The sequence below is a fragment of the Typopeltis vanoorti genome, chromosome 5 (assembly GCF_054136105.1).
Source record: "Typopeltis vanoorti isolate ZY-2024b chromosome 5, IOZ_Tvanoo_1.0, whole genome shotgun sequence".
NCBI lineage: Eukaryota > Metazoa > Arthropoda > Arachnida > Uropygi > Thelyphonidae > Typopeltis > Typopeltis vanoorti.
Genome location: NC_143553.1, coordinates 43,599,531 through 43,671,619, shown reverse-complemented (window position 1 = coordinate 43,671,619; position 72,089 = coordinate 43,599,531). Strand labels below are relative to the sequence as shown.

Here is a 72,089-nt window from a genome sequence, read left to right as displayed (position 1 = left end):
AAAGATACCGAGTGTGGTTATTTAGTAATATTGTTAGTGAAACCATCGTGAAGTGTCGAAATTGCAAAACACATTATGTTGAGTAACATTTCATGAAAATACTTCAAACTGTTTCGTGTTTTGTGGAATGTCCATAAGGCATTTTTTATTTATTTTTTTTACTTATGTTTTTTGGGAAAAATTTTGAGGGCTGATGTTTAGTAAAAATGTGTTAGTGAAAGGATCATGTAGTATCGCAATTGCAAATGACATTATGATGAGTAACATTTATCTGAAATTAGAAAGTAATTTTTAAGTTCTATGTTTATAATATAAGTTTATAAGTGTTTTGCAATGGACTTAAATTATTATTATTTTTTGCTTTGCTTGTTAGTGATTGGGGAAAAATATTGAGGGTTAGTGTTTAGTAAAATAGTATTAGTAAAAACATCATGATGTATTGTCGAAATTGCAAAGTTACCTTATGATTTTTATTTCTAAACGATATTTCTGAAATCTAGAAAGTAATTTTTTTTTTCATAGCGATCATCCGTTATTTGTTTTGTTGATGGGAATATTTTTAATCATCAACCCTTTTTTTGTAGAGGTTGATTTGGCAGGAGAAAATGAATAAAGCACAGGACGTGGTGTTAATCTTCATGTAACAATCGCGACACCCCCCCCCCCCCCCCCAAAAAAAATTATATAATTTATATTCAGTTTCTGGATGTGAAACTAGTCTACTTCTACTATTGACCCCTCACTCTACAGGGATTTTTATACTGTTTCGGTGGGACGGTCACGGTTGTCTATCAAATATCAAACTCAACAAATGTAGTACCAAGTTAGATTTTGTGATCTTGAACTCCTCCCACCAGAGCTTTTCGAAATTTTTCGAGATATGGTTAATGAGATTATTCAGCATTTATCGAGTTTAGGACCTTTTTCTCACGTTCAGTTGGGCGTTAGTTCATCCAGTTTAGAAAGCAACATTAACTTACCATTCATGTTGCTTTCTGAACTAACTATCCAAAGGATAGTTGATGCTTTTTATGCTGTCACCCAATCGAAACGCGAGTTTCTTTTGGCAAATGATCTTACTATTGATATTGTACTTATTAACATCTGTAACAATGGTTGTGAAGAACCAATGTAAAAAAACGCTGCTTAGCCTGGATGAATTTGTGAAAATAAAAAAAGCTATTGTGGAAATTACCAACAAAGACGATCTTTGCATGGCCCGAGCACTTGTTCTGGGTGTTTCTACACACATTGATGATGCCCAAAACATACAGACAAGTGCGATTAGATTGTAAAAAGTTACAAACAACGAGGACTTAACTCTCCACAAAATTGCAAGGGTTCCACTCATTTCTTGCGGTATTCCAGAAGTATATCTCTTTCAAAAGCATTCGACTCCAGAATACCAAATCGTAATTTTTTTCGGCAGATGCTAATTTTTCTGTGGTTTCGGGGTCCAAATGCAAGTAAATATATGTCTTTTATACCGCAAATCTCATTATGATTTTGTGCATAGTGTGCCAGCTCTGTTTGGGAATAACTATTATTGCTCCAGTTGCATAAAATCATTCAAAAAAACCAATCTGACTTGAAAATGCATAGATGTAAAAATGTGTACATCTGCTGTCGCACAAACGCGTCAGTGTGCAGAACCTTCTTTTGTGTGTCATGCAATAGATTTTTTCTACAGCAACGATTGTCTGAATTTGCACATACAAAATATTTGTTCGAAACTCCATTGTTGTGGAGACTGTTTGGCTACTTTCTCTACAGATAAAAGCCACGTCTGTCCACCTGAAAATTTCTGCAGCCACTGCAAATTAGTTCACCCAAAACAGATGTGTTCTGTGCAAAAATCGGAGGTCTCAAATAAGCAAGTTTCTACGATTTTTTTTGACACAGAAACTATAGCTAAAAATCGTCACGTACCAGTCTTAAGTATAGCTGATTTTGGTAGTCACGAACACGCGTTCTGGGGTGAAAACTGTGTGGGTCAGTTTCTAGATGAGTTGTTTTCTGTCAAGAATATCATGAAATGGGGACAAGATGACAGGATCCTTCGGACTGTCAAACCAAAATACGAAAATGTCCGTGTGATTGCACACAATTTTCGTGGTTTTGACGGGTACTTTATTTTGGAATATCTTTTTTCAAAAAATTTCCAATCCCGTGTAGTGTTTGACGGATCAAAGATACTTGCTATCTATTATGACCCATTAAACATATTTCTTGAGTTTTTCCTACATTAGTGTCACTCTTAGGAAACTGCCAGCCATGTTCAATCTCCCAGAAGTTCGTAAGAGTTTCTTTCCTCATAAGTTTCACACATCCGATTCTCTGGATTATCGTGGAGTCATCCCCGAAAAATCATATTTCCAGCCGGAATTTATGAATAAAGAAACTCGTAGAGTTCGAGACTTGGTACGAAAATCAGCTAGACACTGAATACTGTCTAAAAGCGGAACTTTTAGCTTATACGAAAGATGACGTGTGTTTTGCGTGACAGTTGCAATACTTTTCGCACTCTCTTCATACTGCGCACCCAGATCGATCCCTTTCTCCATGACATTATAATTGCAGGAGTATGTTTGAGAGTATTTCTCCAAATACTTTTTCAAACCTAACACATTGGTCATACTTCCTGCTCGGGGTTACATAGGGGCAAACGTGCAAAGTCGAAAGGCTTTGGCTTGGTTCAAATGGCAAGAACATAACCATACAACATGCACGTTCTGTGGGGGAAGAAGTCCGCATTGGACCTTATTTTGTCAATGGGAAATGTGGAAGCTTAATTTATGAATATTACAGATGCTTCTTTCATGGTTGTCAAATTTGCTACAGACCAAGTATATTCCAACCATACAGAAACACAGACATGATTTCCCTTTTTGAGCAAACGAAGGATCACTAAAACTATTTTCGTAGCCAAGGATTCAACGTTATCTCAATTTGGGAATGCCAATTTAATGCCGAAATTTTTGAAAATATAGCCTTGAAAAACTTTATTGCTGCTCTTAATATTCCAGATCCCATTTTACCTCGTAGTGCTCTGCATGGTGGCAGAACCAACTGCTACAAAATGTATCACAAAATTCAGTCAGAAGGGGAAGTTATTCCATATTTGGACTTCAATAGCCTTTATCCATGGCTAATGAAATACCAGGTATTTCCTATGGGGCATCCCGAAGTTATCAATAATTTCGACTATTCTCCTGAGGTATACTTTGGTATTTGCTATGCAAAAGTGGAAGCACCTACCACTCTTTTTATCAGTTTTTCCCATCACAGTTAACGAAAAATTAATCTTCCCCTCCTGTGTGGAAAGGGTGCTTCTGAAATGGCCCCATTATGCTCATACGGACCAATCATTTACAGGTTATTGGTGCACTCCAGAATTAGATTTAGCACGTGCTTGTGGTTATAAAGTTATAGAATTTTACAAGGTGTGGCATTTTTCTCAAAAATTTGAAGGGGAAGAAAACTTCTTTGCTCACTACATTGATACCTTTCTGAAGCTGAAACAGGAAGCATCTGGATGGCCTGAAGGTCAAAACTGACAGTCTTATCTGGACGAGTTTTAGCTAAGGGAGGGTGTTATGTTAAATAGTGAACACATTAGTAAATTCTTTATGGGGAAGGCTTGACATGAGAATGTTAAGAACTCAGACCCAGGTGATTTCCTCTTATGAAGACCTTGTAGAACTTTTTTTAGATAACAGTAAAGTTATCCAAGATGCCAGGTTAGTTTCAGAAGAGCAGATGATGGTTGCCTACTCTCCTATTGAAGACAGAGCCTGAAAATAGGATAGGGAATGCTGTCATCTCATTTGAAGCCCTACGATAGGATAAAGTTATATGAGAGCATGGAACCTTTGCAAAGACTGCTTTTATACACACATACTGATTCTGTCATTTTCAGTGAAAAACCAGGCGATTACACACTGTACCTTGGGGAGGTAGGCGACGAACTCGACGGTGACTTTATTGTTGAGTTTGTTACCACAGGCCCCAAATCTTATTCCTACAGAACGTGTGTGTGTGTGTGTGTGAGGGGGGTAAGATTGTGATCAAATGCAAAGGATTGCTTTAAATTCTCGCGTGGCCACTGAGATTAATCTGGAATCTATGATAGCAGCAATAAGGGGTGAGCCACAAAACATCCAAATTCCTGTACCATTTTCTGTCCATAGAGACAAATGGAGCTGTCAACTCAAAATGACCTCCATAACAAAAAGATTTGGATACACTTTTACGAAGCACATCAACAGACACACATGCACTTTTCCCTATGGGTATTTTAAAGGATAATTCCTTACACTCACAAACCCCATAAGCAAAAGATGTCATCTATGGGACAGAAAACTACACAACATTCTACCTGGTAGGTAAAAATCCATGGTTGTTTCCCAACACGATAATTTGCAGTGTCGCCCTTCTCTTGTACAGTTTTCAGATCACTGTTATTGTTACTATTATTCCACAATAACTTTTTTTTCTTTCTTAGAATTAAAAAAGAAAAAGGTCGTCTTGGCATGATTACATGGTGACTGTGAAAAAAAAATAAAAATCTTTATAGGGATAATTTTTTGATATTAAAAGCAAGTATCTATTTGTTTTTACATGATCTCTAATTATATAAAAATAATCAGTCTAATTATGTTATCATTTTCGATATGTTCATACATCATTTCTGGAGCTAATCAGTCAGGAAAAACAACATTCGTGTTGTCTCTCATAGAACATTGTAATCAACTAATCAAACCACCACCGGAGCGAATTGTTTATTGTTTATTGTTACAGTGAAAATCGAGATAAATTTAAAAAATTTACCAATATAGAATTCGTGAATGGTTTGAATTTACCTGAATTTGATTCTAATGTGAAAAATTTACTCATAATCGATGATTTGTTCACCAGGCTAAAGACAGCATGGAAATAGCTGATGTTTTCATAAAAGGTTCACATCACCATAACCTCAGCGTCATCCTACTGACACAAAATTTATTCTGTAAAGGTACACATTTTTGAAAATTTCTCTCAATAGTCATTATGTTATTGCTTTTAAAAATTCCCGAGACTCTTTACAGTTTTCTCATTTAGCTTCCCAGGACAAACGAACATGTTAGTTCAGATTTATAAAGATGCAACACGGGAACCCCTCATATTTAGATTTAGACAGGAAACACCTGATATTTTACACTTAAGATCACGGATTTTGCCAGGAGAAGAACCCAATACAGTATTTATCCCTGAATGGCTGATACTCACACGCTATGAATATCTCATCAAGTACTTATCTCATTCCTCTCCCAAACAAGCAAATGATGCTTTAAAACATTGCACTTCCAGCCAAATCACCACTCTGTGAAATCTGCAAAAATATTTTATGTGGAAATATTCCATTGAAACATAAACAGAAGTCATGCCTACGAAGGAAAAACAAATTATAAGAGCACTAAGTAACAAATCGCTTCCCTTCATTACTAGAAGAAAACTGGTTTTACAGCACGGGGGAGCACTGTTCCCATTATTAGGCAGTATCATTGTTCCTTTATTGAGTTCACTTATTAGAAAATGAATATGTTTAAAAAATTTACACTACTCCATTCACCAGAGGAGCGTGAACTGTACACATTAGATGAAATGAGTGCCATTTTAAAAATAAACATGCAGATGAAAAAGTAAAAGCATATTTAAATGTTCTGCAAAAGTATTTAGGTTTGAAGAACCAATTGGCTCACACAGAAGGAGAGCAACAGGAACATAGACTGCCACATCCAGTTCCTTCATCGAACAAACCGAATACCCAGAACTATTCCCATCAACCAACAACGTCAGCCAGTCCCAATGAGGAAAATGCTTTCACTCCAATCCCTGCCCGCAAGAGAACTCGAAGGAGTACCAAATTCGTCTTTTTATCTCCCCGAAAGCTGCGTGGGAATAAGAAACTAGTGTGGAAAAAATGGTAAGCGAAAAAAAAAATTTTTTTATTATTTTTTATTTTCAGTAAATGATCTGTAACAGCATAAGTTACTACAATATCATTTAACCACAAATCCTTAGAATAACATTTGCTAATAATATTTTGCATAGAAAGCCCACATCTCAATATTAAAAAATATACACAATGCAAACCACATGCGACAGATTCCTTAGCTTGTACAGCTACAGAATTATAATGCCATTTATTAGTGTTGATATTCAGAAAGTTAACAATATCGTTTTCGGGTCGACGACCGAAGCTATTGAAAAAAAATCAGTGTTTGTCTTTAATATACATAGCTTGCTAATGTTGTCCTGGCAACCAGGTCGGATCTGTGTTCACGACGAACATCGACTTGTTTTCTGATCAGATATTGTGGCAATTCATCATGAGCACAAACTCCTAAACCCACTTTTCTTGTGGTGGGTTCTAACTCTAGTATGCTTACTAATTGTTCAGTGTTCATAATCCAGTAATACAACGATCCTGTTACGGATAACGTACACTCAAATTCTGCATAAAGAACCACTGTGATGTTTTCAGGAAGAGGTTGAGAAAATTTAACTTCGAGTCGCACACTTCCTCTTAACAGACTGACATGGGGGGCTGCGGCATTTTGATCTGGCGATAAATCAAATCCATAGAGAACGTTTCCCTTTATGTATTCCTCATAAGAAATGTCATTACCACAATCTGTTCCATTTGCTTAGCGATGTGAACAGCAACATGTAACATCTGCTGTAATGCCTTTCTTTGAAGCTCGGAGTCAAAGGTCATGAAGGATACTGAATACCGTCAGCTGTCACTAAGAAAATTCAGATTGAAATGAAGAAAAATTAAATGGATTTCTGTTGAAAGTGCCATTAAATCCATCACTAGCGACAAGTTAAATAATTAATCTCGATGGTATTTCACCTAGATACAGGTTGTCTCGTGTGGCATGACATACCCTTGGAAATCGAAAAATAAGACACTTGCACACCAGTTGAATCTTTTAATTTTTTTTGACTTTGCGGGCAAAAAGTGTAGCCACTTTAGCCTTAGAATCAGCATTTGCAGTCAGTAAACAAAATTCGGGAGAACTGCCAGCCATACGAACATGAACAGTAACGTTGTTGATCAAGTACCGGTCTTGATGCATGGTCAGCGTGTATTCGCCCAAGCATCTCGACACTTTTCGATTGGTTAATTCAAGGTTGTTGTCTACACATCCCACATTCACTTTTGGTAAACATATCGCTAACATTAACCACATCATCTTTAACAAATAGTTCATGTCTCAGTTGACTGCTTTTAGCATCTCTATCATAATTTAGGTTTTCAATATACGCCCTATAAGGATACATGTCTGATGCCACATTCACTAGTTTATCTTGGAGAAAAAAGTCAATTTGACTGAACAAGGATGGAAAAAATTATTCACAACACCAACAGAAGAATCTTCGATAGGTTTATTATCACTGTCAGTGATGCGCACACGAACGCGTAGGTATGATTTTCCCAAATCCAAGTATTCTTCAGATGTACCTGGTATGCAAAATTCCACAGGACTTCCACTGTCAGTACTGGATATTGGTTGGTAAGTGACATAAGAACTTCTTTCCGCACACATGTTGACACGAGGGTGGGAAAAAAATCTAACTCTGACATCATATCCTCAGCAAAAGATGTCATCTCGCTTGCGCTTTTTAGTATTCGTTTTTTTTTCTTCTTGCTTCCTTGACCTTTCTGAAGTAATTGGCTCTGAGCCTTTTCAGCAATGGTTTTCCCAGCTTCTGATGCTGTTTATAAAGGCTCGACGTACAGGTATTGCTTCCAATACATCTCCTATCATATGCTGACCGGTTTTTAAGGCTTGACGACTGACAAATTGAGCTGCAGGTTTTAAAAGTGGACTTAGAAAGAAGGCACTTCTGAAAATGCTACCTAATCCGTACCCATGCTGTATTGGGGGCCCCGTAAACATTTGAACCCCACCTGCCTGCATTGTGTAATATCTGAGATAATCAGTCATCCTGTGTAGCTCAGTGGATGTGGCGTTTGCACACCACGGCGATTGGCCACATGAAGGAAGACTTGGTTTCGAGTCTAGTCGGCGACTAGAGAAAATTTTTCTAAGCCTTTTTTCGACCGGTTCCCGAGTTAGTTGATCTCTGGCACGGGCAAGCAGGTTTTTCCTCCCAGAAACTCTGGTTTTTCGTCCCATAAACTCAAGAAAATCCACCGTAGAACCCACATTATTTCAGACATTAAATATATTGTGTTAGGCACCACGAGATGTCGGCACATTTGAGCTGTCTCTCTTCACTGTGCACCGCTTAATTAGTGATAGCCTTGGGCCATCTATCTCTGATTGGTACCAGTGGAGATTGAACTGCCCACTCAGTCTCCAAAAGTTAGATAGGGCTAAATGGCCTCGCCTACTCCCGTATACGGTAATAAAAAGGCGTTAGGTGATTTTTTTTTTGATTAGTCATCCTTCACTTGTCGAAACTGTAATTTAACTGTCTTGCCGCCACGAAAGTGGAACAACTCGCTGCTGTCAGAACGAATTTCAATGCTAATTGACTGAAAAATGTTTGTTTTCGTAATGGATAATAATCAGGTTGAGCAAAAATGAACACTTGGTGCTGCACTGAACAACTCGTAACAATGGTTCACATGTATCACCAACTATCTGTTCTTGGATTAAATCAGAATAAACAAAATATGTAGCTACACCCCTCTTTATATCAATTGGATATTTCCCTGTGATTGTACCTTTCGGTTTAACACCAATCTGATTAAAATCCAGTAGAAGACCCAAGCCTCCTTGGGAAACAACAGGTTGTAATCTTTTGGGACTGTCAGAGAAATAGTGTAGTTTGGGTTCTTTTTTCCAGTAATCACAGAACTCACATCAAACATTGCTTGAAGAAGTTCAGAGGGTGAATTGTAACTGCCATGGGGAATCCTGTATACTTTGTAAAATCTTTCTTTAGACTTTTCGAAAACTTTATTTCCTGTGATGATGATGTTGTCGATATTGTTGACTCTTCCAACTGCACGTATCATATGAAATTCATCGTAACTGGAATCAATGTTTAATAACATTGAATTCTCCAGGAAGATGAATTTCAGCAAGAGCAACTTCCCTTTACCTTTAAATCTGATCTTGTGTGGTAATTCCACTTGAAATTTCGTTTGCGTATTTGTAGGAAACATTTTCATACTGGCGTTACTGGGAAGGGTTAAGTAAAACATCTTACCTACGAACCCAAGAATTATACACTGAGGGATAACCGAGCCACTTAACAAAATACTGAATCTTTGCTTTCTGTTTGCAGTGTTTAAGTACTTGTTCGATTAGATACATGTCTTCTGGAAGTTCATTGGGTATATATATATATCAGCCTTTTGCAGTTGAGGTTCATAGAACGTTCCCTCCACTATCTCTCCGTCCCGACTACGAACTCTATATGCTACAGGGTTTCTATTAATAACCTGAGCAATAGTGAACAATTGTCATGTCCAGTTACCTCAATACCCTTTTCTAAATTTATGGGTATCATCACTTAAAACCACACTATCACCTACTTGAAATTTTGGTTTGCTAGTCTTGGGTTCCATACAAATATTTCCAAACACGATCCTCGTGAAGGTTAACTTGCAAAGGAGCCATACCGATAGTGCCATGTGGTGTGAGGTTATAAGTATGTACAAGGGTCAGCAAAACATTCATATAACTTTTACTTTTAGTATATGTCATCCACTTGTAGATCTTTGTTTTCAATGTTCTGATAAATCTTTCTGCAACGGGTGCTTTCATTTTGCTCCTGGTCGTGTAGAAATGAATATTATGGTTCTTAAACAATGCACGAACTTTCTTGTTGCAAAACTCTTTTCCTTGATCAGTGTTTATGAAACATGTAAACATGGAAGATAAAGATACGTGCACGCAGGCTCAGCGCCTGCGTGCACGTGTCTTTATCTTAAGTTCCCATGAAGATGGCAGCATGACATTGCCGAAATATTGGAAATATATATTAAAGTTTAATTTAATTTATATTCTAGTATATGTTGTGAATTCCTTAAGTTATTTAGTAACTATGGAGCGAGTAATATATTTAAACTGAATAATGATAACATATGGTGTAAGCTGAATAAATTTATATGGAATGGAAAATAAATACGTATAACAATATGCAGGATACTGATCAGATGATACGTTGCAGACAGTGACAGATTTACTCGATCCTATGAGGGCCAGTTTTTCTCATACTGTTATATGCCCTGAAGAAGCCAGACAGCCCCATCGGCAAAACTTGTTGGTATTAGATGTTTATAAATCATGGTTAATTAAAGATCAATATATATATATATATATAAAATATTGAAGATAAATTAAAGATCAATAAATTAAAAAGATAAATTAAAGATGAATATATATATATATATATATATATATATATATATATATATATATAACAGATGCATTCAAGAAGGGGAGGAAATAATTGGAGGGAAGTGAGAGGTAAGTAATTGCAGTCTTTGAGTTTGAATGCTCAGAGGGGCCAGGTGGTTCCCTTCAGTGATGTGTTCAGTGACTGTGGAAGGGAGATGCAAGTGTTTGTTACCTCTGGGTGCTTCCCTGGTCTCATGTGGGAGAATAGGGCTGTTTCTTGTATCCCTTTGGAATCAGGAACGTTCCTGTCACTGGAGGACATCTGGTTTGTGATGACTTGGTGTATATTTGTACTGAACTCAGATTTTTGTGTGGCGGGGAGATAAGTAGGATTACCACTTCTCCTATTATTGATTCTTTATATTGCGGTTGGATTTTGAGGTGTATTCTTGGTGTGTTTTGTGTTTCTTGAGGGCTGAATATTTCTATGCTGCTTGGGAAGAGGTCAATGTACATCCCCCATGGGCCCAGTATAAATTGGAGGAATATGATGCATTCAAGTCAGTGCAACTGTGTCCAATTGAAATGGCTGCAAGAAGGGAACTGATGGTGGTGTTGTGATAGTGTGCCATGTTGCAGGCCTATCTCTTTGGCAAATTGGGCAGGTCAGCAATCAGTGATACCATACAGAGATGGAAGCACTTGCAGTCAACTGCAAGTGCTACCCGCAGTAGACCCACCACACACATCTAACGTGACAATAGGGTGCTACGAAGGATAATATGTAAAACCACCATTCGTCAGATGACACTTGAATGTGGAGTTCTGGGCATCGACTGGAACACGAATCTGCACAAAAACATTCAGAACTGAGACTCACAATAACAATATGGATTTCCACAGCAGGACCACAATATGCAAGCCCCACAATACCTGAACTGGTATGCAGCATCATCTTCAGTGGTCCAATACAGCGGGAATGGGGAAAGTTGTGTTATGGAATAAGCGTTTTCTCGTATTGTAGAAAAAGTCTTTTTCAGATATACAAAGATAATTATTTTTGTTTATTTATTTTAATGCTCAGATTGCTTTGATTTAAATAAAAAAAATGCTGTTTTGGGGATGTGTATTTCTCAGAGGAGATGGGGATACTTATTTCAGATTATCTTTGATATCTTGAGGATTTAATGATTTTTCTATTGTACACTGTAAGAAATTACAGAAGCAACCTCAAATCAGCTACAGGAAGGAAAAAACAAATACACACTACAGCAAGTGCAAAAATATTTTTCTACTCCTTTCACTCAGGAAGAAAAGGAGAAACAGTGTTCAAGAACAGCTAATCTTTCCACACAAAACAAACCACCACGAGGAAACGCAGTTCATTCTATGCAGGTATTGATGAGTTTCAAAGAAAAATTATGGAGTCCAGAGAAATCATCCTTAATCATGAACATTTAAATAACAATTTGAGCTACAACCTCCCAGATGGCCATTCTGCTGTTGTTCAGTACTGGCGTTCACGAGAGACTGCAAGCACACACTCACCAAACAATACCGTGATTGAAACAACTTAAATGTAACTACGTTTTTTCATGTTAATTATGTACTGCAATTTTTTCCTGTGTTTCTCATTTTTTTTTATTGCTGTTTCCTATTTTTAAAAGACACTTGAAGAAGGCTGTCAAAAACCGAAACTAGTAGTGTGTTATACCATTAAAACTTACAATTATTCTCTGTTTCAGTCATTAAATTCTCTTTATACAATGCAAATATTAATAGACAAAACAAAAATCATGGCTTTCAAAAGACCATCTCCAATCAGAAGTAAAATCATGATTGAAAATAAAATTTTAGAAGAAATTAACAGTTTCAAATGCTTCAGATGTGCCATATAAGCCAACATTGATATCAAAATTTCAAACTTACTAAAGAGTAGTAGAGAAGGCAGTGTAGTAGTGTGGAGTAGAATGCACTCCCACAATGAGTCCTTGGAGGTGTCACATAATAATAATAATAGAGATAATATAATTGTAATAAAATCATAATATAATTAATATTCTAAAGCCTATCCAAGTTCAAAAGCATACAAGAATAAGGGTTTATAAATAAGCACCTTCATAGTGCAATTGGAAGAACAATGCTACGTTGCGCACTTTGATTGGAAAAGGCCTAAGTTTGATTCTTATTGTGACGAGAGGAATTTTTATATGTTTTTTTTTTTTTCAATTGAAAGTGAGTTAGCCAATCTCACACAGAGGCAGCAAGGTTTTTTCTTCTGGAAACTCAGGTTTTTCATCCCAGATACAAACAAATTGGTCTTGAACACACAATTTACAGACAAAAAATACTAATGGTGGTTTGGCAGTAGATGGCATTGGTGTAGGTTAGTGTTTCTCATGCCCGGGGGGGGGGGGGGGGAGGAATTAGAAACTGTACATGTACATATTTGTACATTTATATTATACTTTTTCAGAATTTGGCTGACTATTATGCTAGAAAGGGGACATTAAAATCTTGGAGTGGTGATGGTAGTGGCAGCTCACTGTAGTGTGGATTAAGTGGTGGAGACAGAGTTGTAGAGTAGGTGCATTCCCTCAATGAGTCTTTGGACTCCTTGGAGGTGTCACATAAAGTTTTGGAAAGACTTTCTCTACTGTACAGAAGTGAATTATAGACCATAAAAACTGCATTAGGAAATGAATAGGAAATGGAGAAATGAAATTTCTATGAAGGACAGCAGGCTATACTGTGTGGGACAAAAATAAATTAAATAATAAGAAAAATAAAAAAGAACAGAAATATGTAAAGAACTAAAAACAGACTTGGTATTGGACAAAATACATGAATGCCAAAAGAAGTGGATTGTACATATTGAAAGAATGGATAGTTCAAGACTATCCAAAAAGATATTCCAATACACCCACATGGAGAAGTCGGGGACGACCAAGGAAAAGATGAAACGAGACTGGAATAGGCCAGTGAGGCTAATACCCCCCCCCCACTTCCTGAAAGAAAGGATTAATCATGATGAAATGCGACTCCTAGTCACAAACGAGGAATAAGACTGCTGCCAATGAGCTAAGTTTTATTATTTTTTACATAATCTGAACCAAACAGAACTTTTTCAAGCCACATCAGGCCTCCAATAAGTGAGACAGTGGTCACCCGGCATTGAATTTCATTCCCTCACTTAAAATCATTCACAAACACCTGGCCAAGACAGGATTCCAACCAACCTGTTGATTGAAGAGCAGATATGCTAACCACTTGGGAAACCAGTCTAGCAAATATATATTAATGATATTGGATAAGGTTTATGGGAAGAGAATATGCAGAATGATGTAAACTTGTGAAGAACTATGAGGAATGAAGCTGGTGAATTCTCTTATTCTACGGGAATTCAATATGTTATATAGGCAGTGTTGTTAAATGCCAGGTATTACAATTTGGAAGATGTTGGAATGTTGGGTATTTGATTAGTACAGATAAGGAACTTCAGGTAATAGCAAACAAGAAACTGAACCTTAAGGAACACTAAAAATAGAATCATTTTGATGGTGATGAATTGCAGTGCAACCAACAATGGGTTTTGAATTCCCCTCTGACACAGTTGTGTGTAAACGTGTGGGTGGTATATAAACCTTAACCAAGTACACATAGTACTATGTTTGGTACTGTATGTGTATAAGTCCATTTAATAATATGCCACCAGAAATGTACAATAGTTTTTGGTTAGGATATATATATACAAAAGTCTAAAAGTCTTTTTAATTTTTAAAAACACAGGTGGAGCAAGTCATTTAAAAAAAAAAAAAAAGCGGGGCATGGCAAGTTTGCACAATATATATATATATATATATATATATATATATATATATATATATATATATATCTGGACGAATATTCAAGGTGTGCGGTGCTCATCCACGAAATATCAGTATCGCTGATATTATATTTTTGCATTTATTCCCATTAAAGACTCCCAATTGTTTGCAGACTTCACGCAATTCCTAAAATTGAACACTAAATTGTCCTCTTCACGAGGGTAATAAAGCATTAGTGCTTCATGAAGAGGGCACTTTTCGATGCGTAAACATTGCATCACATTTGCGTTAATAGCCGGGGTGTGCTTTCAAAATGCATACACCTTTGAGCCCTTTGAAAAGATACAAAGAGGGTGCAGTGGGTCAAATTATTAGCATTTTAGTATTTTTAAACCGATGAGCTCACCTAGCACCTAGCAGCTGTGATTGGTTATTGTGTCAACCAATCCAAATGAATGTTGTCACTTATCATGAGTTGAGCGCTTTCTGTATCCGATGGCTGTATTACAAACAGCTGTTACACGTTTTCTGGAACTGAAAATTTGAAAGTGGATGTTAGGAGAAAAATGCTAGTTGTTTTTTCTTTTGCTTGTGCAGTATACATCTATTGAGGTTGCAAAGTTTTTTAACAGTATAGAGAAATTTTTATTCTAGTCTGGAAACAACAGACAGTAAAAAAATATCAATTCCTGAATAAAAATGAATATTCTTTATTATAAGATGTTGTTGATCTACAACAACCAGCATATGTGAGATTGATAAGACAGAAGAACTGCTAATACTAAAAAACAACAACTAATGAGCATAGGATTCCGAAAGTGCGGATAATCCCGATAATGATCGGATGTTATGTATACTGAGTCTCAGTAAACAAAATAAAATTCTTGGAAAATGGAGTGAAATATACACAAACCAGAGAAATACACATAACATGTGCAACAAATTTTACGAGATGATTTGCTGCTCCATCAAACCATATTTATTCCTGCAACATTCTCTCTCTCTCTCTTTTCATAAGTTTTTTTTTAATTATGCCATCATAAATTCACTTATTCATGTTTAGATTTTATAGGTTTGTGCTATTCACTCTACCCAGAAACTTATAGGACACACATATCACAAATGATAATTATTAATAATTCGTTTACCATTAAAGTGTTTGTTTCTACTCACACTTATTCTTTCCTATTCTTACATGTCTTATAAATGATGGTTCATGTATTTTCATCTTTGAGTATTTCAAATATACCAACCAAATATTAGCATTCACCTTCATTGTTGTTTTCTAATAAATCCTAAAACAGATTGTTCCCCCACTCTACGCAGAAGTATTCAAAAATTATTCTGCAATTAATTGCATTGGACCAATTAAGACAAGCACTGATGCATTATGCACTCTCAAAACTTTCATACATCAATAAAAATGCAATCACATAGTCATGGACATCGGGGGAGGGGGGGGCACACTTCCCCCTGGGATCAAGTAAAAAAATTCCACAAATTATAATCGTAAAAGTGATTGAGATATGTAATCTCACACCATCGACCCTGGGACACTTTGTCTTAATTCTATTATAGGTTTGCCTGTTTCAGCCCACGATGGGTACCTATAGAACACGTTTTATTGCAGCAATAAAACACTTGTTCCTGCTTTTCGTTCATCTTTTTCTGATTTGTGAAAAAAATGCTTATTACTGTTGTGAACAGAAACCAGTTCATGTCTGTGTCTAGTGAGTCACTGAGTGAAGTGTGAATTGTAAATTTATAGTGAAGCAAATTTAAACAGAAATATACATTTTTAAAAAGGTAAGTGTATGTAATTTAATATTATTTTACTTGTTAGTTTTATGATTTACTTGCTTTTAAACTGAAATAATTTAATTTAGGATTAATTAGTCGATTTTTAATAAAATATGCCGATTAATTTTTTTATATATGAAATTGTGCTAAAAACTGTATTAATTCTGAATACTTTTTTCCCAAGAATTAAAGATCATTAAAATTGATGTGAAATGAAAATAATGTATTTATAATTTACATCAACAAACAATTACATCAAAAAATGCCAGATGTTTATTGATGCAATTATTTAATTAAAGCAATAATTATAAAAATTTATTGATGTAATTATTTGTCTCCAAGTTTGCCCCCCCTGAGAATTTTCTGTGGACGCAAGCACATGCATACGGTCAAATTGACATGAAATTTGTAGCTCTGGTTGCATAATCCATACGACAGCACACCCAACTGAAATGGGCATGCAACGCCACTGATATATATGTGTGGGTTTGTTACATTGCACAAATCCTTAATTTTACCATATCTAACCACTGTACACAGATTTAGTCGTCTAGTTTATTACAGTCATGTAGATATTTGTAGTGTCTAAAGAACAGTGAAGAGTGAACTCTGTTATGAGTGACAGATTAAAAGAATGCCATCTTTTAATGCTGACTGTAAGAACAGATTAAAAGAATGCCATCCATTAAGCCTAGTAGAGAGAGAGGAGGAAAGGAAGGATGTGACATAAATGTGTAAGTCATCAAGAGATTATTCATGTGGTTGGGCAGAACACCAGTCCTATATATTGAAGATTTGCAGAAAAGAATCACAAGAGGAATGCACTGCTGGAGAGTGAGTGGTATGGAAAGAATGACTTCAAGATGATATGATGTCCAGTGCAATGAATCATGTAACTTAGTGTAATTTTAAGAAATATATGGTACATTGATAATTTTTCATAAAGAAACAATGGTCATATTCAATGAGAATATTTTCAGTTTTATTAATCCCCAAGATTTATAAAACTACTTCTTAAAACATTTAGAATTAAGAAATTAATTTACTGTAGGCACTATATTATCTATAAGAAAAACATAATACATCCCTACAAATAAACATTAAATGATTACATTTTCAATAATAATAACTGTATTACAGATGTTGGTGCAAAACAATTCTCAGACAGAGCAAACTGAAGATTAGCAATACTAAATTATTTGTTTATATACAGTATATAAGTAAGGTAAAATTGCTTAACAATTAACTATTAAGATACGACAATGATTTTCACATGCTTTGATTGGTCCTTTTGTTATTAAAATAATCTTTAAGTTGCACTTTGCAATGAACTATCAGTAGTTAGTTTAGTTGTTTTTTTTTTTCCTCATGAAAAAAAGACAGATTAGAGAAAATGCAGATACCCAACAAGGAAGAGCCTTTTTCACAATTCTTTTTGATATCTGTAATCTACTAGAACAATAGTAGCATAATCATTTTTGTGGCAAATGATTTTCACATGCTTTGGTTGATCCTTTTGTTATTAAAATAATCTTAAAGTTGCACTTTGCAATGAACTATCAGTAGTTAGGCTGTTGTTTTTTTCCTCATGAAAAAACGACGGATTAGAGAAAATGCAGATCCAAAATGTGTGCCAATTTCAAGTTTTGAAGATATCCAACAAGGAAGAGCCTTTTTCACAGATTCTTTTTGATATCTGTAATCTACTAGAACAATAGTAGCATAATCATTTTTGTGGCGAATAGCTCTTCCTATTGACTGATTCACTGCTTTCATACATAGATTTTCATAATATGTTTGCCCAGGCAATTTATCATTCTCCTGAGCTCTAGTGGTTGAATTTAAATACAACATTTTTTCTTTTAGTTCTGGTGAATTAATATTAGGATATGGTAAGCCGATCATTACAATACATCGACCTAAGTCATCAGAAAAATTAATGCCTTCACTCATTTTGCCACCTACAATGCTCATTAGAAGTGCACCATTGCACTGTGATTTATCCGGAGTAACTCCCACTGCTTTTGAATATTCCCTGAGAACATCTTCTACTTCATTTGATTTCTGTGGTTCACGAAACAATACCTTTTTATTACTGAGGGTCCTAATTATCCCACTCTTTTCCCAGTAGGTATATACAACTCGCTCATACTCATAAGATGGGAAAAAACACACTATACCTCCATGAATAACTGTGCTAAGGTTAACCAAGACTCGACCAAGTTCATCAAGAGTTTCTGGTGAATTACGATTCTGAAATGTAAAATCTAATATTTTTCCAGTGGGTCCACAGGAAAGGGCTATAGCTAGGAGGTGGTCAGGAGGGATCACATGTCCACATGAGAACTGAACAATTCTGTCTGCACTAGCACCAGCTGGTATAATTAACTGGTTAACAAATTCTGATGTAGGCTGCATTGTACCACCAGCAAGAACAACTGCTCTTGAGTACTGAACAATATCTTGAAATTGTAATGCTGGATTTAAAAGAAGAAATTTAAGTGAAGATTTCTGTAGAGTACCATGTTTAATGCATAGAATCCTTCCATCATTACTTGGATTTGTTAATACTTGGAAGAACTCCTGAAGCACCATAAAGTTTGAAGACAACTCTTCATCATAGTCATTCCCTGAATTTAACTCTGTCTGTGATGCACTAATTTGATTATCACTGGACAATTTATATAAAAAATCAGAAAGTGATGACCTTTTATTTTCATCTGACTTGTTTTTGATAGAAACCTGATATTTTCCAATAAACTCATGCAGTTTTTGTCCTATTTTACTCTTTTCACAATACTTGATTATTTTAAACAAATTGAGATTATCAGTTCCGGTAGATGAGAGAAAATCATTAATCAAGCACATGGTTACTTCCATCTGGACGGAGGTTTTATGAGCCAAAATAGAATCCTCTTTACCACCAAGATATTTAATAAATGATGATATAATGTAGAGTATTTGATTTATATACATAAGGTTCTTAGGATGGAGTTTTGTATGATATTTTTGTTGATACTGCTTCAGTTGTGTATAAGAGCCAATGAGGTGAGATCCACTTAAATAAGCACTATGAACACTACTGATAGCCTCTAATAAGTTATGTGCCTCATCTATTATCACAATATTGTTTTTTAGATTAATTCCATATGTCTGTCTTGTATTTTTGTGCAACAAAATATTATATGGCAGAACAACTAATTCAGCTTCTGGCATGCTGTACCGTGTGCTGTAATATGGACAAGCTTTTAGCTGTTTTCCAAGAGATGCAGTTTGTTCAATGTCTCTGATTTCAACTAGGATGTTATCTCGCATTTCAAGCATATGATGCATCTTGTAGTAAGAACACTCATTAACTGCCAGTTTTCTTCCTTTCTTCACACCCTTGTATTCTGATATGCCAGAAGCTTTACTAGTGCATTTTGCTTGCTGCAAATCTAAACATTTTTCATTTATACGATTTAAGTTTTTTAATTTCAGAACATTTTCATTAATGCAAAGATTCTGCCGTGAAGCTAGAGAAACAACCCTAATGTTATTAAATGGGCTTCTTTGCACTTCTTTTACAAACTGTGACAGCTGTGTATGGGTTCTGCTACAATAAAAGATTTTAGTTAATCCATTTTTATCTTCAAGATCCTTATTTAATTCTTCATCACTAACATATTCTTCAAGAATATCCTCGTCACTGTAGCTATCACTTCCTATACTATCACCTATATGAGTTTTATTTTTATCATCTTTCATATATTTGTGATGTTTAAATTTTCTACCAAATATTTCATCATCAAAATCATCAATTACTTGTTTTCTCTTCACCCTACTCTTAATATCTTCCAGCCTTTTTTCATATTTCTTTATGAGATTGTATTCTACTTGCATCTCATGCAATTTCTCTGTATGTTCTTTGTTTTTGGCATAAGATGCAATCCAATCAGACTGTGAAGTGTTACCCTCATCAAAAGTGTCACCATCTTTTGAAATGCACTGAGATATTTTTTTTTCAAGTTCAAGTTTTTGATTTTCACAGAAATCTTGTAGCCAAAGTAATGATCCACAGATCAGACTCATTGACTTGCCTGTTCCTGTAGGACTTTCAAAAATTCCTATTTTGCCATCATCCAAAACTTTGTATAAATGCTTCATGAAATCAACCTGCACATTATATGGTGGAAAAGGAAATGGGAATTCTTCTGGAAGTGAATGTAGTTGATTATCATCCATCTCACTGATATGGTCTCAATACCTGTATCAAAAACCACAATATATATAGTCTATATTATTATACATGAAAATTTTCATGCTTATGGTGTTATTCATATAATTTTGAAGGTAAATGATACAGGGAAAAATAATGGAATTGACAAAAAAAATATTCTCCATTTAAAAAAAATCTGAATAAGAAAGAATGATAAGTTAAAAACATCCAACAACTGGAGATATAAATTTTAAGTGCTAGTAAGGGCTTCTGAAAATTTCAGCAATGCGCTAAAATTATGTTTTGGGTTATTCAGTTATTTAACAATTGCTGTAAAGCCTCAAAAAACAGCACAATGCTGAACTTTTTCAGAACTCTTATAGGCACTTTTTTTTCAGTTGGTTTAAACTCATTCCTTTATTATTATTATTCAGGGCTTCTACAGAGTCATGAGACTCATTATGGAAGTCTATCGTATTATTCAAACTCATTTACTGTCTGTATTCTCAAGCAATGTGAAGTCCGTGCACTTGTCAATTTCCATGCAAAACTGCTACTTGCTCTCACACTTCATTTCCTTGCAACTTACAGGGATGGCTCTTGCTTCTTTCCTTTGTTCCATTACTTGAAAAATCTCTTCCACATCCATCCAGTAAATACGTTTCAGCAGCTTTAACCGTCTCAATCATATTACCCCTCTGTCTTTTCTTTAACAAATTCTGAGAATTACCAGACCTCAATCTATCCTCATTGCCAATACTCCACAGTCCTGAAATAATGTTATTCATTTTTCTTCTCTCTTTAGTTTCTTCATTCTCTCCAAATCTGAGTGACAGATATGACCACAGTAATCCAGATGTATGATTTAAACCCTCATACAATGTTACTACCATTGTATGAGGGCTTAAGGATAATACTAAAACAGATTAGAATGGTACCACCATTCTAATCTGTTTTAGTATTATCCTTCTTAGTATTGCAGAAATTCTCTGAGCTACTGCTGCAACACAACCTTTGAAGTATGTCCTATGAACTTTAGATTTCTATCTATCTATCTTGAGATAAGTGATTTTGGGATAGATAGAAACCTCCTCTACTTTCCCCAATAGCATTTCACCAACAGGATATGCAGCTGCCATCTGTGGATCCCAAAGTTCAAAACTTTATGCTTAACTTTGTTAAGTTTCTTCACAGCTCAACTGGAAGAATGACATGACAATGAGAGTTTTGATTGGAAAAGACCTAGATATGATTCTCATTATGATGAGAGAAATCTTTATATGGACTTTTTTTTCACAACTGAAGGTGAGTTAAACTGAACTCTGAGGTAAGGATTCTGCACATAGGCAAATCAGCCAAGAAACAAACACAATTTAAAGACAAAAAATACCACTGTGAACAATAGAAAGCAGCGTGTCATGATATATGGATGGACACATATATAGTAAAGAAGGTGGATTGTGTAGAGCAGTGCTTCCCAAAGTTCTGGATGTCAGGGCCCGCTTTGGAAAAATTAAAATATTTCACGCCCCCCCTCTCCCTAAAAAAAAAATCGTAATATAGACATATATTATCATAATATTTATTGTATTTATATTCAGTACAAAATCATACACAGTGATTATTGCAAAAATCAAATGCAAATATTATATTTTTAGCATCTTACATATTTGACATATTATCATTATTATTATTATTATTATTCAGGCCTCCAAGGAGTCAAAAGACTCATCGAGGGAGGTCCTTCCTAAGACATAAAGTCTGTCAAGACTCATCGAGGGGAGGTCCCCCCCTGAGAAACACAAAGTTTATCATACCACTCTTTAAACTCACTGACCGTTCTCGCTCCCACCACTCCATCAGGCAATGCATTCCACGGCTCAACCACCCTCCACACAAAGAAACCACTCCTTACCCTCTTGCTCACAGTTTCCTTTCGTAACTTCCAGGGATGGCCTCTTGTCATCACTCCTTCCCGCTGATCAACCAAGCGAAAGAACTCCCCAGTGTCAACCCTGTAACCACCTTTCAACAATATAAAAGTCTCAATCAAATCACCTCTCCTTCTTCTATCCGTCAAACTCTGCAGGTCCACATTCCCTCAGCCGATCCTCATAACTATCCTTGTACAGTCCTGAAACCATCTTTGTCATCCGTCTTTGTATCCTTTCCACAGTTAATTTATCCCCTTCAAATCCTGGGGACCAAATCTGAGAACAATAGTCCAAGTGTGGTCTGATCAGAGACTTATACAACGGAATGATAACCCTCTTATCTCTGCAGGTCAGTGTCCTTCTCATAATAGCAATCCTCTGTGTTACCTTCACCACCTTTGCAATATGTCCCCTAAACTTCATGTTTCTATCAATCATCAACCCCAGATCTCTTGTCTCCCCTACTTCCTCCAGTATAACTCCTCCCATAGAGTATGCAGCATCCCAACGATGTTTCCAAAACCTCAAGACCTTACATTTTGCTGCATTAAACTGACACCCCCATTCATTTGCCCATCTATCTAGCTTATTTAAATCCTCTTGCAGGGCTACCACATCTGCACTATTACTAATAATCCTTCCCAGCTTCGCATCATCCGCAAACAACTGAATATCCCCCTGCAATCCACTGGCTATGTCATTGATATAAAGGTTAAACAATATAGGTCCTAGTACTGAGCCCTGTGGGACCCCACTTGTAACCCTCTGCCTCCTGGAAACTGCTCCACCATACACAACTCTCTGATACCTATCAGACAGCCAATCCTGAATCCAGTTGACCAATCTGACATCCAGACCCATGTGCTGCAACTTAAATATCAGCTTATCATGTGGCACCCTGTCAAATGCCTTCGCCAAGTCTAAGAAAATTGCAGCATATGCCTTTCCCTCATCTAATGTTCTTGTAACTTTATTATAAAAGGCTAGCATATTGCTAAAACAAGAGCGTCCTTTCACAAATCCATGTTGATTCTCACAGATAACATTACCCTCATCTGCCCAATGCTGTACACGGTCCCTCACTACTTTCTCCAAGATATTAACTACTGATGACACACAGACTGGCCTATAATTAGACACTTCTAGTCTGTTACCACCCTTATGCAATGGTACTATCTTACCTTCCTTCCATTCCCTGGGCACCTTTGCCAAAGCCAGACTTTCATTGAAAAGCCACGTTAAAGGTACTGTCAATTCCCTAGCACATTCTCTCAAAACTCGTGGCGAAATACCATCCAGTCCCACAGCTTTACTGACATCCAGAGTACTCAGTATCTGAAACACACTCTCCTCCTGTACCAGTCCTATCCCTCTAGCATTAAAACTGACTCCTCTAGGATGAAATACTCCAATAAAGTGTTCATTGAACAATTCCACTATGTCCTCTGCATCAGTCACTCTATTCCCATTTTTATCCCACAATATCATTCTTCCACAGTCATTTCTCCTCCTACTGGCCACATAGCTAAAAAATTCCCTAGGATTTTCTTTGGATCTTAGGGCCAATCTCCTCTCATATTCCAATTTCGCTTTCCTTACCACACTAGTCACTCTTCTGGCCTGTGTCTTATATTCCTCATGCATCTCTTCACCTGTCTCCTTATATCTCTTCCATAGCCTCTTTTTCACATGCAATTCCTGTTTAATATTGTTTGTCATCCACTTCACTCCAAATTGCGTCCTCTTCTTCACTCGTGGTATACAACTTACCATTGCTGATAACAAATATTCTTTCACAATTTCCCACGCACTGGTGATATCCCGGCCTTCCAATTCCTCCCTCCATGAAACTTCCCGAAGTTGACGTCTAAGACTATTATAATCACCTGCCTTATAATTCCACATAAGTTCCCGTCTCTTTGATACTCCTGCATGTCTATTCATTTTCCAAGTCAACACCATATGGTCACTCTCTCCAACTGGTGGGAAAGACGTCAACTCAGTTATTATCAGCTCTTCTGATGCTATAACCAAATCCAAAATTTTTGAACCTCTTGTTCCCTCTGTTACATGTTGCCTAAGACATTTGTCCCTCAAGAATTCTAGAAATTCCATTCCCCTATTGTTATATGCATCTTCCTCTCTCCAATTTATACTACTGAAGTTAAAATCTCCCATAACAATCATTCTTCTTGCACTTGCCAAACTTAGCTGTCTAAACATCTCCTGGTCCCCATCCTCTGTGCTCCTGGGTCTGTAGCAACACCCTACTAAATATCCTGTCTTGCCTACCTCTACCTCACACCATACGCTCTCAAAATCATTTGTCTCACTTCCTTCCAAATTCTCCACTCTTAGAGGACATAGGTCATCACTTATCATAAGCAGCACCCCACCACCACGTTTTCCCCTCCTATCCTGACGAAAAATGCTATACCCAGCGACTTCTATTCCTGTTTTTATATCCCCTTCTGTCAACCACGTCTCAGTGATCGCAATAATTTTTGGCCAGGCTGATGCTATCTGCGCCACCAATTCCTCTCCCTTATTCCGGATACTCCTGGCATTAGTATACAGCATATAAATGCCATTGTTTCTATACCCAGCATTATCCCTTCTAGACTCCACTGGGCTCAGTGTTACCTGACATTGTCTCCCTTCTCCCAAGTATCCATTCCCACAAGAGGCCACCCCTGCTATCATCCTCCCTGGGACACACTGACTCGTTCAGAACAGCAATCTCTCCAGATGCCTACGTCCTTCCTCATTCAAATGTAAACGGTCTCTCGCATACAACTCCTCTCTTTCCTCAAACGCACTCCAAGCATCCACATATACCAGTTCTCTCTTGTCACACATTCTTGCTATTATGCCATTCAACATCACCGCTCTTCTGCTCAGCTCATCATCATACCTAGGCAACACGCACACTATTTTTCCTCTCTCTGTCTTCTTCCGTACAGTCTCAAGCAAAAATCTCATATCTCTCGCTGCCCGACTTACATTACCACTCAAGTCATTCGTTCCTACCATCACAATCATCTCATCCACCCTTTCACCTCTCTTAATTGCCATAGCCACCCTTTCTATTGTTCCTCCTGGCAAACACTCCTCACGCATCCTATCTTGAACACCACGGATCATTGAGTCGCCATACATTATACCTCTTACCATTCCCTCGCTCCTATTGTTTCCATTCTCTCCTCTTCTTTCATTCCCATACCTCTCTCTTCTACTGTTTCCATTCTCTCCTCTTCTAGCACTCCCATACATCTCTCTCATTCTCTCTCTCCTACTGTTTCCATTTTCTCCACTTCTAGCACTTCCATATCCCTCTCTCATTCTGTCTCTCCTACTACTGTTTCCATCCACTCGTCTTCTAGCATTCCCATACCTCTCTCTCATTCCATCTCTCCTACCGTTTCCATTCTCTCCTCTTCTAGCACTTCCATATCTCTCTCATTCCGTCTCTCCTACTGTTTCCATCCTCTCATCTGCTAGCATTCCCATACCTCTCTCTCATTCCCTCTCTTCTACTGTTTCCATTCTCTCCTCTTCTACTGTTTCCATTCTCTCCTCTTCTAGCACTCCCATACCTCTCACTGATACTCCCTAAATTCTCTCTCTCTCCTACTCTGATTCACCTTGCATTTATCTCTTCCATTCTCCTAATCTTATCTTTCATACTTCTGCTCTCATTCACAAGACATTCCACCTCCTCTTTCAACTCATCTATCTCCCTCTGCAGGTCAGTCACTCTTAATCTAAATTCACTCTCCCAAACAAAACCATCTCCTAAACTTCCACAGTCACTCACACCTTCCACACTATCAACTATTATTTTCTCATTCTCTCCTATCATAATACTTGTCTTCCTACATTCATTCCCCATTCCTGGAGCAACAAAGTCGGATATCGATATATCTAATGTATTTATTTCCTCCAACTGCCTGCATTTTGCGCACATACGCTCTCCACTCTCTTTAACAAGCCACATATGTAATTCCCGAGACACATACATGCCGCAAGTACTGCATGCCACAAAGTCCCTTATGATATTGCTAATAATTGAGTTCTTAAATGGCGGAGGACTTGGCGTTACGCCACTTGCTACTGCTGCTGAATCCACCATCATTCCTTACTGCCAAGTAGCGTAATCTTTAATAATTATTCAATTAATAAATAATAGGGAAAAAAAGTACAAACATCAGAACATTAAAGTACTAAATATAATTAAATAAAATGAAATATAACTAAATACAGTAACTTAGCATCGTTTTGTCTTCCACCGTTACGCGTTCGATTCCGACGGTACCAAAATATATTATATCGCGACAGCAACTAACTTCCAAAAAACAACCACTGAAGTACACTCGTATTCATAGACATAGCGCATTATCTCATATTTTTATATAGATAGATATATTGTCATCGTACATTTGCAGTACAAGCACATGAAATGTAAAACTATTAGTAATAAAGAAAGAATTAAAAACATAAAGGAAGTTTAATAACAATTTAATGTGATGGATGTGTTTCAATACTGCTACACAAAAAGTCAATAACAGGTGAAATATTTGAAACTGCAATTCTTAGATTTCTGCTTTGAAATGAAACTTATAAAAATAAGCATACATTTACTAATATTCATTAAGTGCCGAAATATGCAGGAAGCAAAATTTGTGAACCAGCACCAATGTATGATTTTTTTTCCATTAAAATATAAAAATTACTAAATCATTTAAGGAATTGACAACGTAGATATGAATATAAATTAAATTACACTTTAATAAATATTTCCGATATTTCAGCAATATCACGTTGCCATTTTCAAAAGGAACTTACAAAAAAGGCACTACAACACGGTAACTGAGAATGAAGTGATGAAGTTATTGTTCTCCTAAAAGTCCTGATGGTGGCCCCTAGCAGGCTAAATAGGTGTTCTTGGCCATTGGGCTGAAGGTCTGCTGATGTAACCTCCCAAATTTGAGGCAGTCTCATACAACCAAATTTGTTGAGGTTTGGAGAATTTCTTAGGGCTGAGGCTGATTCCATAAATAGTCTTTCGAATTTGTATTTGCTACGGTCTATTACTGTAGCTTTCTTCCACCGTATTCTGTGGCGTGTATCCAGAGCATGGTCTGCAAGACCAGAATGGCTGTACTTGAGAAAACGGATGTAGTCCTTGTGTTCCGAAATTCTGATATTCACTGTCCTGCCAGTTTAGCCAAAGTAAGACAGTTTACAGCTGCAAGGGACCTGGTATACACCAGGTAGGTCTAGGGGAAGTGGTTGGTCTTGAGTGGGACTTGAGTTGGTAAAGTTTCATAATGGGACTTCAGAGCTAATCCAAGCTAAATTTTCTATTGATATCTCAGCCCCATTTCAGTTCATAATGAACTCAGGCTATTTCGTTTGGCAGGGAAAATTCTACAAACAAATAGAGGGAACAACCATGGGTTCAATACTCTCCCCACCCTTGGCAAATTTCTTTATGGAGACCTTTGAAGAAAAAGCCATAGCCTCTGCCCCACCAAAACCAACCATATGGCAACGCGATGTTGATGATGTGTTTGCTATTTGGCCACATGGCTATGATATACTCCTCTCCATCTTAACACACTTAAATAACCAACACCCCAGAATCAAATTCACCCTGGAAAAAGAGGAAAACAACAGCCTCCCTTTCCTACACACTAGTCACCCAGCAGCCTGATGGAACCTTGGTTTTCTCAGTTTATAGAAAACCCACCTATACAGGCAGGTACATTCACCAACAATCACCCCCCCCACACACACACACAACAATATGGAGTGGTGAAAACACTATACAACAGGGCTAAACTAATCTGTTCTAACGACATAGTCCTAAACGCTGAACTAAATCATATCCCCCAACACTTTCTCAGCCAATGTCTACCCCCCCCCCAAAAAAAAATCGACACCTACAAGCCACAACCCCCCCCCCTCCACAACAAGGATTACTCTAAATCCATCACCATTCCCTACATCCGAGGCACCTCGGAAAAAATTACCAAAATCCTAAAAAAAAAAAAAAAAACATGATTTGACCTCCTGTTACAGACCATATAGAAAATTGGCATCTCTTATCCGCTCCACTAAAGACCAACCACTTCCCCTAGACCTACCCGGTGTATACCAGGTCCCTTGCAGCTGTAAACTGTCTTACTTTGGCTAAACAGGCAGGACAGCAAATATCAGAATTTCAGAACACAAGGACTACATCCGTTTTCACAAGTACAGCCATTCTGGTCTTGCAGACCATCCTCTGGATACACACCACAGAATACGGTGGAAGAAAGCTACAATAATAGACCATAGCAAATACAAATTCTAAAGACTATTTATGGAATCAGCCTCACCCCTAAGAAACTCTCCAAACCCACAAATTTGGCTGTATGAGACTGCCTTAAATTTGGGAGGCTTACAGCAGCAGACCTTCAGTCCAACGGCCAAGAACACCTACTTAGCCCACTGCGGGGCACCATCAGGACTTTTAGGAGAACAATAGCTTCATCACTTCATTCTCAGTTACTGTGTTGTAATGCCTGTTTTTTTTTTTGTAAGTTCCTTTTGAAGATGGCAACGTGACGTTGCCGAAATATCGGAAATATTTATTAAAGTGTAATTTAATTTATATTCATATCTGCGTTGTCAATTCCTTAAGTGATTTAGTAATGCATAACCAACATATAAGCTTGTCTACGAAAATATAAAAAATAACAAAAAAGAAATAATAAATAATAAAAATTCAATACGTTTCTTTTAAGATAAAAAAATCTACTTAGTCTTAAAACATTTAAAATTTGTTTTCATTATTTCACGGGGCCCCCCCTCAACAAAACCTATGGCCCCCAAGGGGGGCTGCGGCCCACAGTTTGGGAAGCGCTGGTGTAGAGTGCCTTTCCTTAGAGTGGTCAATAATTTAAATGTAATTTACATTAATAATATTTGAATTTTTAAAATACTATCTGTTAATTTTATTTGTGACTTCATGTTTTTTTTTCATACATTTGAAACAGTATAATTTCGAAACATCAAAATAAATTCATTTTGATTCATCCTATTTGAAGCAGTAATGTTTTAAGAGTAACTCGAACACACAATCAGCTTTATGGCATCGTACATAAACATTAATGCCAGAAGCAAAAGGAATAAAAATGAGTGATCTTGCTACTGCTTGCAGCACCAAAAATGATTGGCATTAGTGAGACTTCGATGATAAATGAGAATATCTTTTCAGGAACAGAATGTGAAGAACTGTGTATTCAGAGAGGATAAGCAAGATAGGAAGGGTTGGAAAATACTGCTAATGACTGCAGAGAAATTAAATTCAAAGGTAGAAATTTCCAATGGCAGTGATGGGTAGCATGAGTAAAAGTAATGGAATCAGGGCTGTCTAGTGCAAGATGGAGGTTAACAGGACAAAATACATAGTCAGGTGTTGCTACAGGTCTCTGGTCATCTGAAGAGGACTGTGAACTGCATAGAAATAAGTGTCACAAATACGAGGTGACCTATCACACTGTGGGTGATTCAAACTAATTCAAACTATGGGGATACAGACTTCGGGGAAAAGAAAAGCATGCATGACGAGAGAAAGGAAATTTGAAGAATTACTGAGGAGTAAATGCCCATTACAGCATATGAAAAGGAGTTCATCATATAACAACAATGAATCTAGCAATGACATTTGAGAAACTGTGTGTAAATCAGGTGACTTATGCCTTTGGCTGGTAAGAGTAGTTATGCAGTTTTGATTTGGGTGGTAAAAGGATACCTTCCTATTTGGAGGAAATGTCAATTAGTCCAACTAGGAAGCAACTGGTGAAGCACCCAATTTGCTTATTGTGGGCCTGAAGTGGCTATTTGCCATATTTGTTTCTCAGAGCAGGGATTCTACTTCTTCCTCCCCAATCTTCTAACATACCGTGCGAGTGGTCAGAGGGTATTACAGTAAAGCAGTTCTGCAGGATGGCCACTGGACAGCGTAAGGGTCTGAACACATAGTAACACATTTAGGAAGCTTCCTGATCAGCAAGCATATAATCAGCCAGCCTGGTTAGCTGAGTGGTTAGTGTATCCGCTCTCCAGCCAAAAGGCTGAAGGTTTGAATCCTGCTGTGGGCATGGATGTTTGTGATTGTCTGTGAAAATACTAGTGGTGGGCGGAAGATGGCGTTGGTGTAGATGATGGCAGTTGCAGTTTGTTGTAGTTGGTGGATTGAGTGGTGGAGACGGAGAGTTGTAGAGAAGGTACCCTTCCTCGATTAGTCTTATATTATTATTATTATAATAACAACCATACTGCCATCTATGTTGTGAGATCATGCATGAAGGGAGACTGTGTGATGGCATACAAGAGGTACTGCTGAGGTCAAGTTATAGCATGGAGACTGGATGCTGTCCCTATGGGTGATATGTTTAAGAGTTTATCTCTGTCCACAGTGTTTCCCTACTCATTTTTTCTTCATCTTTAAAATAACATGACAGTAAATCTAAATAGTCAGTGGTTAAAATAAAAAACAAATCAACCCCAAAATTCTTTTATAAAATTAAATAACAAAGATCAAACAATTAAAAAAAACTTACAAAAATTGTTCCACATTTACTTTACCACCATTCAAGGTATAAACACCAACCTAAATAATGTGTACCATCCATCACCTGCAGACATCCTGATCTGTTTTTGACCAAACCCCAAATCTCTAACATAACAACTACTGTCCAAATTAAGATTCAGAATTGGATCAATAGCAGCATTCTTTTTGATTGATAGTATGGGTTTGCTAAAGGCAAACGTGTTTCAGCAGTCTACTTATAACAAGGTGACCAACGTACTGGACAAGGTAAATGCATACATATCATAATATTTTGATTTTACAAAACCCTTTTACAGATTGTCATGGGACAAGCTGGTAATTAAATTGGAAAAGATGAGGGGGGAGGATGGAAGATTAGTACACCACACTGGAGATTGGCTGCCTATAAGTGCAAGTGGTGTATGGGGAAGCGATATCCCAGAAGAGGAAAGTATCTACTAATGGGTGACCATAATTTAAAACGTAAAAGATGAGACAGTGTTGGGGGTAAGATTACCTCAAAAAAGTTAAAATTTATTTTCAATGACCTAAAATTCACTATTTCGATGACAAGAACTGTTAATACAAATTGAAACAAAATTAGGTATTTTGTTATTTTACTATTTTAAATGAAATTAAAATTTGTCTATAGCAGCTAATTAAGTAATAAGTGGTAAAATAAAACCATAAATAAAACACAACAAAATATTAAATTGGCATTAACTTTTTAATAAGTGAAATTTAAAGTAAAATCCATTAACAAATACCTCAAAATTTATGTTTTTTTTGCACCTAAGTTCCAGCAGTTTGTTTCTTAGAGTTCTGCTATAGTGGCTAATGAATGCCCTGTGTTGTTTTTGCTTCTTATATACTTTTAAAAGAATGTCTATTTTATAACATTTTTTCTTTATATATGAACCTGTGAAAATCACTGCACTTTAATTCTTTGAAATAAGTTTCTATAATTTGCAAGAGAGATAGTGAAGGGATATCTGGAGGAAGCAACAGATTGTATATACAAGGTTAGGAGAGTTAAATCAGGTAGGAGTTAGAAAAACAACAAAAAAACAGGAAAATGTCACAGAGGGTATATAAGAAGAAAAGTTACCAGCATGGTAAGAAAGGCAAAATCAGATTATGAGGGTAAAAAAAAAAAAAAAAAAGGCTGAACATGCAAAAGGAAATCCTCAAAAGTTCTTTCATTATGTGTCTAGTAAGAAGAAGAATAACCTTAACAAGTGCTAATGGTATTGAGGTGACAAAAGCAGACAAAATTAATTGAATTACTGAGTGACCAGCTTTCAAGGATATATTATCCAAGTGAAATTACTGCTATAATAGGGACTAATGTGACAGAGATGGATAAATTGGAAATTCTTAGAATACTGCAAAAATTCAATGCAATTACAACTGTGAGATTAGATGGGATATCAACTTGTGTTTTACGAGACTGTGCAAGGGAACTGGCAATGCCTCAAAGTAGCCTGTTTAAGTTTCAGTAGAATCACCCTTGCATAAAGGAGATAGGATGCAGCATCAAATTATAGACCAATCAGTATCTCAGGAAAAGTTGGTCAAAGAAAGGATTGATAAGAATATAATGAGGGGACAGTATGGCTTTGTAAAGGGTCAATCATGTCTTAGTAATTTAATTTTTGGATAAAGGTAATGGTTACACAACTGATTTTTGCAAAAGGCATTTGACAGAATACCACATGGAACCCTGTTACACAAATAAGAACAAATAGAGTTGGATATAAAACTGGTTATATGGGTAGAAGCATGGCTGATAGAGGAGCAGAATCTAGGAGAAAGCAGGTGACTAGTGGTGCCACAAGGGAGAGCAAGAAGTTTTGGAAATCTTTTAGTGATTCTAACTCTGGTGTCACTGATGATTAAATGTTATCCGAAAGCACAGTTAGCGGCTTAGCAGAAGTACTTAAAGATTTTAGTAAGAAGTTTCAGACCAAAGTAAAGCATTGCATAGGTCAACCTCAAATGGATGAAGATATTTCTTTGGAAGCAGGATCTAGTATTGCAGCAGATAATTTGACAGTTTGCTCGACACTCCTAAATTAATTTCAGTCACTAATGGGTTTGCTACTCCTGCCAATGTTGATTCAAGTATAACTCAGAATTTTTTTTGACAATGGGCAGTTATTTGTTTCTTCCTTTTATGTACCATCTGAGTCATTAGTATCAAACCTATTTTCTGAGTTCATAGTAGGAAATTCCAACTTTGGTTCTTTGCCATCATCTACTACTAGTTCTTCACATCAAGACACAAGTTTTCAAATAATATATAACAATTCATCTGATACATCTGCAGTTCCAGTTACCAGTAATTGTCGGTTGTACAGGTAGCATTCTGAAGTTGGAAATGCAACCCTAGGTCATTTTGAAGGCTATGATATGAAGGCTTCTATGAAGGCTTCCTCCTTATAAAGCATATCTTTATAAGGAGGAAGTTATGGCAGCAGATTTTTATTTTGGTCTTCATTTCTTTAGACAGATTGAAGAAGAGGGCTGTACCAACTATTTCTCCATTCATTCCCGCTGGTGCTGATTCAACAGTTTCACAAATGGTTAATTCAGAAATAGTCTCTTCTAAAGATAGTGTATCAGTTTCTCACCATTCTTTATCTAGGATTTATTGCTTGGAAAGAAACAAATGGTAAGAGAAGAGATAGAATGCAGAGATGAGAGTACATGGCAAGATTAAGAGGCTGGATATAAGGTTAGTTAATGCTATTACATCAGGTGTGTGAGAGAGATAATCAGGCAGATGAAAGGGGGGAACAAGTCTGAAAGATAGTCAAATGTATGAAAGTGATGTACAAGGTTTGGTGAATAAGACAGAGATGAACAAGAGGGGGGGGGGTCTTGAAAAGTCAAGAGAATATGAAAATGTGTGTAAAGGAGACAATATTATATGGGGATTCATGATAAAATATATATGATGTTAATGTGACTAAATTGTGTTTTCCTGAAGCAAAAATCAATAATTTTTGTTCCAGGAATATTAAGGATATTAATGTTGCTAATATCCTTAACCCCTTAACATACCAATTAAAAATCAGAATTAAATACCAATTAAAAATTCATCATTTGAAAAATAATGATGAATTTGTGCAAACGCAAACAAAATAGCCGATACACAACGTTGGCAACTTTTCTCGGTTGAAAGGAAATAGGCACAAGATTGTCTAGAGTCTATATTCGGTTGTATTTATATGTGAAACCAAAATTCAAAATCAATTTTGGTGCAATAAACAAAAGACGTGTCACAGACGTCTTTGTATGTTAAGGGATTAATAGTCTAAAAAGCAAGTTGGAAAAGTGAATGTGCTGTTTGCGTTTGCAGGTACAAATGATCTGGAAAGAGCAAAAAATGGAAAGAGGATTTGAAATTATTACTAAAAGAAGCAATAGAGAAAGGTAAAAAGTAAAGATTATAGGTGTATTAACACGTTTTTATAAGAATGATTTGAATAGAAGAGCCATGATTGCAAATTAATCAATTCATAGGTTGTGTACAAGGAATGGTACACAATTCATTGATTTGTGGAGTGAATTTGAGGAATGAAATGATTTATATTTGAAGGATGGTGTTCATCTAAATAAATCAGGAGTTTAACGTTTGAAGGAGCTGTTGAGTAAAGTGTGGTCTAATATACAAAAACAGAGAAACTGATTTGGGGACAGGAGCAGGTGACTGTGCAAGAATCACTGGGACAAGTGGTTCTGGTGGGTCCAGCTGTTAGGTGTTTGTATACAAATGCTAGAAACATCTTCTAGAAACAAGCATGAAGAATTTATATCTTTGATTAATACATCTTGATCAGCTATTATTAGTATAAACTTGGTTGACTCTTTGGCACCAAGTCCTGAGTGGCAAAGAATCACATCCTTCCAGAGGTGCCTAGTTTTCACAGTACAGTGCAGATCTAGACTGGAAAGCTGAAAAATATTCCAGAGGAAGGCAATGGCAAACCACCTCTGTACCTTGCCAAGAACATTCTATGAACATGCCAAAAATGAGAAAGTACGATATGGTGCTGGATGGTAAGACTCCTGGGGCTTAAGGCATCCAACATGCAACTGGGGATGAACAGAGGGCTTCCACAAGTAGAACTAGTTTTAATGATGTGTCCAGGTCAAACCTGGAAGAAAGCTTGGTCACGTATGTTGCTGACTGGAAAAGGGAAGTTCCCTGTTTTGCAAGAAACCACAACATTGGAACTTGGAATGTTAGAAGTATGAACCAAGGTACTCTGGAAATATGGAAATGGGGTGCAAGAAGCTGGATATACTGGGAATAAATGAACTTAGATGGAGAGGAATGGCCCATTTCAGTCAGGGGACTATATGGTGTATTTAGTCAGGACACGAGACAAGTCATAAAAATGGAGTATCGTTCTTACTCAGAAAAAAGATGGTTAGGTATGTATTAGGTTATAATCTAGTGAGCTACAGAATAATTTCTCTCAGTCAGTGGACATCCAATGAATATGACCATCATCCAGGTTTATACACCTACTGATGCAATATAGATAGATGCAATACCAAAGCGATATTTATGGCTACTTATCAGAGATTGGAATGCAAATGGGAGAAACCGAGGAACAAGGAATAACACGTCATTTTGGTTTAGGTATTCATAACACTGCAGAGAAGAGACCAGTTGAGTTTTGTGTAGAGAATTCTTTGTTTGTTGCTAACACCTGCTTTAAACAGCAAAAAACGGATATTGTACACATGGATATCACCTGATGGACAATACAGAAATCAAATTGACTATACACTTGGACAAAGATGATGGAGGTGTAATTCAGTCTGTCAAAACTTTTCCAGGTGCAGACTGTGGAACAGACCATGAATTATTAGTGACTACGATACATGTGAAATTACAGAAACTGAAAACATCACAAATGTCGATCAGATATGATCTTGGAAACATACTGGCTGGATACAATATTAGTATACAGAACAGATTCAACACACTCAATTTGTGTGAAAGAAAACCAGATGAACTATGGGAAGAGATTAAAGATATGATTAAAACAGAAGCAAAGAAGTTTAAATGGCTGTCAGAAAATGCCATCAAAACTGCTCAGGAAAGGAGGAAAATGAAGGCCACAGGAAATTTGCAGTAAGCACGGCATTTGAATGCAGAGTTTCAACGACAAGCCAGAAGAGACGAGGAAAAATACTTTAAGCAGGAATGCCAACAAATAGAAGACCAAAACAGGAAAGGAAAAACAAGCGATCTTTTTAAAAAGATCAGGGAACTGACAGGGAAGTTTAGTGCCAAAGTGACAATTTTGAAAAGGATATCTTACAGAAGCTGCAGACATCAAAGAAAGATGGAAAGAGTATACAGAAGACCTTTACAGAAAGGACTCAAAAATTATTGAGAAATTTGAAGAGCAGGATTATACACAGGGGCCAGTACCACTGGAGAGTGAAGTGAAACGGGCACTGCAACAGCTATCCAGTAAGAAAGCACCAGGAGGGGATAGAATACCTATTGAGCTGCTCAAAGCCCTTGGAGAAGAGCCAGTTAAAAATTTAACAGCAGCTCTATGTCAGCAGATATGGATCACAACTACATGGCCTACGGAATGGAAAAAATCAGCTTATATACCTTTATTGAAGAAAGGCGATGCGAGAGAGAGAAAGTGTGAAAATTATAGAACTATAGCACTGATTTCTCATGCAAGTAAAGTCTTACTTAAGATCATTCAGAAAAGACTGGAACCATTCATGAAGAGAGAAATGCCAGATAAACAGGCAGGATTTCGAAAAGGTAGAGGAACAAGAGATCAAGTCGCCAATGTCAGATGGATAATAGAAAGAGCACAGGAATATCAAAAGAATGTGTACCTTTGTTTCCTTGACTATAGCAAGGCTTTTGACTCTGTAGATCATGTGAAACTGGAATGTGTTAAGAACAATGGGAGTACCAGAGCATTTCATCATCATTCTGAGGAATCTTCATTATGAAAAAGAAGCTACTGTCCGAACAGATCGTGGAGAAACTGAATATTTCACAATAGGTAAACGAGTGCGACAAGGGTGTATTTTATCTCCATAATGGAGGAGTCTTCAGTTGGAAAGCTATGATCATCAAGCAAAAATTGTCATAATTTGGACATATTATGCAAGCAAATGAGTCTGGAGAAGATAATGATGCTTACTAAAGTTGATAGAAGTAGGAGAAGACCAAGAATTACATGGGTGGATGGAGTTAAAGAAGCAACTAGAATATGCCTGGAAATTCTGAAAGATGGAGAATGTATGTTCATAGAATCACCAGGAGTCAAAAACGACTTGATGGAACATAACCACCACCTCCAAGGGATGTTCTGGTTACCATGACAGTACTACATGTTTAAGTTTACATTATTATTAATCTCCTATCAACAATTTTCCTTCAAATCAATATATTACTTGTGAGCATACTGTCATATCTAACATTTCATGCTTCTAAGACACTTCTGACCGAATCAATCCACCTTAATACCTTAATTTTCTTATAGTTCACTTTCCTGCCATCTCGGCATCAAACAACCTGTTTTGCCAACCTTTCTTCACCCACTGTATTTAAGTGGCCATACTACCTAAGATTAGCTTTAGCTCTGCTGCCACATTCTTGAATGCTAATGATGTCAAGTTTCTTTCTAATATCTTCATTTTTAATGTGAATCTGCCATTGATGCCATCTATTCATTCACCTAATTTTTCTCAGAACCTTCATATCTGTGGTCTCTAGGCTTTGACCAAGTGCTTTATTTCTAAACCAAACTCTCAGATTCATAAATTAAAACTGGTTTAAAAGTTTAGAGAGATATGGAGAACAAAATGGTCAGTTGGGTGTTCTTGATGATAACAGAGGCATTGCTACCAACTAAGTTTGAAGTATGTTAGAAGGGCAGTACATTTGAATCTATTTGGTGTGAGATAAGGTCAACAGGGTTTTGTCTGTTGTAGGTTACTGCTAAGGGCAGTGGTGAGCTATAAGGGGCTCGTCCGAGCCCTATGTTAAATTTGTCTCAAATTTGCGAGCCCTTCTCTTCTTGTTCACTTTTATATTTTTTCAAAAAAAAAAAGTGAACAAGAAGAACAAGGGGCTCGCAAATAATTTTTTGAAATATATTAAGCGACAAACTCATACAGTAACCTAACAAAGTGATTTTATTAAATAAAATATTATAGTTACTGTTACCACCATTTTACAAATAAGAATTCACCTTTGGTAATTGCATATAAATAACTAGGACTATAAAATAATGCCCCTTGATTGGTACCGTTCATTATCACTTGAAGTATAAAAACAAAAGAGAAATATAACGAACTTCAATATTATTGTGTTTAGATATTTATTTATTCTTTATAGATTATTTGTCAAAAAAACTTCTATCGCAAACAAATGAAATTTATTTTGTTTATAAAAATTTCAGACGATTTCGTGCGTTTATAAAAGATTTTAATCTTATTGTATTTTGATAGTTAAATAATGTTTTTCTTATGTAACATAAATTAACACAGATGATTGTGTGCAAATATTTCATGTTTAGATCATGAAATATTTGTTTAAAAATGTAGTCTTTACAGGTTAATTGTCCCCTCATAATTTTTGATTGGCATTTGTACACAAGCTGTATTAATAAAAGTTATTGTGTGAAATAGGGCTTTTTTTTTTTTTTTGCTCGACGATGCGAACCCTTGGTCAAAATTTTCATAGCTCACCACTGCCTTAGGGTACAAGAGTAGATTAAGATGACATGCATCAGCAGATCCGTTCTATGAGTTTTGAAGTGATTGATAGCAAGAATTCGCCACGTGCGGCATGAATATCGTGATGCAGGCAGCTGGTTACTTTTGAACGATAATGCACCATCTCATCATTTGAACATTGTGAGACAGTTTTTGAGCAAAACTAAGTTTGTGTGTTGGATCAGTTGCCATATTCACCTGATTTAACACCCTGTGACTTCTTTCTCTTCCCCTGACTTCATTTGCCGATGAAAGGAAAGCGATACGACACCACTGAAAACGTTCAAGCGGCAGTAACCACAACCCTTAACACTATCCCACAAACCAATATAAAACTCATTTAACGAATTAATTGACTGTGCCAAATGCTGTATCAAAGTTGAGGGAGAGTATGTTGATTGAAATAAATGATTTGTATAATTATAATTGGCCTGTGTTTTATTTTCTATCAAAAGTTCGGTTTCTTTTTGAACAGAGGGTGTAAATTGGAGTAAGGAGATGTTGAGTGGAGGAAGGGAGTTAGAATTTACACAGTTACTATGAGAATTATTTGAAACATGTTTTTGAGGGAACTTGTAGAGTAAGAGTGCTGGATTTGATGATAACATCAGAAGAGAACGAGTATTTGTGGAATTACAAATCTGGTGATTTTTGTTAAGCTTAGAGGACAACTTGTAGTGCTATAGCATAATATACTGCAAGGGAAGGATATCAGTGGTGCACAGGAGATATTTCAAAAGGTATTTGAAGGTAATAATATCAGGCTGCACTCCCAAAGTGAGAAGAATAAGAAATGTTTCAGTTAAATGGATAAATAGCAACAACAAGCAGGAGCTGCAAAAGAAGTGTGGACTGAATATAGCTGAGAGGGAACCAACAAGCCCAGGCATGAAAGGTGACATGCATGGTACACAATGCTGAATCACATCATAAGATTAAATTTTTGCTGAACATTCCAACATGAATCCAAAGGAATTCTTTTGCTATGTTGACAGTAAAATAAAAAAAAAAATGATTATGAAAAGCTGTCTTTGAATTCTGCTGGCATGAAGGCAACAAAACTACAAGAAATAGTTTAATTACTCAGTATTATTTTGTGAAGATTTATCATCAGGATGAAGGTAAAGTAGCAGATGATGAGATAGGTATGCATATGATCTTTGAAAATCAAACTAGAGGTGCTTGGGATATTAAAAAAATCTCAACGTGAATTCCTCCATCGGAGCAGATGGGATTTTGGCAGAATCAAAAATATTTCTAATTTTGGCAGATAGTTGTATGAATGTACAAGGGAATTGGCCTTACCATTGACTAGGCTTTTTAATTTGTCTTAGGTCAGGTGGAATTCCAAGAGCATAGAAGGTAGGTATGATAGTTCCACTGCATAAAAGGTGGGTCAAAAGCAGAGGGTGAAAATCACAGACCTGCTGCTACCTCAGGAATACTGGTTCAAATTTTGGCAAAGTTGATGAAAGCCAGAATTCAAGATTAGGTGGATAATAATCTGATACTTTTTAGAGGTCAGCATGGTTTTGTTAAAGGAAGGTCTTGCCTTAGATCAGTGGTTCCAAACTTTTTTTTATTTTTTTACCACTTTTAAAACTTCGTAACACAGAAATAAGTATAGCTCCATGTTAAATATTGATAATTATGATCAAGTATTTAACAAACTTTTGATTTATTATTATTAATAATATTTGCGTTATCTGAAAAGTCTGTAATAATTGGTGTAGAGATCACTAGCCGACTGAAACGTTGTTGGCGAGATCGTTGAGCTTGATTTGATGCACTTAGTTTCTTGAAATCAGGCTCAAAAGATGCAAGATACAGTCTTAAATCCAGACTTGCATTAAGCTTGTTGTGGTACTTATTTTTTTATGAAGGTGTAAGAAGATAAAGCTCTCTCCACTAGTTCAGTATTAATAAATGGCAAGAGGTATTTGAGTGCCTTCTCACTCAGCTGTTTGTATTCCTCACTGACATCTACCCAGAAGCTTTCTTTTAAAATCAGAATTTAAAGAAGAATAGATTGAAAGTTCGATTAACTGCTCTTTTTCATTGATTGATAGCTTAGCTTTTATGAAGAATTCTTCATTGAAGAAATCTGCAATCCAATTGTTTTCTTTTCCATATCGAGGAAAGTACTTATAAAAGGACACATTGAGATCTTCCAAGTGACTTTAAATATTCTCTTTCACATTTTGGGATAGGTGCAAGTCATTCTCAGATAAGAAGTTGTGCAGAGTTTCAAAAACCTCAGGCTGAACTCTTTCAATACACGCTTTCCAAAATTTCAGTTTTTTAATCATTGACTCGATTTTATCAGTTTTTTTTTTTTTATGTTGGGCCCATACACAGGAGGTTGATTGGTCAACCTATAGTACATTAGTACCGTGTATGGGTAGGGGTTGGGAAAGGAGGAATTTGCTTACATTTGATTTGAATGACTTTAAATTGCATTCATTGAGAAACACAGCAGGTGGGAGACTGTTCCACAGTGCAGCAGTTGCAGGGATGAAGGAAGAGGAAAAGAAATTTGTTCTGATTGTTTCTAGGTGTACTGTGAAGGGATGTTGTGCAGCAGCTGCACGTGTTCCAATGAGCTTAGTACTGAGTGGGGGAATTATTGATGTTATTTCAGATGAGCATTTCCCATGGAAATATTTGTAGAATATACTTACTGCAGAGACCAAACGTCTGTGTGAAAGTGGGGAGAGAGAGTTGGTAAGGGATGGATCATTGATAAGTCTAATTGCCCTGCTCTGTATTGAGTCAACATTTTGAGAGAGCTTTTAGGGCCCCCCCCCCCCCCATATGTGGGAGCAGTATTCAATAGTTGGGCGGATTTGTGACTTGTATAATGTTAGTAGTTGTTCAGGGATGAAGTAACATCTTGAACAGAAGAGAAATCCTAGTTTTTTTGAGGCTGAGGATGCAATGTTTGAGATAGGTTTGTGCCAGGAGAGTTTGATGTGATTCCGAGGAGTGAGATCTCAGGCTGTCTGGAAATTTGGGTATCACTGAAAAGGATACTGGGAAAAAGTTGTTCTTTTTTATGGGAAATAGTACAGAACTGGGTTTTGTTGGAGTTGAAATTTATGAGGTTATCTGAACCCTATTGTAGGATGGTTTGGAGATTGGAGTTGAGGGTGGTGATGGTTGATGTTCAGTAGGATGAGGCGAGTTGTGTAGGGTTAGGCTTATCAAATGCAAGCGAAAAGTGTAGTGTGCTGTCATCTGCAAAACTGTATATTGGGTTGGAGGTCAATTGCAGTAGGTCGTTGATGTACAACAGGAACAGAGACAGAACCTTGTGGGACTCCAGCATTAATTGAGTGGATAGGGAGCCATCCACCATCACATACAGTGTGCGTTCAGACAGAAAACTGGCAATCCACCTACAGAAGTCCTGGGTCAGACCAAATGATGGTAGTTTGCCTAGTAGGCATTTGTGACAGACCCTGTCAAAGGTTTTGGAGATATCTAATGCAACCTCTTGAGATTCGCCAAACCTCTCCATAGCATTTGTCCAGAGATGGGTGACGTATGTGAGTAGATCTCCTGGTGATCGGCAGAATCCATACTGGCAGCTTATTTGGCGAGTGTTTTCAAGATAGTGTAGGAGGTGAGAATTGATTTTTTTCATTACCTTTGACAGGACTGAGGTAAGCGAGATTTGGCGGTAATTGTCACCCTTCTTGGGAATGGGCTGAATATAGGCCAATTTCCAGTTTGTGGGATAAAATCCAGTGGAGTAGGAGAGCATATATATAGGTGACATAGGATAGGGGCCAGTTCTGGAGCACAATTTTTCAGAACAATTGGGGGAATGCCATCGGGACCAGGAGACTTTTTTGTGTCTAATTGAGACAGTGTTTTTCTGATTTCATCCTGGCAAAAGGATATAGGGGCATTGTACATTCGGTGTCTGGAATGGTTGGGGGACATTTACCATAGTCAGTTATGCATGCATTTGAAGCAAAGTATGAGGTCAGAAGATTGGCTTTTTCTGTGGGTGATGAGGCAGTAGAGCCATCAGGGTGTGATAGGGGGGGGAATATGTTCGCTTCTCGGCCTTTCGGCTAAGAGCAAACGTTTCAAGGTCAACTAAGAGTGTCTTGGTGTTGTACTACGCTAAGGATCAGCTACAGCAGAAGGTCGGTTGACATTGCCGATGAGCCAATCAGAGGCACACGATGTCCAATCGAACGTCGGCGGATAGCGGAAACCCCGGACTGGGGGAAAATAAAACACGCTTGAGGGAAAGGATGCGGTAGACCCGCCATCGCTAATGGCAAGCCAATGTTTAGTATGGGATTTAACTGTCAGGTTTTCCCTAAAGAAAAGCGTTGGTCCAATGGACATCGTATAGATTATTTGGAATTATTGTTTCAACTCCTCTATGACAAATTCGCTCAAGTTTGAAAATAAAATAAGCACATGCGCTATCTTTACCCTTCTCCCTTCTGGTAGCCAATCGAAAGGTAAAACGAGTAACCAATCAAATATTTTATCAAAAAAAATAAAATAAAAAAATCAGTTGATGCCTTTTATTCCCTTATAGGGAGTAGGCAAGACCTTTATACCCTATCTAGCTTTTGGAGACTGAGTAGGCAGTTCAATCTCCACCAGTAGCCAATCAGAGATAGCTGGCCTATGTATATCACTAATTATAGCAGCCACAATGAAGAGGCTGACAAACAAGTGCTGCCATCTCTTGGTACCTAACCCTAACAAGATATGTTACTGTCTGAAATAATGTGGGTACTACGGTCGATTTTCTTGAGTTTACGGAATAAAAAACCCGAGTTTCAGATAGGTAAAACACACTTGCCCGTGCCAGAGATCGACTAAATCGAGAATCGGTCGAATGAAGGCTTAGAAAAAGTTCCTCCAATCAGCGACTAGACTTGAACTTAAGTCTGACTTCAGCGACACTTCTACTGAGCTACACAGGCCTAGTTCAAATGTTTTATAAAATATTATAAAAAATTTCATTCTTATCATATTTTGATAGTAAAAAAACGCCTTTCTTATGTAAGATAAATTAACACAGTTGATTGTGTGCAAATATTTCATGTTTAGATCATGAAATATTTGCTTAAAAATGATAGCCTTTAGAGGTTAATTGTCCTCTCATACTTTTTGTTTGGAATTTCTACACAAGCTGTATTAATACAAGTTTCTGTGTGAAATACTGCTTTTTTTTTTTGCTCAACGATGCAAGCCCTTTGTTAAAATTTCCATAGCTCACCACTGAATACACTCAAACATCTCACGCTTCCAGGCCATCTCTACTCCATTCTGCAATGGGACAACAACAACATAGTTACCATTGGTGCTTCCAAAACACAGTTTTATCTCCCCAAAAAAGATAGTTCTTCTCCCTTACCATTGGCAATGCTCAACTTAACATTTGAGAGCCTCTGCAGCGCAATCAATTTCAACAATGCCCTTTTGTTGGAAAAAACCTGGGCTAAAATCCTGTCAAGGACACAAAAACCTTCATTAGAACTTTACAACTGAAAGGTGAGTCAGCCAGTCTCATATGGAGGTGACAGGGTTTTCCCTCCTGCAAATTCAGGTTTTTCATCCAACAAAAAAGGCAATTTACATACATACACTAGCCTCATAGCCTAGTTGCTTCGACAGTAAATCCAAACAACCAACCAACCAAACTTAACAGTTAAGGTCAAATTTCTCCATAGGCTAACTCTTATTCCTAGTGTTTCCTGGAATAATCACATAACTTCTGTGGCATCCTCATATCTCCAGCTTCCAAAAAGCTTGGCATCCTCTTTTGCTCAAGACATCACTTATAATCTGTCCAGTTATTTACCCTATACAAATCTCAAATCTGCCCAACTTTTAATTATTGCTCTCACGTTGGGGTTGATGAACCTAAAACCTCTCTAAAACTTCTCATATGCTGTTCACAAAAGAGAAGTGTGAATGATGAACAACTCCTATCTCATAGACGGTTGGTTTCTGAATTGTCTCCTCTACAAATATTTCCATTGGTGCATTGTTCAGCAGAACTAGCATTCATTGACCTACAGCAACAGAAACAACAGCCCAATATCATCATTTTACTATTAAACTGTTGACTCGATAAACCAGACTGGATCAGCTTTCATTCCATCTACTTCCATTCTGTGGAGTATTCCCTCAAGGCTACTGTAAAAATAATCATAATTTAAAATTCTGAATATTTTTATGGATTGTTTATGTTATGTTTCTTAGTTTTGTTTTCATAACACGCAGTGTCGGCACTTGCGATGTGCCCGTTATGGAAATTGTTTTGTCAAAAGTGATATGTAAAGAAGTTAAAAAATTGATGTACTTACTAGATTTGATATTTGTATTACAGGAATTTTATTGTAATTTAAAATTATCAAAAATTGTGTTTTATGAAGACATTCTCTTGTTGCCAACGGAGACAACGTGCCAGCCATTACACCTAGTTTCTCGCTTGCCATTTTCAAGGAGTGCGCATGCTTGCCGAGACGTTTGATGTGCGATTGGCAGCTGACAAGTTCGGTATCGAAGCAACGGGAGAGTCAACAAGATAGCGTTCGGAAGGAATTTAGAACACAGGCCGGCAGATGTTTAGGTTCGGAGGAACTTGAGTTTTTTTATGTGACAGTCAGAGGAAAATTAATAGTATATTCCGAAAAAGGAATTGTGGAACTATTAAGTTTCAAAGTGGAATAAGTATTGATAAATAAAAGGAAAATATCGCTTTATGCATTTTAAACGGAATATTGGAGGAAACACTAATTGAAAGATTTATAGTAGATTCCGAAAAGGAAATCGTAGAACTGTAAGTTTTTTTAATTGGAATAGTATAAGACTGTCAATAAGCATTTAGTGAATAAAAGAAAAGAAGAATTTGCTATTTACGTTCTAAAGGAATGTTCGGAAAAACCTCTGATTAGGAAGTTTCATCTGTATTAAGGTCGCTGGATCTGACTATTATTTCTACTGAAGAAAAGAGAAAGAATTAAGTTCAGAAGAATTAATGTGTGCTATATAAGTGATGAGAAAGGATCCTGTAAAAATGAAGAATAAAGTCATGTCTTTGGAAAAGGGCCTTGACACAGAGAGAGAGAAACTGGCTATGAACATTTTGTCATTTTGAAAACAAAGTGTTTAGTCTTAAGTGTAAGTTTATTTTAAAAAGGCCTTGGATCCAATTAATTTGTACTTAGTTATGTAATATTGTTTGAAGTGTATATATATTGTTTTTGTTTTATTAAATGTGTTTATTTTGTATTTGGTCTGAGTCAGTGATTATTTGGATTCTGAAAGAAAGAGTTAAGGTCATTGCACCAATTGGAGTGAACCCTTGTGCATATATAGGTACACTCGAAAATTAAAAAAAATAATTGTTAGAAACAGAGATCATCTCTATGGTAGGATTAATAATACAATAATATCTATAAATAGCCTCTATATAAAAATCCACCGATTATTAACAATAATCATAGACTATCGACTCATAGACTTACTTCTGCCACTGTCTGACAGATGGTTGGTTTCTGAATTGTCTCCTCTACAAATATTTCCATTGGTGCATTGTTCAGCAGACCTATGCATCCATTGTACATCTCCCTCCCCCACCCCTTTTTTTTTTTTTTGCTAAACCTACAGCAACAGAAACAACAGCCCAATATCATCCTTTTACTATTAAACTGTTGACTCAATGAACCAGACTGAATCAGCTTTCATTCCATCTATGTCCATTCTGTGGAGTATTCCCTCAAGGCTACAACTTCCAGCTCTTTAAGAGGAAAAACTGATTAACTTGTTCTTGATCTCGGCCAACATATAGCATTTATCTATTATAAGCCTTGCAGCCTCTTGTGGGTGGGAGTGATTAAAAAAAAAAAGTGGGGTAGCAATACATATAAAAGCTTTAACTAAGAATTGGAATATGTAGAACTATAAGATGGATGGTTATAATAAACTGAGAAGACAGTTGAAGCAGTACCTGGCATGAGAAACTGCATGGTAAAAGGAATCAACAGTACATGAGAAGTATTCAAAGTGTCTGAAGGAAGCTATATCTGATAGCATTCCCAGTTGGGAGAATAAATTGTAAAGGGAGTCAAATGGATGTATAATATGTTAAAGCAAAAGTTGCATATAAAAGATAATGTTATGGATATATATCATAAGAAGAGGAGTGATGGATTTCAAGAGCAACATAACTCAGAGGCTAGGAGAATGATAGCCATGTTGAGGAAAGAACTCCAATTATGAAAAATTAACAAACAGGACAAGGGAAATCTGAGAGAATTTTACTGCTATATATAACAAATAAAAAGAGTGACCACAGAAGAACAATCTTCGTGAATGAGAATGGTAGATAACTGTCAGATGAACTACAAATAGCTAAGTTAAGCGTTGGTGAGGCATCATTCTGTGTACAACCATTACTCTCTGAATCTTAAGAGCTGAATAAAAGAATACAGGTAGAAGATATTAAAACCACTGCAAGAGCTTGATTTAAATTAGACTGGATAGTATATCAACATAGGTTCTGAAAGAATACCTAAGAAATTTAGCAATGACCCTGACGTCCAACCCAAGTCTTACATGAATGATTCCTAATTCCTAGAAGTGCTTGCATGAAGCAATGGCTGACTGTATACCTAGAGTCCGAATAATAAATCAAGTAGGGGTTAAATGGATGAATAACACCATTAACATTGAGTTGCAAAAAAAGAAACAACTATGGAGGGAATTTAAGGAGAAAGGTGACCGGCAGGCACATGAACGGTATAAAGCACAGGCCAGAAGGGTGACGAGTGTGGTAAGAAAAGCAAAAAAGGATTACGAAAGAACATTGGCCATGCAGGCTAAAGAGAATCCTAAACAGTTTTTTAGATATGTAGCAAGTAAAAGGAAAAATGTACATGGCAGATTGATTTTAAAGAATGCCGATGGTAGGGAGGTAACTGAATCAGTTGAGATAGTTGAGTTACTGAGTGAGCACTTTGCAAAAGTATATCATCCAGGTGGTGACATTGCAGAAACGAATAAACCAGTAGATTATACGGGAATTGTGGTTAATGAAGTGGAGATGAGTAGTCTATTGCATAACCTCAATGTCAATACATCTGTGGGATTGGATGGTATACCAGTTCGTGTTGTACGAGAAGCAGCTAAAGAATTGTCAGTACCCTTGACCATTTTGTTTAATTTGAGTCTCGGGTCTGGGTTAGTCCCGAGCGGGTGGAAAGAGGGGAAAATAGTTCCACTGCATAAAGGTGGTTCCAAGACTGCTGTAGTAAATTACCGACCGATTAGCATATCAGGAATCATTGTCAAGGTCTTAGAGAAAATAGTCAAGAGGAAAATACAAGATTGGATAGAAGAAAATGGGATACTGTATCGGGGACAGCATGGTTTTGTGAAGGGTAGGTCATGCCTCAGTAACTTGCTCACGTATTATAACACAGTGACGGCTGAACTGGATAAGGGTAATGGGTTTACGGTGATTCTACTGGACCTTGCCAAGGCCTTTGACAGGATTCCACATGGAATTCTAATCAGTAAATTGCAGCATATGGGAATGGACATAGGGTTGGTGAGATGGATAGGAGAGTGGTTGACGGAGAGATATCAGAGAGTGGTTTACTCAGGAGTAGAGTCCACAAGACGGCCTGTGACTAGTGGTGTGCCACAAGGATCTGTTCTTGGACCACTGCTGTTTAATTTGTTCATAAATGATATAGGAAATGATCTGAGAGGAACAATTCATTTGTTTGCGGATGATGCGAAGTTGGGTAGGGCAATAGTGAATGCAGATGACGTCAAAATTTTGCAGGATGATTTGGATAGATTGGAGGTCTGGGCTAAGGAGAATGGATGTCAGTTTAATGTGGCAAAATGTAAGGTTATGCATTTTGGGGTGAAAAGATTGGCGGCAGTTTACTGCATTGGTGGAACCGTGCTCCAGGAAATTGATGAGGCACGAGATTTAGGAGTGTTGGTAGATAAGGAATTGAAATTTAGGGGACACATTGCAAAAGTGACCAAAACAGCTCATCAAATCACTTGGTTGCTGAAGAATACGATGACAAGCAGAGACAAGCAGGTTATTGTTCCTCTGTATCGAGCCTTGATAAGACCCCATCTAGACTACTGTGCTCAGATTTGGTCACCTAGGTTTCTTCTTGATGGGGAGGAGGTGGAGAGGATCCAGAGGCGAGTGACCAAGATGATAGCAGGTCTGTGGAATGAACCGTATGAGAACAGGTTGAGGATTTGTGGGTTGCAAAAATTGGTTGATAGGCGGAGGAGGGGAGATATGATTGAGACATTCAAATTACTGAAGGGTTTCTATAAAATTAATTCAGAAGATATTTTTGAGAACAGGGCTGGTTGTGGGAGGACTAGGGGACATCCATGGAAACTGGGCAAAAGTGTGGTTAGTAAAGGTGTTAGATCTGGGTTCTTTACTTTTAGAGTAGTGAATGAGTGGAATGCGCTCCCTGAGTCTGTGGTGGATGCTGTGACAGTGAATGAGTTTAAGGCGAGGTATGATAGATACTGTATGAATGTCAAATAGTTGTGATGAATATGATTTGGGGCCTCCCTCGATGAGTCCAATGACTCCCTGGAGTTGCCCGTAATAATAATAGTAATAATAATGAGTGATCAACTCACTGGGAATCATGTCAACTGCATAATGTGATTATGCAGTTAACTCACTATTACAAACTATCAAAAAATCCAAACCAAAACTCTATAGGTACAATACTATGAAAAAAAAAAAAAAAAAAACCCCACTGTTCCTATAGTCCCTATGAGTTTGCTATAGTAAATCAGCTGTGCAAGGGTAGGATGATGCACTGAATTACAGACCAATCAGTTTTTCCAGTGCAATCATCAAAAAGGTACTGCATAAGCTGGTTAGGAATTACATTCAGAGGATAACAGCACCAGGATCCTAGAAAATCATCCTTTGGGTCAACAGAGTTTTGTTCAAGGTTGGCCTTGCATTAGCAATCTATGCACATTCTATGATAGAGCAACAGCAGCTTGTTAAAGATAGGTCATGCTTTTAGAAGTCTGCTTGTTCTATTATTATAACAGCAGTGTTGGATAAAGGAAAAGGATATACCATGATTTCCAAGGCATTTGACAGTATTCAGCTTAAGATGTTAAGCTCAAAGAAATGGGTATGTATAATGTAAGTGGGTATGTAACTTGTGGCACATATATAACAGAGCAACTGACTAGGAAGTGATGTGTGGAGGCACTGGATCAGAGTAGGAGGGTTCCTATTTCCATTACTGTTGTTTAACTTGTATATTAACATTACTGAGGATGGTTTAGAGCAGTGGTTCTTAACCTTTTCAAAGTCATGGAACACTTTTGATTATAAGAAAAATTTGGGGAACATCAAAAGCATTAGGGTCATAAAACCAACAATAAAAATATGCAAGGAATTGCCTTTTACAAAAATGGAACTTATTTTAATGTGATACTTGAGCCTGTCGGCTTTTGCAGATTTCAGCAATATCAGGTCCAATATCCCTCATCTCTTTGTCTATATTGGCAAGTCTTTCGTGCATTTTAGTTTTTATATTGTTAATATTGAGAAACGAGCTCACACAAATATAATGTTGCAAACTGTAACAAAATTTTCAGTGCTCTTGTGGAGAGAGAGAGAGAGAGCTGGGAATTCAGCTTGGACAAAAAAACCAAAATTCCTCAAGAGTTATTTCAGAGAATTTCATTTTTAGAGTATGATCCGTTGACAAGATAAGTAATTGTTGTCTTCTTGTAACAAAAATTCACAACTCGATGTATTAACTGTGCCAAATGGATTTCGTATCCAGTCATAAGTGTGTGCATTTAAGGAAGAAAAGTAACTTGAAATTTTTTCTTTCCAATATTGTTAATTGTTCTGTTATAACGAAAATAATTCCCTCGACATTTTTATTCAGAATAGCCAATTACACTCTGAACTGTGTCAGGTGACATCTTTCACCAGCAGAACACTTGTAACCAATTAGCAGAACACAAGTGTTCTGGGGAACACCGGTTAAGAACCACTGGTTTAGAGAATGATGTAGCTATTAGCTAATGATGCTAAGTTGGGAAGAATGATAAAGGACATATGCAATAGAGAATCTCTGCAGGCTGACATGAAGATACTGGTTATTTGGGCAAATAACAATGAATGTCAGTTGAATGTTGTGAAGTGTTAAGTTATGCATTTTGGAAAGAGGACATTCCAGGAAGAGTATTATATTAATGGAAATTTGCTAGAAGTGGTCAATAAACTTAGAGATTAGGGGTTATAGGATAGGAAATTAAAAGTTTTGGGGCTATAATGCTAAGGTGGTTAAATCATCACATAGAATACCATCAAAGAGAACACTAAACTTAGCATAAAATAAGGAAGAAGGTATTTTCCCACTTTACAAGACTTTGATAAGACATCTGAACTGTGCACAGGCAGTCATCTAGGTTTTAGGGAGATGCAGGGAAATTAGGTAGATGTAGAAAAAAAAAAAAACAGATTTAAAAACTACTTCCATAAAGGGGATAGACATAGATCATCAGAGTTAAGTTAGGACAATGGAGTGAAGTTCACACATTTCTTTATAAAGATGTTCCATGAGGAAACGACTTTTATGAAGGACTCTTATCTTATTACAGTGAACTCTGTGTTTAGTATAGAAGGCATACTCAGTAAGTCCTGACTGTTCAAGGCTCATGATATTTAATATAACACGTGTGTTCTTCAAGATGAAGAAAGGCAGATCTTCTGGTTTGTCCTTAGGCAAGGCAAGAACAACAGAGCTATTTCTGATGGGATGAAAGGCAACAAAAATATTCAGTGGTTTTAAAATGTTTGCTATGCATTCAGAAATGCCTTGCACAAAGGATAGGAATGAGAGTTATTTCTTCAGGATTGGAAGCAGTACCATAAATGTTAAATGCTCTTTCGTCCCACCAGAAAAATTTCTACCTTTTTCATCTACAGTTTTCATCTCTAAGTTTGGACAAATCAGAAGATCTGCCTTTATTCCTCTAGAAGTATGCAAGTCTTATATTAAATATCATGAGTCTGAACAGTCAGGACTTGCTGAGTATGCCTTCTGTACTAAACACAGAGTTTACAGGAATAAGACAAGAGTCCTTCATAAAAGTTGCTTCCTCGTGGAACATCTTTATAAAGAAATGTGTGAAACTTTGCTCCACTGTTCTAACTTAAACAGATCTGTCTACGTCTATCCCCTTTAGAGAAGATAGTACTTTTTTAAATCTGCTAATTATTGCTAGCTTATTTTTATTATTGTTTTATTTTTTCTTTATTAAGTCAGGAAGTTGACAGTTTTAGTTATGCTAGCTACTAAGGTCGTGCTTTTTAGAATTGTCTATTACTGTTCTATAATTGAAAATTATAAAATAAATAAATAACGTGAGTTTTCCTCCATTTTTATAGTTATATTATCATGCCAACTCACGGTATTCCAATATTGAAACAAATTATGGTAAGAATTTCCAAGACAACAAATACCTATAGTATATATAGAGGGAGAGCTAGTATAAAAGGTTTATAATGTTGAAAGAATGAAGCTTATCCCTAGTACTATGGCTGGAAGGTTCAGAATTTGCTTCAGCTAATACTAATAGCAAATGATTCAGCTTCTCTTCTACAGCAGCTTGAACTGCAAAGTTATAGAAGAACTCTAACTTCACAGATTACTACTGTTTGTAACTTTCTACCATGAATAATGAAGTCTCCTTGGAAGAGAGGTGATGATCATGATTTTCCAAATTAGAAGAGTGATAAAAGATGAAACTAATAAAGTGAAGTGAGGAAATCTTGAACCAGAGAGGATCATAAAGTAGCGATTCCAGATTTCATTAACTTTGGCATTGTCGGGTTATATAAAAATCACTTGTTCGTTCCCCTTTACTAAAAGTAGGGCGACCAGATTAAAAATTTGGTTTTGGGGTATCATACATAGATTTTGAGGTATTCATGGTAAGGATTTGGGGTATTCATGATTAGGTTTTGGGGTGTTCATTACTGGCCTTGGGGATAATTGCACTATCAAACATAAAGAATGAACAATTATAATAATTATTATATCACACCTCCAGGGAGTCCAAAGACTCATTGAGGGAGGGCATCTACTCTACAACTCTTTGTCTCACTACTCCAAAATTTCAACCTTCATCATCTAACACCAACGCCATCTACCGCTGACTACCACCACTAATACTTTCACAGACAATCAAACATCCATGCCCTTGGCGGGATTCAAACCCACAGCCTTTTGGCTGGAGAGTGGATATGCTAACCACTCGGCCAACCAGGCCAGCTAAATGAAGAAAGTAATTAAACCGGAGGAGTCAAGGATTATTTTATTTCTATATTTGGAGAAATAAACAATATACAAATGCGTGAAACACAGAGTTGGTGAAATTTTGGTACAATTAGTCAAATTCATAGCAAGTCTTTAAACGAAATTTAAATATTTTATTTTGGCAGTTATGAACACTAATGTAAACTTTTAGAAATATTCTCATGATATGCTCTGCATAATCATTTAATATAAATTCAATAAACCTGATTTATTTTATCAAAAGAGAAGTATTTAATTAACAATATTTTTAATTCGAGCGAATTTCTTTTAGCAATTTTTCATTTTTTAATACAACTGCATAAAATTCTTTGCATGACATGTTGTAATTGGTTTTCACCAGTAATTCTCCAACAGTTTTTAGGTCTAATCTGTTCCTATCCTTTTTCCAAGAGTTGAACATTAAGCTAAATACTCGCTCACTCATTGCATTTGAGTGAGGCAAAGCAAAATCAAAATTAATATTTTTTTCAATATTAGGTACATTGTATGAATTTACAAATTTTATCCAAATATCTGTGATATTTTTGAGTTCTTTTGTGTCAATATTTTTATGGGAAGATTTTAATAGGACGTACTCTTCATACAGCAAATTAATATTAATATTGGAAATTTTAAATAAATCTATAACTTTTAGGAAAAGATCAAAATGTGCCACTTCATGTAATTTGAATATATTAAGATACTCATACTTATTATTTTCAAAACAATCTTTTTTCAATATACTGAATTAAAGTTTTCAGAAAATCTTCTGCCCTTTTCTTAAACAAATTTATCTCTACTTGTCTGTAGAAATGACTGTGGAAGAATGATATTGTGGAATAAAAATGGGAATAGAGTGACTGATGCAGACGACATGGTGGAATTGTTCAATGAACACTTTATTGGAGTATTTCATCCTAGAGGAGTCAGTTTTAATGCTAGAGGGATAGGGCTGGTTCGAGGTTTAAAGGTACAGGAGGAGAGTGTGTTTCAGATACTGAGTACTCTGGATGTCAATGAAACTTTGGGACTGGGTATTTCACCACGAGTTTTGAGAGAATCTGCTAGGGAACTGACAGTGCCTTTAACCTGGCTTTTCAATGAAAGTCTGGCTTCAGCAAAGGTACCCAGGGAATGGAAGGAAGGTAAGATATTGCCATTGCATAAGGGTGGTAACAGACTGGAAGTGTCTAAATATAGGCCAGTTTGTGTGTCATCAGTAGTTGTTAAGATCTTGGAGAAAGTAGTGAGGGACCGTATACAGCATTGGGCAGATGAGGGTAATGTTATCTGTGAGAGTCAACATGGATTTGTGAAAGGGCGCTCTTGTTTTAGCAATATGCTAGCCTTTTATAATAAAGTTACAAGAACATTAGATGAGGGCAAGGCATATACTGCAATTTTCTTAGACTTAGCAAAGGCATTTGACAGGATGCCACATGATAAGCTGATATTTAAGTTGCAGCACATGGGTCTGGATGTCAGATTGGTCAACTGGATTCAGGATTGGCTGTCTGATAGGTATCAGAGAGTTGTGTATGGTGGAGCAGTTTCAAAGAGACAAAGGGTTACAAGTGGGGTCCCACAGGGACCAGTACTAGGACCTATATTGTTTAACCTTTATATCAATGACATTTCCAGTGGATTGCAAGGGGATATTCAGTTGTTTGCGGATGATGCGAAGCTGGGAAGGATTATTAGTAATATTGCAGATGTGGTAGCCCTGCAAGAGGATTTGAATAAGCTAGATGGATGGGCAAATGAATGGGGGGTGTCAGTTTAATGCAGCAAAATGTAAGGTCTTGAGGTTTGGGAAACATCAATGGGATGCTGCATAATCTATGGGAGGAGTTATACTGGAGGAAGTAGGGGAGACAAGAGATCTGGGGTTGATGATTGATAGAAACCTGAAGTTTAGGGGACATGTTGCAAAGGTGGTGAAGGTAATACAGAGGATTGCTGCAATTATGAGAAGGACACTGACCTGCAGAGATAAGAGGGTTATCATTCCGTTGTATAAGTCTCTGATCAGACCACACTTGGACTACTGTTCTCAGATTTGGTCCCCAGGATTTGAAGGGGATAAATTAACTGTGGAAAGGATACAAAGACGGATGACAAAGATGGTTTCAGGACTGTACAAGGATAGTTATGAGGATCGGCTGAGGGAATGTGGACCTGCAGAGTTTGACGGATAGAAGAAGGAGAGGTGATTTGATTGAGACTTTTAAACTGTTGAGAGGTGGTTACAGGGTTGACACTTCGGAGTTCTTTCACTTGGTTGAACAGCGGGAAGGAGTGATGACAATAGGCCATCCCTGGAAGTTACGAAAGGAAACTGTGGGCAAGAGGGTGAGGAGTGGTTTCTTTGCATGGAGGGTGGTTGAGCCGTGGAATGCATTGCTGATGGAGTGGTGAGGGCAAGAACGGTTTATGTGTTTAAGGAGTGGTATGATACTTTGTGTTTCTTAGGGGGGGGGGAACCTCCTCTCGATGAGTCTTGACAGACTTTATGTTCTTAGGAAGGACCTCCCACGATGAGTCTTTTGACTCCATGGAGGCCTGAATAATAATAATAATAATGAACTCATGCAATCCAATGATCAATAGCTATGTGCATGTTTCACTGTGTGATAGGCAAATGTAGTTTTGGTGGCAACAGTCTTTTGTTCTTCAGTCGAAACTAATGACGATGTCGAGGAAATAAAAAATGAATTTAAAGCTGGATTACTAGCTAATATTTTCCCTTTTTTATGCTTATTACTTAGCATATGCTTTTTAAGGTCATAAACACCTCCACTTATTATGGAAAATTCACAATTGCACCATAAACATTTCGCTTTACCAACAGTTGTGCCTTTAATCACCCAGACTAAAGTGCCTTTAATCAATCTGCCACTCCTCATTGAAATAATTCTGATGTTTTATCTTTTTCTTCTCTTGATTTAACCTCTGTATTTTTCCTTCTTCCAAATTTGATGACAATAAAGAGGACATTCTGTGAAAATGGTTAAAGTAGTATTTATAGAATTTATTGCCTTATGTTAATACAATGAAATAAAAAAGATCTCAAGTAGTGACCACGGGAGCCCGTACTTCTCCTTCGTGTCAGGCCTGTGACAGGTGACGAGCATTACAAAGTAAGCATAATATAAATATCCTATAATGATCTATATAAGTAGGATACAATGTTTGTTTTTTTCGAGTCTCTGAGAATGCATCTCGACAAAAGATTTACCTGCGGCTAATTTTCTTATTACATAATCACCTAAACTTGGTATTATATGATTTGTGGCGTTTACATTTTGCGTACTTGGTGGCATTCACAGTAAAAGGCAATAGTCAATATTTATTTATTTAGTACAAAAAACTGAAAAATGGATATTATGTCCGAAACACCAAAAGGGGTATTTTTTGCACCCCATTTAAGAATTTACAAAAGGGGTATTTTATAAATTTAATTCAGTAAATGGGGTATACGTCTGGTCACCACCCTAACTGAAGGCATCATGTAGTTGGGATATGTATAATGTTAATGCATAACATTATACATATCCGCAAGGAGATGTGTTTTGCATTATGGGAGATACTGAGATAGGAGTGATGTCAGCTTGGTCCACCTTTGCTACGAGTTGCCCGGTGTTATACTGCCTGACCCCAGTCCTGAAAATACTTTCAGGCGCAAACTTTGTTTACTCACACTTGAATAAAGGATTAAGCTAAATTTATTATAGTCTAACCAAGTGAAAAATAAACTTTCAACATCTTTCTATAAATCCAGAGTAATTTAATAAAAAGGTGGCACACCTTTTGGCAACTCCTATAGGTAAAGATAACCTCACTGTTGCTTCTGCCTGGTATCTCCATGTCTGGGCCTGGTTCCCACTGAAGAGACCTCAATAAAGGTCGAAACTAGTCTGGGTAGTGGCCCTGCCCTTAATACATAACATTATACATATCTGCAAGGCAATGTGTTTTGCATTATGGGAGATACTGAGATAGGAGTGATGTTAGCTTGGTCCACCTTTGCTACGAGTTGCCTGGTGTTGAACTACCTGACCCCAGTCCTGAAGATACTTTCAGGTGCAAACTTTGTTTGCTCACACTTAGATAAAGGATTAAACTAAATTTATTGTAGTTGGGATTGTCGAGGTGGACTGCAGTTGTGGAGAATGCCAATTTGGGTATGATAAGAATAGCAGATCAGGTTTTGATGTCTGTAAGTAGTGGTGTACATTGTTAATGTTTTAATACATACCCTGATGTCAGTAAAATATATGTGCTTTTTATTGGATGAAATTTTGATGTTATTCTGGCTTTTGTTAATGGTGAATATAAGTAATATGCAATTCTATCAAAAAAAAAATTAAAAAATAAATAAATAAATAAATAAATATATATATATATATATATATATATGCCAATCTGGTTGGCTGAGTAGTTAGTATCCGCTCTCCAGCCAAAAGACTGCGGGTTCGAATCCTGCCATGGGCATGGACGTTTGCGATTGTCTGTGAATATACTAGTGGTGATGGTCGGCGGCAGATGGAGTTCGCGTAGTTGATGAAGGTAGTTGCAGTTGGTGGAGACAGAGTTGTAGATTAGATACCCTCCCTGAATGAGTCTTTGGACTCCCTGGAGGTGTTATGTAATAATAATATTTGTATTGTCAGCTACACAGGGCCTGTGCAGCTTAGTGGATGTGGCGTTTACACATCACGGCACTTAACCACACGAAGGAAGACTTTGTTTCGAATCTAGTCGGCAACTAGAGGAAATTTCTCTATTGCTTTTTTCGATCGGTTCCCAAGTTGGTCGAACTCTGGCACAGGCAAGCGGGTTTATTCTCCCGGAAACTAGGGTTTTTCGTCTCCTGTAAACTCAAGAAAATTGACCGTAGAACCCACATTATTTCAGGCATTAAATATATTCTGTTAAGGTCAGGGACCACGAGATGGTGGCACTCGTGCTGTCTCTCTTCACTGCGTGCCGCTTAATTAGTGATAGCCTTGGGCAAGCTATCTCTGATTGACTACCAGTGGAGATTGAACTGCCCACTCACTCTCCAAAAAGTTAGATAGGGTAAACGGCCTCGCCTACTCCCCGTATGGAAATAAAAAGGCGTTAGCCGATTTTCTTTTTTTTTTATATTGTGATGCAACCTTGGAGAATTGAGGGGAAAAAAAAAACTGGAAGATGGATTTAAAAGTAGTCTTTGTAGAAACTATATGAGAGATCTGATATCTCAAGGACCCCATGCTTAATGCAGTCTTCTAGGGTTGCTGTACCCCACAAAGCAACTGCATCAGTAAGTTTGAGGGTAGCAACAACTAAAAATTTTGTCAATCATAAAAATACTGTTTTTTTTGCTTCTTTATTTTAAATTTTGCATATTTTCTTGAATTCAAAGGCAGCAAAATGTTGCTTGACTAGAGACAGCATACCTTAATGATTCTGCTGCCTTCACAATTATCACGAAAAATTTACTGAAATGTGTAAAGTTCAATAACATCACAACTTACAAAGCTGTCAAGTATTAAAAAAAACGTGTAAATCAATATTACATTAAAATATATATCAACCATTAACCAGATCACTCGTCTACATGAAGTATTTGCTATTATTATTATTGTTCCGGGAAACTCCAAGGAGTCGACACTCATCGAGGGAGGCCCTAACATCATGACTGGAACAACTATTCAACATTCACACAGTATCTATCATATCTTGCCTTGAACTCATTCACGGTCGTAGCACCCACAACAGACTCTGGAAGCTTATTCCACTCATTCACTATTCTCCAAGTAAAAAACCTAGGTCTAACACCTTTGTCAACCACGCTCTTGCCCAGCTTCCATGCATGGCACCTAGTCCTCCCACCACCAGTCATATTTTCAAAAATATCTTCTGGATCAATCTTATAAAAACCCTTCAGTAATTTGAATGTCTCAATCATATCACCCCTCCTTCGCCTATCGTCCAATTTCTGCAACCCACAAATCTTCAACCTATTCTCATAAGGTTCATTCCACAGACCTGCTATCATCTTGGTCACTCGTCTCTGGATCCTCTCCACTTCCTCCCCATCACAAAGAAACCCTGGTGCCCATAACTGGGCACAGTAGTCCAGAAGGGGTCTTATCAAGGCTCGATACAGAGGAACAACAACTTGTTTGTCTCTGCATGTTAAAGTATTTTTCAGAACCCAAGTGATTTGGTGAGCTGTTGTAGTCACTTTTGCAATGTGCCCCCTAAACTTCAACTCCCTATCCACCAGCACTCCCAAATCCCTGGCCTCATCAATCTCCTGGAGTACGATTCCACCAATGCGATATACTGCTGCTATTCTTTTCACCCCAAAGTGCATAACCTTACACTTTGCCACATTAAACTGACATCCATTTTTCCTAGCCCAGTCCTCCAAACTATCCAAATCATCCTGTAAAATTTTGACATCCTGCGCACTCACAATTGCTCTACCCAACTTTGCATCATCAGCAAACAAGTGAACACTTCCTCTCAAATCCTTTCCAATATCATTGATGAACAAATTGAAAAGCAGTGGTCCAAGAACAGAGCCCTGTGGCACTTCACTAGCCACAAGATGTCTTTTTGACTCCACTCCTGAATAAACCACTCTCTTGTATCTCTCCTTCAACCACCCTCCTATCCATCTCACCAACCCTATGTCCATTCCCATATGCTGCAATTTACTGATTAGAATTCCATGTGGAATCCTGTCAAAGGCCTTGGCAAGGTCCAGTAGAATCACCGTAAACCCATTACCCTTATCCAGTTCAGCCGTCACTGTGTTATAATACGTGAGCAAGTTACTGAGGCATGACCTACCCTTCACAAAACCATGCTGTCCCCGATACAGTATCCCATTTTCTTCTATCCAATCTTGTATTTTCCTCTTGACTATTTTCTCTAAGACCTTGACAATGATTCCTGATATGCTAATCGGTCGGTAATTTACTACAGCAGTCTTGGAACCACCTTTATGCAGTGGAACTATTTTCCCCTCTTTCCACCCGCTCGGGACTAACCCAGACCCGAGACTCAAATTAAACAAAATGGTCAAGGGTACTGACAATTCTTTAGCTGCTTCTCGTACTACACGAGCTGGTATACCATCCCATCCCACAGATGTATTGACATTGAGGTTATGCAATAGACTACTCACCTCTTCTTCATTCAGCACAATTCCTGTATAATCTACTGGTTTATTCGTTTCTGCAATGTCACTACCTGGATGATATATTCTTGGAAAGTGCTCACTCAGTAACTCAACTATCTCAACTGATTCAGTTACCTCCCTACCATCGGCATTCTTTAAAATCATTCTGCCATGTACATTTTTCCGTTTACTTGCTACATATCTAAAAAACTGTTTAGGATTCTCTTTAGCTTGCATGGCCAATGTTCTTTCGTAATCCTTTTTTGCTTTTCTTACCACATTCGTCACCCTTCTGGCCTGCGCTTTATACCGTTCATATGCCTGCCGGTCACCTTTCTCCTTAAATTCCCTCCATAGTTGTTTCTTTTTTTGCAGCTCAAGCTTAATGGTGTTATTCATCCATTTAACCCCTACTTGATTTATTATTATGACTCTAGGTATACAGTCAGCCATTGCTTCATGCAAGCACTTCTTAACTACCTCCCATTCACTATCAACTTCTAGTCCTTACAGTTGTACATGCCATGGCACTGAACCAATCAAACTCCTAACCTTGTCATACTTTCCAGCCCGATAATTCCACATGTACCCTGTCTTAATTGAAAATTCTACACCTTTAGCCACCTCCCAAGTCAAGACCCTATGATCACTCTCACCGATTGGTGGCAATGTGGTCATATTTGTTACAGCCAAATCCTCAGATGTAATTACTACGTCAAGCACTCTCTGACCACTAGTATTTTCCATTACATGCTGTCGCAGATAGTTATCCTTTAATAACCGCATAAAATCCATTTCCTTCCTCCCGTGTGTCCTCCCCTCACTCCAATCAATGCGACCATAGTTGAAATCTCCCATAATAATCACCCTCCTTCCACTCATTTCTTCTATTTGCTTGTGCATACTGTCACCACCATCTTTTCCATCACCTGGTCTATAGCAGCACCCAATTGTATATTTAATTCTGCTAGCCACAATCTCACACCAAATGGCCTCAAATGTGCTCTTTTCTCTATCCTGCAATTCAACTTCTATTCTCCTTGGCTGTAGCTCATAAGCTATCATCAACAATACTCCTCCCCCCATTTTATTCTCTCTGTCATTCCTGAACACACTATACCCATCACATTCAATCCCACTAGTTATATCATCTACAGTCAGCCATGTTTCACTAATACCTATAACCTGTGGTCTGGAAGTGCCAACCATGGCCAAAAACTCTTCCTTCTTGTTCCTAATACTCCTAGTATTAGTGTACATGAATTTAAGACCCCCATTAGCCCCAACCCTACCTTGATGCCTTATATTAACTATCCCACTCAGATTTGTTGTCCTTATTTGCTCTGACATATTATATTCATTCTTACATTCAACTGCCTCCATAAGGACTGTATCTCTACTCCCCCCCCCCAACAAATCTAATTTCCCTGAATTTGCACATCCACTACATTCAGCAACACTTTCTCAAGTCTTCTTACACCGTAACCATTCAAATGCAAGCCATCCATCTTATATAGATCCTTTCGCCCATCAAACTCACTCCACACGTCCACAAATTCCACACCACTCGTCATACATAACCCACGCATAAAGTCATTTGCAATTATGGCCCTCCTTTTAAACATTTCACTGTCATACCGTGGCAAAAGACTAATCATTCTAACTCTCTCACTCTTTTCTTTTGCTACCTCAAACAATTCATTCAGGTCTTCTATCATTTCCATTTTATCTCCTTTCAAATCATTCGTACCTGCCACAACAATCATTTCTTTCACCCTTTTCTTTTGCTCTCTAATAGACTCAGTTACATCCTTTATGGTCGCACCAGGTTGGTACGATTTTGTCAAATCCTCTACTAACACACCTCGTACTAACGAGTCTCCATACAGCACTCTATCCTTCATTTTGTTCATGTTCACATTCATACGTCTATTTTTCCTGTCATACCTTTTATTATTGGTATGACAGGAAAAATAGTTGTCATACCTATATTCACAAATATTACAAATATTCACTCACTATATGACAAGAAAAATAGTTGTCATACCTATATTCACAAATGTTCACTTATAGCATCTCGACAGATTATAATGGCATCAGAATTCAAGAAAAATTTGTTGTCACCTGACAGCTCAGATGAATTCTGCTTTTAAGTTATGTAAATTCCAGTAAATGCCTTCCTAAAATAAATTACCTTTGAGATTTTCTTGAGTAACAAAGTAAGTGAATAAAAAAAGTGAGTTTTATTTATATAAATTCAGCCGGAAAGTTTCCTTTGTCACTCAGCAACCTATGCAATCAAAATGCTTCCAGCAAATGTTGTATTCCAAAGCAGGTTTATTATTATGTGACACCTCCATAGACTCATCGAGGGAGAGCACCTACTCTAGAGTTGTCTCCACTACTCAATCCACCAACTACAACTAACAGCAACTACACCAATGGAATCAATTTGTTGGGATTTGAACAGGCAGCGTTTTCGCTGGAAAGAGGAAACGCTAACCACTTGACCAACCGGAGCGTCTTATGCTCATCAGCTATTTACATATACCATAAAACAAACTGAAAATCAAATCTTGTTAGTATACCAGAATCAAACATGGATAAATAACAAAATAAAATAGCTTCAATTTGTGTGGTTAATGTAAAACTTTTGAGTGCGACAATAAGGGGCAAAATTAACATATGCTCTACATCTCCAGTTCCTAACATTGGGTATTATTATTATTATTACGGGCAACTCCAGGGAGTCATTAGACTCATCGAGGGAGGCCCCAAATCATTTTCATCACAACTATTCGACATTCATACAGTATCTATCATACCTCGCCTTAAACTCATTCACTGTCACAGCATCCACCACAGACTCAGGGAGCGCATTCCACTCATTCACTACTCTAAAAGTAAAGAACCCAGCTCTAACACCTTTACTAACCACACTTTTGCCCAGTTTCCATGGATGTCCCCTAGTCCTCCCACAACCAGCCCTGTTCTCAAAAATATCTTCTGAATTAATTTTATAGAAACCCTTAAGTAATTTGAATGTCTCAATCATATCTCCCCTCCTCCGCCTATCAACCAATTTTTGCAACCCACAAATCCTCAACCTGTTCTCATACGGTTCATTCCACAGACCTGCTATCATCTTGGTCACTCGCCTCTGGATCCTCTCCACCTCCTCCCCATCAAGAAGAAACCTAGGAGACCAAATCTGAGCACAGTAGTCGAGATGAGGTCTTATCAAGGCTCGATACAGAGGAACAATAACCTGCTTGTCAACGTATTCTTCAGCAACCAAGTGATTTGATGAGCTGATTTGGCCACTTTTGCAATGTGTCCCCTAAATTTCAATTCCTTATCCACCAACACTCCTAAATCTCGTGCCTCATCAATTTCCTGGAGCACGGTTCCACCAATGCAGTAAACTGCCTCCCATCTTTTCACCCCAAAATGCATAACCTTACATTTTGCCACTTTAAATTGACATCCATTCTCCCTAGCCCAGACCTCCAATCTATCCAAATCATCCTGCAAAATTTTGACGTCATCTGCATTCACTATTGCCCTACCCAACTTCGCATCATCCGCAAACAAATGAACTGTTCCTCTCAGATCCTTTCCTATATCATTTATGAACAAATTAAACAGCAGTGGTCCAAGAACAGATCCTTGTGGTACACCACTAGTCACAGGCCGTCTTGTGGACTCTACTCCTGAGTAAACCACTCTCTGATATCTCTCCGTCAACCACCCTCCTATCCATCTCACCAACCCTATGTCCATTCCCATATGCTGCAATTAACTGAACTTGGACACCTAGCATAAGCATTTTTGCTTTTAAAATGTTACAAATATCTTAACTATGACGAACAAAGAAATGGGAAAAGATATATGATATATGTCATTTAACACGTTTCCAAAATAAACTGAAATACTATACAAATAACATTCATTACAACATGATCAATGAAGAACAATACAAATAAAAATACACATGCCACTAATAAGCTATACCTATCTCATACCACCTACGATCTCTCTACACATCACAGAAATAGTATTTTTTCCCGCTATACATATGACATTCATTACAATAAACTTTTAAAATGCGACTAATGAAGAATAACACACAAATACCACTCATTGCGGATTAAACATCACCTAGCCAGACTAATAACATCCACTTATTCCATCGCAAAATTCGCATTTTGCGGGTTAACACAAAAGAAATAGCACTCCCTATTGGCTAACAAAGTAAACATTTTTTTTTTTTTTTTTTTTTTTAATAAATGAATCTACCTTTTAAATTAAAAAAAAAAATGTTTTTTTATTTTAGAGAAAGATGAAACTCATGTAAAAATAATCATAATTTAAAATTCTGAATATTTTTATGTATTGTTTAGGTTAGAATGTTTATTACTCTTAGTTTCATAACGCATTAGATTGTCGGCACCAGGGTAACCACATCTAGTACTTTCATACTAGATCTAGTATGTTTTATAAATGTTTAGTGTTCTAGCACGTTCTCCAACAGATCTAGTACGTTTTCCCTTCTGAATAATAATAATAATAAAAACATGAGAGTTAGACATATGGGTTCAATATTTTTCTCTTCTTCCACCTCCCCCACATGTCACATTCAGTGACACAAGAATATGATTTCTCTTTTTTTCCTACCCTCTCACTGTTGCTAGTCTTCTCTCTTTCCCCCACGATCCCGTACTCAGGCAATACCACTGGCATTAGCCAATGAAAATATATTATTCGTTGTCCAAACACTTCTCGCGCGTTATAAGAAGTGCAGTGTTTTTATTAATTTTATTAACAAAAAAACTTGTTTAATTCTTCATCGAAAATATTATTATTTATATTTTACTTTTTAAACACGGAGAAGTGACAAGAAAAACGTTCTAAATTTAAATTCGATTCTAAATCTCAGGAGAAAATGTGTAGTGTATGAGTCAGTAAAGTACATAAACGAGCTATTGAAAGTGAAGATATCAATGCCAGCCCTTCCAACTCACAAGACACCACTTCTCACACAGGTAATTCAGATAAAAGAGAAAGTAATGCTAGTTATGATTCAAATTCAGGTTTGCAAGGCTCATCTAAAAAAAGATGAAAAAATCATATAAGCAAAAATTCAAAGAAGAATGGTTGGAGGATCCCTTTCTTAAATCCTGGATTTATTCAGATAAAAGTAAAGAACACACTGCTCATTGTAAATTTTGTAATATAAGCGTTAATGGTAGCAAATGTCTATTGATTCGTTATACAAACACTCCAAAACATTAGCAGAATGTAGAATCTAAAAGAAACTCACCAGGTATAATGTCGTTGTTTAAATCCAGTTCCAAATATCAGTCGGAAAAATAAACTAAAGAGGCAGAATTAAGATTATGTGCATATGATGCAGACAGGCTCCCTTCCGTATAGGGGTGCAAAGATTCTTTGCACCCCTACACGGAATTTTGTACTCCTATTATATCGGACGTGTTCGATTATATAGGCCCTAAATTGTGCCCGGGGGCACAATTTAGGGGCGATATAATCGAACACGTTCATAAAAAAATAGGCAATAAATAATACACTGAACTGTTTGTGCATATTTGTCACCTTCGAATGTGAGAGATTTCAGTGAGGGTCTTAGTCTCTGGGTAGTTAAATAAATGGTACGAGCTTCAAAACAACTTACTTTAATCACTGCTCTCAGCAGAGCGAACAACCATTCTAGGAATTTTTTGAGTTTTCTTCTCGATGGACCTGTGTTTCTCCATGAGTGCAAGTCATAAAGATGCCTCCAACGATCTCGATCTTGAGCCTCTCTGTCTTCCATGTCATCCCCATAGATTTCACTAGTGGATCTTCTCATCTTGTAGGCGGTCTTCCTGGTTTTCACTTGATTATTGTTGCCAGTTGAATATTCTATATGTCCATCTGTTATTCCTGAGTCTGGCGATGTGACCTGCCTATCTCATCCTGCTTTCATATACTGCAGTTACCATATCTTTTAGGCCTGATCTCTTTCTTAGTTCCGTGATTCTAACATGTGCCATTTTGTTGATGTTACAAATCCTACGTTCCATTGCGCACTAATTTATTATGAGTGTCTCTTCTTCTTTTCTTGTCGTGTTCCATGTTACATTACAGTAGTATGTTTGCTTATTATATAAAAATAAGTGTTTTTTTTTTTACAATTTGTGTTTTTTTTATTTTAATATACATTCCTCTTAATGTGCAGTATAATACAATGATTCGTAACGTGTTATTGTAGTTCTGGATCCTTTAATTTTTAATTCAAACCAACGGAACGGCCTTGGATGCCAAACACAATTTGCTTTTGTGGCTTATGGATATTCTTCTAACTCTATTGAAAACAATTACTCCTGATAGTGAAATTGCTAAGAAAATACAGTGTGGATGCACTAAATGTAACTATCTTATAAAAAATGCATTGGCTGTAGATTCACGCAATCAAATCTCGAAAAAAAAAACCTCCTTTGATGAATGGACTCCTTTTGACAAAAGAAAAATTGAAACATTCATCAGCCACAGATTTTACTGTTTCTGAAGAGTTAATTAATATAGCAAAATCTGATAAAAAAAAATAATGAATAAATACTTCCAGTGTTTTTCTTGTGGATGGGAATCCCTGTATATGTGTAAGTAGCATAATAAATAACTGAAATTTAATATTACATTATTTTAAACACTAAAATGAGACTAATAATTATATGGTAAATTAGTACACATGTGAAGTGATAGAGTTACAATTGAGAATTCTATTATGATGATTGACAACTGCAGCTCTTGGACTCATAGATGACTGACTACAGTGAAGTGAGTTTTGACTTTTTTTTCTTTTTCATATTTGTTATACATGTGTTAATTTAGCAGTTTTACATTGAGTTCATCTATGATAATAAGGTAAGAATACCGTAAAATGCCCTAAATAGAGTGAATGAAACGAAAACAAATAAAAATTTAGTGCTTTTTTTTTTCAGATCTAGTACCTTTTTACTGCATAAGTTAGTACGAAATATTTTTGCTGATTGGTCACCCTGGTCGGCACTTGCGATGTGCTCTTTACTGAAATTGTTTTGTCAAAAGTGATATGTAGAGCAGGTAAAAATTTATGTACTTACCGGATTTGAATAGTTATGTTACTTTGAAAATTCATTTGTAGTTTAAAATATATAGTGTTTGTGTTTTTTTTTTTAAGACATTCTCTTGTCGCTAACGGATACACCATGTCAGCTATTGTATTTAGTTTCTCGCTTGCCACTTTCACAGAGTGCGCATACTTGTCAAGAAGTTTGATGTGTGATTGACAGCTGACAAGAATAGCGTTCGGTATCAGGGTAACGGAGAGTAAACAAGAAGTATGTTCTGAGAGAAAATATCTAAAAATCTGCATGCCGGCAGATATTTAGATTCGGAGGAATTTGAGTTTTTTTATGTGACAGTCTGAAGAAAATTAATAGTATATTCCGAAAAAGGAATCGTGGAACTAAGAAGTTTAAAGTGAAATAAGTATTGATAAATAACAGAAAATATTGCTATAGATGTTTTAAAGAAATATTCGAGGAAACGCTAATTGGAATATTAGTAGCAGATTCCGAAAAGGGAATCATTCAACTGTAGGTTTTTTTTTAAAGTGGATGAGTTAAGACTGTCAATAAGCATTAGTGAATAAAAGAAGAAATTGCTATTTACATTCTAAAGGAATGTTCGAGAAATCTCTGATTAAGAAGTTTCAACTGTATTAAGGACGTCGAATCTAACTGTTATTTCTACTAAAATATGTATATGTGGAATTACAAGGCTGGTGATTATGACAAGCTGAGAAGTCAGCTTTCAATTGTACTATGGTATGGAAAATTCAAGGGGAGAGATGTTGATGGTGCGTGGGAGATTCTCAAGGAGTATTTGAAGACAGCTGTATCAGAGTGTATTCCCAGAGTCAGAAGGAGAAATCAATTAGAAGTAAGATGGATGAATAATATTATTAAGCAAGAGTTCCAGATAAAGAAAAGGTTGTGGAGGAAGTATAAAGAAAAAGGTGATGAGCGTTCCAATCAGCAATATAAGGTACAGGCAAAGAGAGAGTAACCTGTATGGTAAGGAAAGCCAAAGCTAATAATGAGAGGAAGCAAACAGATGAATCCAAAAGAAAGCCTAAAGAGTTATTTCGCTATGTGGCTAGTAAAAGGAAGAATATCCATGGAAAGATTACTTTAAAAAGTGTTGATGGTAGGGAAATTACTGAAGCTAATCAAAAATCAAATAGTCGAGTTGCTTAATGATCATTTCGCAAAAGTGTACCTTCTTCGTAGTGATAGTGCAGTGTCAAATGTGCCATTGACTGATGAGAGTATAGAGATAGACGTAATTGAGGTGCTTAATATATTAAAGAACCTTAATGTTAACACTGCCATTGAGTTAGATGGCATATCGGCCCATGTGTTACGAGAATTAGCAACTCCTCTTACCAGGATGTTTAATTTAAGCCTCAGTTCTGGTAAAGTACCAATAGAGTGGAAAGGGGGGGAAATAATTCCACTGCACAAGGGAGGCTCCAAGACTGAGGTTGCAATTATAGACCAATCAGTATATCTGGAGTGGTGGTTAAGCTTTTGGAAAAATTGGAAAAAATTAGAATTCAGGACTGGGTGGACAGCAATTATGATACTTTATAAGGGGAAACATGGTTTTGTGAAGGGTAGGTCTTGCCTAAGTAATTTGCTTACGTTCTATAATAAAGTAACATTGGAGTTGGATAAAGGAAATCCTTACTCAGTGATACTGCTTGACTTTGCAAAGGCTTTTGACAGGATTCCACATGGAAGTCTGTTACGTAAATTAGAGCAAATGGGTATGGATCCGAAGATGGTGATTTGGATTAAAGGATGGCTGGTGGACAGATATCAAAGAGTGGTTTATGGAGGAGCTGAGCCCAGGAAAAGGCAAGTGACTAGTGGTGTACATCAGGGCTCAGTGCTCGGTCCTCTATTGTTTAATTTGTACATCGATGATACTGGAAATACCTTGAATGGAAATATCCACTTGTTTTCTGATGATGCAAAATTGGGAAGAGCGATAATCAATTCAAATGATGTAAATATTTTACAGGATGACTTAAATAAGTTGACGGTATGGACTGAGGTAAATTGCTGTCAGTTCAACTTAGCTAAGTACAAGGTGATGCACTTCGTTAGGATGACATCGCATGGTGTTTACTATATTAACGGAACTGAACTGCAGGAAGTTGATGAGACAAGAGACTTGGGAGTTACTGTGGACAGAGAACTTAAGTTTAAAGAGCATATTGCAAAGATTGCCAAAACATCACATCAAATTACATGGTTGTTGAGGAACACACTTACAAGCTGGGATTGGGAAGTTATTGTTCCACTCTATGAGGCATTAATAAGGTTGCATTTTTGGACTATTGTGCACAGATCTGGTCGCCAGGATTTCTTGATGATGCGAAAGTGGTGGAGAGGATTCAGAAGTGGGTTACAAAGATTGCTGCAGGTCTGTGAGATGTTCCTTATAAGGATAGGTTGATGATCTTTGGGCCCCAAAAACTAGCTGATAGTCGTAGGAGAGGAGATATGATAGAGGTATTTAAATTGTTAAAGGGATTTTACAGGATTGATATTGATGATATTTTTAAGAGCAGTGCAGAATGTGAGAGAACGAGGGGCCATCCCTGGAGATTGTGTAAGAGTGTGGTTAACGAGTGTGTTAGGACTAGATTTTTTACTTGGAGGGTTGTGAATGGGTGGAATGCTTTGCCAGAGGTGGTTGTGAATACTTCAACTGTGAATTAATTTAAGGAGAGGTATGACAGGTATTGTGTAAATAATGGTTGGTGTGTTAATATCGAGTCTCCCGCGATGAGTCTTTTGACTCCATGGAGACACTGTTAAAATAATAATAATAATAATAATAATAATAATAATAATAATAATAATAATAATAATACAGAATTAAGTCAGGAAGAATTAATGTGTGCTACATAAGTGATGAGAAAGGATCCTATGAAAATAAAGTCATATATCTTCAGAAAAGGGCCTTGACAGAGAAAGAAACTGGCTATGAACATTTTGTCATTGTAAAAACAAAGTGTTTGTGTAGTCTTAAGTTTACGTTTATTTTTAATAGGCCTTGGATCCAATTAAATTCGTAGTTAGTTATGTAATATTTGTTTGAAGTGTATTTATATGGTTTTTGTTATATTAAATGTGTTTATTTTGGTCTTGAGTCAGTGATTTTTTTGGATTCTGAAAGAAAGAGTTAGGTCATTGCACCAATCGGAATGAACCTTTGTGCAAATAAATAAACATAATAAAAGCAAAAAAAAAAAAAAATCAGCTAACGCCTTTTTATTCCCGTATACGGGGAATAGGCGTGGCCATTTAGCCCTATCTAATTTTTGGAGACTGAGTGGGCAGTTCAATCTCCACTGGTACCAATCAGAGAAAGATGGCCCAAGGCTATCACTAATTAAGCGGTGCTCAGTGAAGAGAGACTGCTCAAATGTGCCGCCATCTCGTGGTCCCTAACCCTAACACAATATATTTAATGTCTGAAAAAATAATGTGGGTTCTACGGTCGATTTTCTTGAGTTTACAGGACGAAAAACCCGAGTTACCGGGAGGAAAAACTTGCTTGCCCGTGCCAGAGATCGACTAACTCGGGAACCGGTCGAAAAAAGGCTTAGAAAAATTTCCTCTAGTCGCCGACTAAACTCGAAACCAAGTCTTCCTTCATGCGGTCAAGCGCCGTGGTTGGCAAACGCCATATCCACTGAGCTACACAGGCTCTTATAATAAGAGCACTAGGAAATAAAATTTAAAAAAAATAATTGTTAGAAAAAGAGATTAAATAAAATAATGGTATGACTTGGCGAGAAATGTCTCCTCTGGAAAATTTCAAAATTGCATGACACACAATCCCTTACCTGTGGATTGTCAGATCACAATCAACTGGAAATACGGATAATCCTTAGTTTTTGTATTAATCCATTTTTTTAGAAGGGACTCTTTCCTTTCCAACGGTCTTTTTTTTAACATTGAAAACTATGGGAGATCGCTGTGCACGTCGTGATGCATTAGCTGGCGACTCGTCCTCGTTCGCAAGCGGAAATGAGGTCACCGTAAATTAAATTATTAAATTAAATTAAATTATTAATATTAAATTATAATTAAAAATCTCTCTATGACAGGATATTATTAAATAAAATAATCTTTGCTATTTTTTTATTAACAATGTGTGTGTGTGTGTGCGCACACACATATAGCAATTTGTAGTATTAACTCGGTACTGGGATATGTTCATATTTATATATACTGACTATAACCGAGACTAGAATAACATTTAAATTTATTCAAAACGCAACATATTTCATCGGATTTTCCGACTTTTTCAGGCGTGAGAACATAGAAAGCAAGTAAACACTATAAGAAACATCGTATCAATATAAAATGACTATTATTATTATTATTCCTGATACCTCCAAGGAGTCCGAAGACTCGTCGTGGGAGGACACCTACAACTGTCTCAACCACTACACCGAACTTCTACTACGAATCATCCCCATCAACCGCCCACCTCCACCAAAAGTAGTATTTTTTGTCTGTAAATTGCGTGTGTTCTGAAGGGCCGATTTGTCTGTATGCGGGATGAAAAACCCAAGTTTCCGGGAGAAAAAACCCTGCTACCTCCGTATGAGATCGGCTAACTCACCTTCGATTGAAATCGTCCAGATAAAGATTCCTCCCGCGCGACGAGAATCGAACTTAGGCCTATTCCAATCGAAGGGCACAATGTACCGTCGTTCTTCCAATTGCGCTACGAAGGCGCTATTATAAAATCAGTTAGCTTTGAACTGTATGTAAAGAAATTGGCAATAGGAAGCTCCCTGTCTCCTATATTAGCTAACATCTTTTTTTGAAGATTTCGAACAAAAGGCAATCTCCTCAGCGCCTCATAAACCAAAAATTTGGCTAAGAT

General features: G+C 37.0%; 1 protein-coding gene across 1 annotated transcript; it reads right to left on the bottom strand.

Moving 5' to 3' along the window:
- Window positions 1-16,954: 16,954 nt before the first annotated feature.
- LOC150106344 (ATP-dependent DNA helicase DDX11) lies at window positions 16,955-64,238 on the bottom strand. Its single transcript, XM_090392384.1, has 2 exons — window positions 64,083-64,238; window positions 16,955-20,240 (listed from the first exon to the last, which is right to left on the bottom strand). Exon 2 carries the CDS (start codon window positions 20,216-20,218, stop codon window positions 17,561-17,563), a length of 2,658 nt encoding a protein of 885 aa, XP_090248510.1. The 5' UTR covers window positions 20,219-20,240; window positions 64,083-64,238; the 3' UTR covers window positions 16,955-17,560.
- Between the last annotated feature and the right edge of the window lie 7,851 nt (window positions 64,239-72,089).

Excerpts from the sequence above, each read along its gene's own strand:
- LOC150106344 (XM_090392384.1), bottom strand. The coding sequence starts at position 20,218 with ATGGATGATAATCAACTACATTCACTTCCAGAAGAATTCCCATTTCCT.